The 63,676-nt window shown below is 45.0% G+C and overlaps 2 protein-coding genes across 2 annotated transcripts in view; one reads left to right on the forward strand and one right to left on the reverse strand.

The window, feature by feature from the left end:
- CAV3 (caveolin 3) overlaps positions 1-3,758 on the reverse strand; it is a 5,451-nt gene extending 1,693 nt beyond the window's left edge. Inside the window, exon 1 of the mRNA XM_065408385.1 lies at positions 3,645-3,758. Coding sequence (XP_065264457.1) covers positions 3,645-3,758 — 114 coding nt within the window. The remainder of the gene's footprint in view (positions 1-3,644) is intronic.
- A 27,628-nt stretch (positions 3,759-31,386) lies between these two features.
- LOC135881471 (protein SSUH2 homolog) lies at positions 31,387-56,316 on the forward strand. Its single transcript, XM_065408134.1, has 13 exons — positions 31,387-31,570; positions 34,591-34,655; positions 36,996-37,103; positions 37,607-37,685; positions 38,520-38,649; positions 39,750-39,810; positions 41,397-41,521; positions 48,528-48,590; positions 49,553-49,635; positions 50,804-50,900; positions 52,122-52,223; positions 54,189-54,296; positions 54,944-56,316. Exons 1-13 carry the CDS (start codon positions 31,545-31,547, stop codon positions 55,082-55,084), a joined length of 1,188 nt encoding a protein of 395 aa, XP_065264206.1. The 5' UTR covers positions 31,387-31,544; the 3' UTR covers positions 55,085-56,316.
- Positions 56,317-63,676: the final 7,360 nt, after the last annotated feature.

The raw sequence follows: 63,676 nt of genomic DNA on the forward strand, positions 1-63,676 counted from the left end.
GATCCCTTCCCAGCCCCACTCTTCCCTCCCCTCTATGTCGGGGTGGTGGTGGGGTCAGATGCTGCAGTGCTTTTACACCCAGTAGAGAGTTACCCCATGCCAAGGGGGAATTCTCATTTGCAGCTGGATAATGGCTCTTTTTCATTGAGCTGCACAAAGGGGCTGTAACACACAAGAATCTGACCCAGAGAGTTGAGGTGTTTTTTGTGGAAAATCATTGCCTTTATTAATCTAGCTCTTGGTGCTTAGATACCTTGATTATGCGGTCATTAGAAACGGACAAAGAAACACAAAACTCCCCACTGGAAGAGGAAGATACATAAAGACTAAATTAAATTAAAAACAATATTAACGGACATGCGCCAGTCTACGGCATTGGTTGCCTCACAAATCCCGAAGACAAGGGCCCTCAGCTGGGGAGGCTCATCAATTGGTCGTAAGGGTTCAATGGTAGGCATGTTTTTTTAGTATCTCGTGCAGTCTGAATTGCCACCAGGCGACACGAGGTGACTCAGGAAGGTGGGTTCCAAACATGCAGGTCTTTGTCCCCATGACGCTTTGTCCCCCCCACCACAACGCTCGCAGGTCCGCCACCTTAAGCACCCGGGGCAGGAAATGTGCTGTGAAACTGTTTACTCTTGAAATAACACACACCGCCTATTCCTACCCTTTCGAGCCTTCAAGGGCATTGGCGGGCTTGCTGCTAAGAGGCGGATTGCACTCATAAAATGCTCACAAACCTTCTGATTTATTATTTGTTTTTTTTTTTAAATATTCAGAGCTCAATTAATCAGCTTTACACATTCTGAGGGAGGTAGATCCACTTTCTTCTCCACATCTCCCAGGGACATTGCTGCTACCCGGCAGAACTTTGAGGCGGGGTTTCTTTTAATTACAGATCTGCTTAGTTGAGATTAAGAAATGTCTGCGAGAAAGCAGGAGCTGACGTATTTCTCGTGGGGAACGTATTCATCAGCTGCATTTATCACTGTAGCGTTGACAAAAAATATTAATCATGGATGATAAACACAGGTTAAAAGGCATTTGTCATTTTATTATGAAACCATTATAAATTGTGCTTGCTGATTCTCCACATTAAAGAACCTGTGGGCATGACTGATCATTAGAGAATGGTTTTATGCTTGACTTAGGCTCTGATTCAATAAGGCGTTTAAGGATATGCCTAACTTTAAGTACATGAGTAGTCCCATTGAAGTGGAGGAGTGATATCCTGGCTCTGAAGTCAACAGGACACCAGTGGAGCCAGAATTGCATCCAAAATACTTAAGTGCATGCCTGCTTTTGAAGCCAGAAAGTACTTCAGCGTGTGCCTAACTTTAAGCACATGAAGAGTCCTTTTGACTTCCCAGTGGGGAAGCCCCTTTTTCAAAGAAGGGTGCACCTGGTCCTAATTCTTCAGGGAGTGGAGTGCCCTTAACAACCCCCATTTGTTCTGTTCTGGTGCAGACAGGCTCAGGGAGCACAGATGAGGTTCCACCGGAGGTAATTGTTGTATTACTGATGACCCAGAAGTGCCACACATAGTCAATAATACTTGGAGGGAGAGTGAGCCCCACAACAGGAACTCTAGCTGTCTTCCAGTACACACCTGAGGTCAACTGGCTCTAACAGGAGTTGAAGGCACTGAGCACCTTGCTTGACATTCAGTTTGGATCTTAGGTGCACAGAATACATATTTATATGAGCATCTAACTGCTGACTTGAGTGTCCTAATATGGACTTGGGTCCCCTAACTTAGGCATGCTGTCAGTTGACCTCTTCTACTTGTTAGGAAACTGCATGGCAGCCAATAATATGCATTTCCCTTATTCTTTTGAAAGTGACAGCCACGAAGCCTAAGGGCATTGACAAAGAGCTGTGATCAACTCCTCCAAGCTGGCATCGCTGCTTAACTCAAGCAAGGGACACCGATTCAGCCAGCACAGTAAGGCCTTGGAGATTTGTAAATGGAAATCCACCTGGACCCGAGGGAAGCATGTGACTCAGCATGACTTCTTCCCCAGTCTCTCCCACTCCCTGTATATACCTCTCGAAGCTGCAGATTCTCTTGGGCTTCAGTGGTGTCTGGGAGCCAGAGGGAGAATGCAGGAACCACACTTCCCCACACTCCACAGGATTGGGACCTAAACAACTGCATTTTGCTACCTTCAGGGCCGTGTAGCAAGCAGTGGCATAGGGCTTCAGTTTCTGAAGATGGAATCGTAACATACAAGTAATTGTGTTAGATCTGTAGAAGCACAGATCTTTCAGCTACAAGGCTCCTTTTAATCTCACTTCAATCTAATACCATTTTCCTCCTGGAAATTTCAAAGCGATTCCTTGATGTAATTCTGATAAAATCCTATCGTTCCATCTGTAGCAACCTTACACCTTTACACTCTTTCTTTTTCATTTAGGTATGGAGACACAGCCAAAATATATACCAGTCTGGCTTATGTTTACCCCCCTATATGATCAAAAATAGCCTTACTCCATATGTACATTGGTATAGCTGAGTGCAGTATCTGGACCAATATATTTACAGGTACTAACAAAACAGATAGTGATGTGCAGAAGAGATACAAGAATGCATGTTTGGTGGGGAACATATGCTGGATATAACACCACTACCCAGCTGTCCCAATCCCATTTTGCCCTGCTCACTGAATGTCCATCTACCACACAGTAGCTGTTGCACTTGGTGGCCGATCATTCAGCCTCCCACTTCGAATACTAACCTGGCCTTTGCGTCACCTGTTTTCAAAGGTGGCTCTTTTTCTAAATGCAGAAACCAAAGCTCACATTCCAAGACCTCCTCTATTGACTTTAAGAAGAGGTTCAATCCACACTCATTTATCTCATCTGAATTGCTGTGATGCTTCAAGGAAAAAGAATAATTTAACAGAGCCTTTTCAATCTTCTCGCTTACCCTCCTGGGGCCAAATTCACCCTTGGTGTAACTCCATTTAAGAGGCTATTGTTGCACCAAGCCCACACGCTTCAATGGTCAAAGTTAGAGACAACGCCCTTTTGAGGTTCAGTCCAGTATTCCTCGCTCAGTGTCTCTGTTGATCAGGGCATGTCGGTATGAGGGAGAAACAATTCCGTTCTAAATAAGACGGTGAACACATTCAGCTGCCCCATCGTCTCCTGCGCTGCTCTGAACAGGGACAACTTGCTGAGACAGTGTCAGTGTCGAATTTTGGCAGAGGTTTTTTTTTTAAAGGTTCACTTTAATTATTTAGAGTGACATGGGCATGAGTCTCTGTTTTATATTTGGCTTCCTGCTCCCCAAGACTAATGGGAAAATGTCAGTCAATTGGCAAGCTACAGCCACGGAAGTTGGAGTGAGTATGTTCAAAGAATTAAACAAGCACATTCATCAGAGATGGGAAAGCCACATGAAATCACCTAGTCAGTGTATGCATCTCCCTGGCAATGCAGGATTTCCCCCGACAGCACATTTTCAAACTACTGCCCTCGATAATCCCGCTTCCCCTGGCATATTGTCCAGCTACACCCTATATTTAGTGATTTTAACATACTGTAGAATTTGAGCTTGATATAAAAGCAAACTACCAATAGATTTATTGCACTAAAATGCAGAGATGCTTATAAAAATCAAAGGCGCTCAGAAAATGTACCTTTATAACATCTTCATTAATGTGCTTTGGATCTCTGTTCACCAGGTCTATTTCCTTTGTGTGCTGGTCCTTTATTATTATCCTCTCCTCAAGTCCAGTTTGCTCTTCTGCCATAGTTTCTCGATAGAAGGGCACAAGTCAATTTAAAAAAAGTCCCAGAACCCTTGCTCTGCTGGCAAAATACCTCGAAAGAAAGTTGTGCATTCAGTATCCCAAGCTTTGTGCTCTTCTTTACTTAGCAAACCCCACCCTGGATACCAGTGAACAGCTGCCGCGCTATAGCTTCAAGACCCTCTGTGAAATCTGCCTGTGGCAAACCTCCAAGCTAAAATTAATAGTGTAGCTCACACTGAGGCCTGAAAGCATTCCTTAAAGGGGCACTGGACTCATCTATGCTTTCACACCATAGAGCTATCTTTTCAAAGGCGTTAGCCTGGATGATTCATAGAGAGATTGAAGAAGGGTCATTTTAAAGAGAAAATGATGCAAAATATATTATTGGAGGCTTTAATGGGACTGCACTCTAGGGGGGTGTTCGTTCAGAGTATAGACTAGAGAACTTCAGGGGCTCTACAGGGGTGCATGCTGGAATAGGAACTTAGCATCCATTTCCAGAGTGCAGTATGATCACACTCTTCAGGTTTAGCTCCACTGGTGACTGCAGGGGGGACTTGGACTATCCTAGTCCCATGTGGACAGTCTAACGCTGGTGGCTGTGCTAGACTAATGCAGTGTCAGGACTGATCACCATAGTTACGTCTACTGTTGCAGAGGGAGGGGATAGGAAGTAGGCTTGTGCCTCCTTGCCTCTTGTACACCTGTGTAAGGCCAGCAACAAGCTGGACCATGGCATCACTCATTCATCCTTCGGTGTGCCCGATGGCAGAAGGTAAGCCCACCTAGAAACGTACAAGAGACATTATGGGCCAGATAGTGGCTAGTGTTTGAGTAGGTGTGGAGCCTGCTCCCTGAGAATAACTCTTTGGTCTCACGGCGCCCCACAAAAGGGTAAGGAAGGTGAGGTGGGCTGAAGGCCATGCATCCTACACACTAGCTAACTGACCAGGTGACGGAGAGGGAAGGGAGAAACGCATACAATCTGCTCCTAAGGGATTGTGTAGCAAGTATGCGCTCCTCTGTATGGTGGAGCACGTTTCCCTGTGCTACCAGGAGGCAGCATGATACATCCCATTGCTCCCACTGAAGCTTTGCACTTCCCCCAACACAGGTCATCAACTGACTGCCAACAGCCAGGCAACACACATAAGAGAACCATGTGGGCAGCACCATGATGAACTATGCTCCGTGCAATCCCAGTATCAATAAGGGTTGTATTTTAAACATCCTTCCAGCTCCCCATTACCAAAGGAGACAGAAGAAAGCAACAAAAATGATACATAGATCAGAGAGCAAGACCATATGAGAGGCTGAGGCAAATAGAGTTATTTGGAGCCTGTAAAAGAAGTGACTCAGGAGAGGCAGCTCATGGTCTATAAATATCTCCAAAGAAGCCATATTGTCACGGAACAGCCGAACAAATCCCCAGAGTCCTTTTAAAAGGCAGCCAAAAATATATAGTCTCGGAGAAGGAACTTGGAGTCTTCTAGCTTTTTCATGTAAAGAACATTTCAACCAAACAGAAATAATCAAAGTCACAAATCAAGTAGGGCACATACTCAGGGATATTTGGCTCCTTAGAAAGTTAGGCAGAGTGCCATCATAACTATATTAATTAGGATTCATCGAACACTTATTGCATTTAAATATCCATCTGCTATCTCTTTCCAGTGCTTTGTAGGTTCTGGTGACTAAGTTAATGCATTTATTCTAAATGCAGTGTAAAAAAATTCCAGTATGAAAAAATATATTTACAAACATCTTAATTTGAAGAAATGACACAGACTATCTGGACAATAACTAATCATTATTTTCTCCCACCATAGACATGTAGGGATTGGAAGGACCTCGCTAGATCATCTAGTCTAGTCCCCCGCGTTGTGTTATCATGTGCTATTGTGGAATAAACAACTAAACAAGAGTTATTTTTAAGTTTTAGATTTTCACTAACGGGGTGGCCAATATTACCTACATTAGCTACTGCACGAATAGCAGAGTCCCACAACAAACTGCTGTCTGGCTGGCCTATTATAATCTAGTGGAGTTAGGTAAGACAAACACGGTCTGTTCACAAACAGTGTGTTGTGACATAAATCAACGATCAAAATGGGCCAAATTCAAATAATCTACAGTGAAAAGCAAATGAATGATTCACACTGTCAGAGGATGGTACAGTAAGGCAAATAGTAATGGCTAGCATATAAAGGAAGGGCCTGATTCTCCCCTGCTTTGTACCTTGTGTAACCATTACAACTGAGCAAAGAGGGAGCAAAATGAGTGTAAACAGTCCTGCAAAACTCAAGGAGTCACACTTGAAGATGTCTTCAAACCCTTCTGAACAGTCGGTGTCATTAGGGAGTCATTTGCCAGTTTCATTGGCTGGACTGGTGAATGGATTGTGGAATTTGCAATTCAGTCAGAAGCATGGTAATGTTTTCATTTACATGGGTTAACAGATTTATAGTTGGGACCCATTCAGTTTATTTTTCACACAAATGAAGCTAAGATCACAGCTAAATACAGAAAAGGAACCTATTAGTATGTCACAGTTCTATTCTCTATGGTAGGCAACGGTGGCCGTGTTGGATGGGTGCGTCTATCTAATGAAAGAATTCTCTTCCCTCAACTGAGACAAGCTGTGTTGCAAGATGATGCCAAAGCCGAAACACTAGTGCAAATGTGAGTTTTCACACATTCTGTGACTTCTCCCAAGAGGCAATACTTCAGTCAAAGGTATTTGTGTCTCTCTCTCTGTGTGTACATAGACATTTATGTCTGCATGTTGTGTGTGTGAAGGGAGATTTGGGATGTGTTGGGGGTGTTTTCAGTAGGTCCACAAAGAGTGAGGAATGGTAGGTGAAGGGAGGAAACTATTAACGGCAAGAGTTTACAGTCTCTGCCCTAACATAGAATATCAGGGTTGGAAGGGACCTCAGGAAGTCATCTAGTCCAACCCCCTGCTCAAAGCAGGACCAAGCCCCAGACAGATTTTTGCCCCACATCCCTCTCAAGGATTGAACTCACAACCCTGGGTTTAGCAAGCCAATGGTCAAACCACTGAGCTATGTATAATTGGATATGACTAGTCTAGTTACCTACAGACTTGGTTTTGGTCTCACTCAGATTGTACACCAGTCTGACTCCACTGAGTTCATTTACAGAAATGCAGAATCAGGTCCCAGACTCACAAGAGTTGCAGTGCTGAACATCATTCTATAGCTACTGCTGAAGTCAGTAGGTGCTTTGCACCTCTGAAAATCAGACTCTGCCTGCTGTGCATTTCAGCTGATTATCCCTAGCATGATCTGAGCAAGGGCTGATGGCAGGTTATGCAACAGTTGCCATCACTTCCCCTTATAACTTTCTGAAACCTTCATGTCTTGGACTCTTTCTTACAACGGACACTGAGCAGAGATAGTTAGCTACTGCACAAGCAGCAGATTCCCACAACAAAGCTGCTGTCTGTCTGGCCTATTATAATCCAGTGGAGTTAGATAAACCAAATGCAGTCTGTACACAAACAGTGTGTTGTGACATAAATCAAAGATCAAAATAGACCAAATTCAAATAGTCTGCAGTGAAAAGTACAGATTTAAGTCAGTCATCTGGTTCTACTGAGGTCATAGACATGTAGGCTGGGGCGCTTTCCAACATCAGCTCCCTTGGGCCTATGATTTAGTACTGGACAATGTGTTCCGGTTTTATGGACTCTTTCCTTTACAAGCATCTTGCTGGTAAAAAGTTCCTTCCAGGTCAAAAATCTGCCAGAGTCTGATTTAGAGCCTATTATGATAAGACTGTATAATGAAAGTAGTAGGGAAAAAGAAAGATATATGACTCATTAGAGGAAAGATCATTGCCTAGAGACACAAGCAACTACCAAATAAGAATCGGTGATTTATAGCGAAGATTTTATTATGTAAGCAATCCACCACTAATGACTGCAGCCACTTGGAATGGGGCTAAAACATCACAATAGCAAAAAAATACATTCCCATCAGCTTCAACACCCCTAGAGCAGTGCCTCTGCTGCTTTCATCAACAACAGTCTTTGATGTTTGAGGTTATCAGTGCTGAGGTATTTTCTGTACAAACCCTTTCTCCTTAACTACCTCTTTAAAGCAGTTCATATAATGAAGCACTAAAACCGGATTTCATTCTCTCTTTCATTGGTTGAAATGTGACAGGCCTCTTATAATCATCTCTCCTACTAGGGCACCTTTTGTACTGTTAGGGACCTGACTGAATTCCAACCACCTTCCACTTGCTTGAATTCTAGAGTGCACCGTACTGGTTTTCATATTAAAGTCAATGGAATCACCCAAGGAAAAAGATATCTTCAACGTGTTTAAGGGGATCACCATCAGGTCCTATGTGATGGCCACCATCTTGGCTAACACACATGGGATTGAACCAGGGACCTCCAGAGCTAAACGCAGGAGCTGCTATGGCGTGAGTTAAAGAGCCTCCATCCCCTAGCTGGGGGCTGTAACAAACTCAAACCAGCTCAGGATTGGCACAAAGGCAGACTGTAATCCACACCGGCCAGTGAGTTTTATGGAAATAATCCCCATCCCCGTTCCCTCTCCAATTCAGGCCCAAATTCAGCAAGATATACAAATACGTCGTCCTAGTGTCTTCAGTGCTCACATGCTTAAAGTTAGGCATGTGCTTAATCAAGTGCTTAAAGTCAAACATGTAACTTGGTAACTTACTGGGTCAGGGCCCAGAGAAGATTGTTGATGAACAGGAAGAACTACTGTGTTTATTCACAGGCAATGCAACAACCAAGAATCAAAGAGTACTGGCAGGTCCTGATTTAATAAACCAAATCCAGCCTGGGTATAATTCCATTTGAGTCCTTCCTAGGTAATGCTGGGTTCGCTTGTTTACTTTCTGCAGCATTAAAGTTAGGCCTGCCCACCATGAAGCTAAATAGCATTGAAACTAGTCCTAATGCTCTTCAAGAAAGGAGAGATGACCACATCCAGAATGGAGCCCTCACATGGTCTGGAGACCAGGCATATGAATTAGGAGTGTTTTAACAATATTTGCAATTTTTTTTTGAGACAAGGGTCCTGTGAGTAAAAGCAGCATTAATCCATATCTATGCCTATTGTGGTTTGTTCTCAGCATTTCAGGAAGTTCAAGGGTTTTGATGTAAGTTAAGGGTTAGCTAGTATGGAGGTGTCGGAGAAAAACACAGTTCTTACTCTTTTGGTTGGTACAGCAAAGTCAGATACTTTATTTTCTCAAGCAACTACAGAGTTAACTTCTCACTCTCTTTTCTTAAATCACTTGTTTGTCTCGCAAATCGACACCCAACCAAAAGAGTGAGCACCTCGGGCTACAGAAAGAGTAAATCTCAGGGATGTTTTCCTTGCAGAGATTTCTCTCCAATTATTCCATCATAGTGTGGGGTTTGACACTGTGACCCAGCAACCTCTTGGTGCCCACTGGCAGAGGATAGAGGGGTGCATAAGAGTTAGAGGGTCCCCTGGGTCACGTAGCTACATACTAGTTTGCCAGCGAATGTCATGTAAGGGCTCTACTGAAAGCCCGTGTCACACTGATCACCATAATTATTGTGAAATGTGTGTATAGATAACATGTAAGGAGTCGTGTATTGTGTGTCTTTCAATGGAAGTCTATTTGCATATGGACTCACCAGCTGATCAAGATTGCAAAGTTGACAAGAAACACAAAATCTGCAGGAAGGAACACCTAGCAGGAGGGTGTCTGGTTTAGGACTAAGCTAAAATAATTAGTCTGGTATACCAGGAAAATGCAAGGAGACACCTGATATCCTTCACCTAGTAATGAAGCTGACAGTGGGCTTGCTTCATGCACAGAAGCTCACAGCCAAGCCTGGCAGTAATACATTGGAAGGATTTGGGGTGAGCTTTTCCCCTCATAACATAGGAATGTCCTATTAGTTAAGTTTAGGCTCTGGTGTGTGTGCTATGATTTTATTTTATATGTAACCCTTTGTTTCCAACATTTCTGCTGGCTAGCGTTTGAATCTCCAGTCTTTGTTAAATAAACGTATACTTGCTTTCTCTATGAACACACCCAAGTGCTGTGTGGTAAGTGGAGCTGTGGTCTAAGGTGTAACCAGTAAGTCGTGGTGTCCTGTTCCTTTGGGGACAGCGGTTCTGGTGATTCTGCGAGTGTGCTGTGGAGTTGGATGTGTACACCCCAGGGAGATGCTTGGATGACCCAAAGGTTGGCATGTGCCTATCCCTAACCTGCAGAGGGACAGCGGAGCTTATGTGGGCTGAGAGGGGAGGGCTTGTCTGCCTGTGGCTGGTGGAGTCAGGATGCTGACACCTGCCAGGCATAGACAAGGCTTGTTCATGTTAAGGGCAGTTGGTAGGAAGATGCCTCAGGTACCCAGGGGCTACCTCTGGGAAACGACACAACCACCTGCCCCGTCTTTCTCCCACTAACACCCCCCCCCCCCGATCTGGGCAGGGGTACTAACCTCCAAGAAGTCCTGGGATCTTAAGTATCCTAGGCAGGGATATAAGGGATCCTAGAGTGAAAGGCTCCACAACTCTACACCAGCTCCGGCTGTCTGGAGTTTAGGGTGACCAGATGTTCTGATTTTATAGGGACAGTCCCGATTTTTGGGTCTTTTTCTTATATAGGCTCCTATTACTCCCCCACCCCCCTGTCTTGATTTTTCACATTTGCTGTCTGGTCACCCTACTGGAGCTCCACCCTCTGTTCCCTGGATGCCCCCCAGGACCACCCTCTGCATTCAAGATCCCCACCTGAGTGGGAGAAAAGTGCAGAAAAGTGATGCAGCCACAGACCATATTTCCTCTGTGGGGGGGAGTGGGAAAATGATGAATGTCACACCCAGTACACACCCACTGTGCTTGGATGGATCATCAGACCTGTGGAGTGCCCGCCATGCCATCTGAGAACAGGGAGATGGCACTGTGGAGATGGTTGACCCTTCTTTCCGTGCGGGAGTGGGAGATGCATACAGGAAGGCTTCCCTTTGCAGGCAGATCTTGGGGGAATGATCAGGCTTACCGCTGCTTCCTTTGAACTGCTAGCCAAGATAGGACTTGTCAGTTCTGTATTAAGTGTCCATTTGTTAACATACCAAATATGTACAAAGCTCAGGAGAGTAATGAGGCTCCCAGAGACCAAAGCAACAGGAATAGGAAGGAGGAGAGAGATGACCCTACACCTCCAAAGTTGGGATCCTTCAGATAAGTTCCGGTCTTTACCACAGGCTTCCTTCTGCAACCTGAGGCAAATTCATTAGAGGTCTACATGCAAGGTCCATTTTTGTTTGATTCCTGCGATGAACTGTGCCTTCCCCCCCCCCCCCACCAGTTCTTTGGCTGCAATGATGTCCAACAAAATGTCCAAATGATGCGTGGGCACAGAACAGTGGGTGCAATGCATTAAGGGTACAAAATCATGGATGCAAAAACAGATATTATGAATTAGATACACAATCCGTTGCTGAAATGCACCCACGTCTGGGAGGGAAGGAAGCAGCTTTTAAATTGTGTAAATCCGTGCTACCCAGGACAGATCGTGAAGCATACCTTATCCAAAGGAAGCTATTTTCGCCTTGCTCTGGGGTTGGGACACACACTTCCCAGTGCAATCAGTTATTTCACTCCAGAGCCCTAGCAGTGGAGTCGATCGGTGAAAATATATGAGCAACATAAATCTCATGGAAGAGCAATGCTTGTCTGGCAGGGATCCAGAGAACGGGCGGTGAAATTAGGAAACACAGCTGTTCCGAGCAATACCGTCTCCTGACAGACGGAGAAGGGAGTGATCTGGGATATTTTCCCCACTAGCAATCCTGTCTTTGACACTGAGCAATGATAATGTTAAGGGCCCTGCTCTGGTTTTTACCAGCAGTACATGCACTAGGAGGTGGGGTAGAGGGGAAAGAAGGAAGAGGGCTGGTCTGAAGACGCTCCGGCCCACTAGCAGACCCAGAAAGTATTCTAGCTGACTGGGCCAGAATGCCTTTAGGAGCAATGGGGACGTGAGAATGCCAGAGCAGAGGCTGTAACATAGTTTGAAAGGGTGCAGCACGCACCCTCCCCTACTTTGGCTGTGCCCTGCCCCCACGCTGCTCCCTTTAGGATGTCTAATGGTGGTAGTCATTCACTGTCTTTATTCCCCAGGAGACTTAATCCCTCCCCCCCCTCCCCATTCACACACAGACACAAAGAACTCTGTTGAATTCAGAGGAAGAGGAAGTTACTCAGATAGTTTTGTGATAAAGGCAATGGCCTGGAACTTGGAAGGTCTGAGTGAGATTCCTGGCTCCGCCACAGACTCCAGGTTTGACCTTGGGCAAATCACTCTCTCTCTGTGCCTCAGTTCCCCATCTCTAACAAGGGGATAATAAAATGTCCTTCCCTCACCGGGCGGGGTGAGGATAAATCTGCTAGTGTTTATGAGCACCTTAGATTCTATGTAGTGGGGGGGCCTTATAAATACTTCTGGGCCCTAGGGGTGGAAGGGCTAATATTGGTGCTTCCAATGCTACATAAGGTGGGAGCTAGAAGAGCTCTTGCCAGACTTCCTTAAGGTCAACCATAATCTAGCGCTGAATGTCTTTCTCCTTTGTCCCTACCCTCCTGGTTGCCAAAATCCATTTGCCACACATTCCTGAGCACCAAAAGCACCAGCTTTCCCAGCTGGCCAAACCTTCAGATACCACCCCCACCCCCACCCGGCCCGCCAACTTCCACAATGGTTCTTCACTGTCCATACAAACATTTGCAGCACACTGAGCAATGAAAATTGGGGGTGGGAGGTGCGGGAAGGGTGGATACTCTATTGAATTTAATAGCAAAATAAATAAAAGACGGTGGAAGCTGTAGTGTACTGGACTTGCCTGGCTTGGGAGACCATAATGGATGGGGATGCTTGGGGATAGACAGCTGTATAAGCCTAAAGGTCCTGCTATATAACTTAGGCCTGATGTACAGCACAGGACACAGGGCTTGTGCATGCTAGATGGAAGGCTACACGTGGGTCTATGCGGCATGTGCCTACCATCGTCTAAATATTACACTGTTGCATTGCATTTTATAGTGTATAGCTCTGCTACATGTGTTATTCATACCTACTTTCTGTGTTGTGTGCTACAGTCTCGGGTCATTAAAATCCCCCCTGCCCTGCCATGTGGAATAACACTGATTTCCTATAAAAAATGATGACCTTGATCCTTCGCTTCCTTTTCAACAACAACATAAAAAAAGCTGAAAAACTGCTAGAAAGGAAAAGCTGAGGATGCCCCCATCAGAGGGGAATCCTCTGGTGGTACATAAGTGGTGTAACCAACTCCTATCCCTCTCCACCCTGAATGATGGGCATGTTGGGGGCAAGATGGGGTAATACCAAGGGCAGGGCTGAGCACATTGTGCTCTGACAGTTCCTCGGCGGGGGAAGGTAGAGCAGCCTGAGGGCTGTTTTGGCTTAGAACTATCTTCCCACCCACTCAGCCCATCTGTAGAATAGGTGGGACTTTGAGTCCAGGTCTGTAGGGCAATTTTTCTTTTTTAAAAAAGAAATATTAAACAAAAAAAAAATCCCCAACTCATTAATTATCGCTACAGACCTTGGACATTTTTCTCTACTCATTCTCTTCAGTCTCCCAACCCCTAAGAAAATACTGACTGAAAGCCAGCAAAAGTCACAGGTTACCCAGAAGCGACTGAAGTGAAGGAGACCAATCCACTCCCCCACCCTATGAATCAGTCCCTCGTGGAAACCAATCCGTCCTTCCAAAGAACTACTTCCAGTTATTCATTTGAATCAACAACGCCACCTCCCCCTGCCTGCCATTTCAGGGAGAGCAATCACTCCTCCAAAAGGCCAATCTCAGATGTCGGGTCATTTTCTCCGCTTCATTCGTCTGCTAGCCCGGCTGATTAGAATGAATAACTCTACGCTGTTCTCTTTGGGAGAGAAACCTGGGCTCTTTCTTGACTTGTTTCTGGGTATTTCTCGCTCTTTTCTTTCAGCATTCTCTGGGGTTGGGGTGTGGATGCCTGCGGGTGTGGAAATAGGAGCTAATTTCCAACTCCCACTTCTGCTGCTGATATTTATGGGTCACTTCTGAGATGCTGACACACAGAACAAACAGCAACGAGTAGGACGCATGAGTGAAAGACACCCGAGACCCTGGAATTACCACTGCACTTTTCCCTCAGGGAAATAACACCATTTTGTCTGGGGTATAAAGACTGGGATGCTCCATGAGTTTATAACTACAATATGCTGCAGAGTGGGCTGTCTAATTAAACCATAAAGGTCAGGAGAAGAGCTGGGAGAGCTCCATTTATTCAGATTTAACTTTCCTGGTATAATAATTCAGATTATATTTGGTTCTGTTTCATGGCTTTGGGGCCAGCGGACACTGTTATGTAGATGTATGCCTTTTAGGGTAAATTGGAAGGCCTTGGATGCAATGAAACTCGTGAGTTTCTGCCAGGCAGCAAGTCTGCACCACTAACTGCCACAGGGAGGTGTTCTATGGAGGTTCCTTGCACCCTGACTGAGGGATGTTTAGAAAGCAGGGAAGGGGCCAGGGTCAATGGCGCTTTAACTATGCAGATTTGTCACCATCACGGGTTGGGTACACAACAGCTACAAGGGCTACTGCAACCCCGAGGCTGGAATAATGGCTGCGAAGCAGCTCCACTGCTACTTCTTGACCTACGGGGGAGGAACTAAGACTCCTCCTGATTGCCTTGGACCTCCCCTGCTCACGGCCTTTTTGCAGAGGGTTTGCATTAGCGAGAGGCCCGTTCTGCACAACGACGGGATAGGCCTTTACTATGAACTAAAGGTGCACGCCGCACACATTTCAAGGCACAAGTTTGCAAAGGGTTGTTAGAAAAGTGTTTCAACTTCATGCCCTTTGGGGGCTTATAGAAACGTATTTGACCTGGGAGTGTTCTATGTGGTGCATTGAATGGTTCAGAACCACAGGCAACGTCAAAGGAATTGTCTCAAAGGAAAGTAAATAAAGAGTCCGAAAATAATGGAATTATCAAGGGTGCTCATTGGCCTCCACTGCTGGACTGACATGCACAAACCCATTCCCTACTTAATATTTCTACTCCAAAGTGGAAGCTATGAAATAATTGCCTAGTTTGGACTCTCAGAACCGAATACTGTGACCATTGGATCCTTCCCCCTGTATTGCTGGGAATGCAGGACTAATTTTCAATGGCACCTAAGAGACTGAAATTCAATAGGAGATGGGTGCCCCAATTGTTTAGGTTCCTTGAAAATCCCTGACCAAAAATCTATTGATAGTTAAACTCTCTACCAGTACTATCTAGCATTCATCTCACAAACTAGAACCCCTGATTACATTCCTAATTCCAACCAGGCAGCGGGGATCCCATTTGTAAACACATCATCAGCCCCCTCAATTGTTCCACGGGATAGGTCTATTTACAACATAAACCTGGAGGGCTCCTGTTTCCTTAGATCTAGCAAGGGAAGCATATTGCTCTAGATTAGAGAAGAAATAAACAGACAGAAATAAGCCAAACCTGCAGAAAATTGAAGCAACCAAACAGCGCAGGGCCACAGAGGGTAATAAAGAGAAAAGGAATTTGGGGAGCTAAAAACCATTGACACTGAGTCATCCTATAACAGCCTGGGATGTGTTATGAGTGGGAAAGGGAAACCAGGCAGAAAAGTGATGCTTATAAATTAGGACCTCATGTTAAAGTAACAAAACACCCAGTGTTAAGTAGGTGCAAAGGAGCTGCACCTGGGCTGAATATGCCCTGCTTTTGGAACTGCTAAATCTGAAAACTCAACCAGGAATCTGCAGACAAACCTGGACTCTGCCTTTGTCTTTCTCACCGGATTGAGAGACTGTCCCTTTGTAGTGTAGCTGATAATTTTGTTCACGCTGCATGAGGCACAATGGAGTTCAGCTAGCTCTTCCATATCATTTGTCACCCTAGCCGTAAAAGGTAGTAAAAACCTAATTATGCCATTCAAGCCAGCAAATTGGGTTTAAAGACACATGGGGAACAGATGTGCCAAGTTAGAAGTTTCCATTGTTATGCAGTTTTCTAGCAACACATTTTAAGTATGCTTCAGGGAATTACACCTGCTTTAGAGTTATAAAGGAAATTTTAGGAATTGATCTTCCCCATTTACCTACCCAAAATATTTATTTTCTAGCTTTAGGGCCCCTGTTCTCCACCAGAGGAACCTTATCTTCAGAAATCTCATCCTGATCACAAACCTTTTCTTCTCCATCTTCAAGGTCTGTCTGGACTTTCTCTTTTCTCAGCATGACTGCATCTATTAATCTGGAAGAGAAGTCCAACCTTACTATAATGCTTTGTTAATATCTGATCACTCAAATGAGACAGCTAATGCCCATAGGACTGAGACTCTTAGCCGGCATCAAATTTTCCTGTACATCTACTGAAGGAACGTTTGCAAGAAGGTGCAGCAAGCAAAGCACTGTAGCAATGGCCTTGGAAGCCAAATTGCCCTGACTCACAATATTCTTTTATGAAAGGCCTGGGGTCTTTGCAGCAGGGCCAGCTCCAGGGTTTTGGCCGCCCCAAGCAGCCAAACAAACAAACAAACAAACAATCGCAATCTGCGGCGGCAATTCGGCGGGAGGTCCTTCGCTCCGAGCAGAAGTGAGGGACCGTCCGCCGAATTGCCGCCGAACAGCTGGACGTGCCACCCCTCTCCGAAGTGGCTGCCCCAAGCACCTGCTTGGTAAGCTGGTGCCTGGAGCCGGCCCTGCTTTGCAGCCTCAGTTTGAATTCAAGGAGCCCTCAAGTGGTAATGAAGACTGAAGCTGCTCAGAGTACTAGGGCATTAACATCATTACCGTTTCAGACAGAGCTGGAAAATGTACGTTGCAAACAAAAAACTCAAAGAGAAACTCTGTTGAATTTAATATCAATTAAAATTTTAAATTCACAGTGGAGGACGTACAAAAACATCTATTTATTATTAAAGTTAAATCTTTTCCTTAGCACTTTTGAATTTAAAGCAGTTTGGGACTTGAGAGAAAGAGGAAGCCTTTGAAAAATCAAACCCATGCCCTAGTGGCAAACCCCCCTCATCATTACGAAAGGAATAGATAATAAGACAGAAAATATCATATTGCCGCTATATAAATCCATGTATGTCCACATCTTGAATACTGCGTGCAGTTCATGTCACCCTGTCTCAAAAAAGAGATATTGGAATTGGAAAAAGTTCAGAAAAGGGCAACAAAAATGATTAGGGATATGGAACGGCTGTCGTATGAGGAGAGATTAATAAGACTGGGACTTTTCAGCTTGGAAAAGAGATGACTAAGGGGAGATATGATAGAGGTCTATAAAATCATGACTGGTATGGAGAAAGTAAATAAGGAAATGTTATTTACTCCTTCCCATAACACAAGAACTAGGGTTCACCAAATGAAATTAATAGGCAGCAGGTTTAAACCAAACAAAAGGAAGTATTTTTTCACATAACGCACAGTCAACCTGTGGAACTCCTTGCCAGAGGATGTTGTGAAGGCCAAGACTATAACAGGGCTAAAAAAAGAACTAGATAAATTCATGGAGGATAGGTCCATCAATGGCTATTACCCGGGTTCGGCAGGGATGGTGTCCCTAGCCTCTGTTTGCCAGAAGCTGGGAATGGGCGACGGGATGGATCACTTGATGATTACCTGTTCCGTTCATTCCCTTTGGGGCACCTGGCATTGGTCACTGTTGGAAGACAGGATACTGGGCTAGATGGACCTTTGGTCTGACCCCATATTGCCATTCTTATGTTCTCTTTGCATTTATGGAAATGTTTATGTTAGGAGAGGAGATTAAATAAGACCCTCTTTACAGAGAAATGCCTTACAGGTGCTGATGTTCCGCTGATAGCAATTGTTTAGGGCAAAAATTATAATGGTTTTTCCAATCAGGTGAGATTTGGTGAGAGTAATGAGACATGTATAATAGGAACCTAGAATATGTTAGAGGAAATGATAGTCTTTATTCAGATTTGAGCCCATCAGTGCAGAATAGGAAAGAAGATTTTTTGGCTGTCAGATGAGAGTGGATAGATGAAGGCACAGCAGTTTGTACCTCATCTAAGAAAAACTCTTTCATGCCTAGTTCTGCAATGGAATCTGCTAGCATGGATGTTTGTACTACTGCAGGGTCGGACAGATTTGCTACTTAATAGAAAAACAAAACCAGGACAATATTAATATTACAGTTGAATCCAAGCACAAGCAGGATGCGGACTAGCATGAAAGCACAGACTACTGTGGGAAGATTCAGGACTGTGCACAGGGAGACTGTCTCAGGAAAGCCTGTCTGAATTTCAAACTCAGCTGAGGGTGCTCAGCTCCTTGACCAATCTGGCCCCAGGCACTCAGAAATGCAGGCCACCAAAACTGCAGTTTGCTTTTGAAAATGTGGACCTAAAGTAGGCTGACCAGACAGAAAGTGTGAAAAATCGGGACAGGGGTGGGGGGTAATAGGAGCCTATATAAGAAAAAGCCCCAAATATCAGGACTGTCCCTATAAAATCGGGACATCTGGTCACCCTAACCTAAAGCACTCAAATGAGGTATTTACCCATCTTTGTGATGTGCCATGGGACTCTACAGAGGGACAAGCACTATGTAATTGAAACCTCTTACCAAAAGTTCCACCTCTCCAGTTAATACTGGTTTGTGTGATTTTGTTTTATTTATTATCTACTGTTGTATTAGTTCAGATTGACAGTACTGTGAAGTGGGGTGGTAAACCCTGATAAACAGCTGCTGGAGCTGGCAATGAATGAGAGACGTTAGGCAGATGAATAGCGTGTACATAGAGTTATTGCTGAGACAATATTAGGTTAAAGATAACCCACAATATTGTATAGTCCCTAGTTGTTATTATCATTAAATGTTATTTGTTTAATGGTGACAATGAACTGGGTGCTATATAAAACACAAAGACAAATACAACTGTGTTTCCTATTATTATTTGCACTGTTCCCACAAGACACTAATCAGGGTTATAAGTAAGAGTGCCACATATTTACTTCTTTCTTTTAAATCTCACTACTGTTGCTGCTGAAGCCAAAAAAACTGAACAAATAACTATGACCTTTATCATAAAAAAATTAGACACTAAAGAAGAGGGTATGATTAAAGGCAGGAACTTTTATGAAATCATCTGACATCCTGCAGCAAAGTTTCATGGTCACCTGTATTTCATGGATCCTATTGAGCTCTGGTGTGACTTCTGCGGTGCTTAAATCGTAAACATTCAGTTTCAGCCACATACAGCTGGACTAAATTATTAATAACTACAAAAAAGTCAATCAGAATCAGAATCCTTGCCTGTAACAGAAAGTGAAATGTGAATTCAAGGCAGTAGCATGGGGGAGCGCAAGTGTTTATTTAATACCCTCTAGGTTGCTGGTTCTTTTCTACCAATATGCTTAATTCCGATTACTATTGCTTTGTATGGCAGCACTACTGGTTGTTTATATAATCCAAGCAGTGGTTACAGGCCACACTTTTCCTAGCTATTTAAGTGAAACAACATAATAAAAGTTAATAATTAGTCTTAGTTGGAATATTAATTATATAAGCCAGGACTGATTAGCTGATTGTTTCATTTACAAGGCAAAAAATCCCAGCTGTATTTTTAACAAGCCAGAATGGGAAGCGTATTGATTCACACACAAATCTTTGAACGTTATTTGCTCACCAAGAGGGCATCTAGCAAAGCTGACATTATTGTTACCACAACGTTAGATCAAGATTGTAGAATTTTTCATACAGCAGCAGTGCACAAGTCTGCCACACGGTGGTGCCAAACTAATTTTAAAAGGCTACTTTACCATAAATCAAGTTTTTTGCAATATCACAGCAAGTCTCTGGCCCGATGAAAGCACAAGACGGAAGTTTTGGAGCAGAGCCTTTTAGCTTGAATTTATAGCTGTCTTCACCCCAGTCTTATTCCCTCCTTTATGTATATATTTCTCTCTTGAATTTCACTTTATGACATCCTCATTTCATAATATAGACTCACTTGGCTTTTCCTTATTAAGAATGAGACTTTTGTTGATTTACCACCGATGACTTTACCAATCGGATAGTAATTAAACTAGATTAAACCAGTTTGTACGCTGCTGGTCAGAAAACTATTGTCAATGTGTTGCTATCAGCTCATATTTATCTTTTTTTGCAGGGCGGGAGGGGAGGTTTAGCTAGTTTTTATTCATTCATGCCCTAATGCCAAAATGCAGCAACATAATAAATAATTTATTATTAATAATAATTTATTTCTTTAATAATAATAAAATAATAATTTCTCCCCAAGAGAAGAAAAAACACACACACGAGCTGCAGGAAAGCTGTTACAAGCAGCACGGTAATCAATTGTTCTCCATGTTCACTAAAGATCGGCCAAGAAGCAATCTGCTTAATCTCCAGCAAGGGAGATTTAGGTTAGATATTTGGAAAAAACTTTGTAACTAGAAGGGTAGTTAAATACTGGAATGGGCTTCCAGGGGAGGTTGTGGAATCCCCATCATTGGAGGTTTTAAGAACAGGCTGGACAAACACCTGTCAGGGAAGGTCTAGGTTTACTTGGTCCTGCCTCAGTGCAGAAGGCTGGATTTGATGTCCCTGCCAGCCCTACATTTCTCTAATTCTACCAGGAGTCAGGACAATGAAAGAAATTATCACCAGTGTGCAGAAGACTCTATTCACTCCTAAAACAAGTACCATTTTATAGCAAGCTGCAATCAGAGAAACAGAAGAGAAGGCCATTTTATTATGTTTAATAGCCGAGTCAGGCTGATAAAAGAGCAAGCCACAAAAGCCCTGCAGCACAGGAACAGAGGGGGAAAGCGAACAGTTTAATGCATTTTTTCCCTTTTGAGGTAGTTGTAAACGCAGCTGTACATCTATCTGGTTTGGAAATGTGGCCCTGGATGTCAGTTTTAAGCTGGGAGGAGCAGTGGTTAAAGGAGACTGAAAAGGGGGTGCTCTTATAACACCACCATAGGGGACGGGGAGCTGTGGGGAGCTCATCCAAGCCAGGGAATGGGGAAAGCATTCTCTATACTTTTAGCATCACCAGCCAAGGAGACAAGGGAACCCTGCTTTTAACAGCAGGACTGTATTCTCCCCTGCCTTCCTTTATTTTAACCCCTGATGGGGAGGCTTTCGAGGAATGGAGACCACACAGATTGAGTAGGACAGCATGGTGGGGCTTTGTGGGAAGAAATGTTGAGTCATAGTCAGTGTCTCGATATGATCCAGAATGAGAGTTTTTGGGGGTAGGGACTGCGGGGAGATTGAGGGAAGAAACAACACTTACTACAGTTGAACATGGTGTCAATATATCTGATCCAGCTGGGGGCCAGTCATGGTGCTTTATTTTGACTCGGAACAAGAGAGTGAAAACGTGGGGAGTTCTGTTTGTGATCCACCTTCTGTGCTGTCTTTTGGCCCTTAATTAGAATTAATTTTAACAACTGGAACTTCATGCCAGAGACACACCCCCGGGTGGGATCAGGATTCAGAGCTCTGGAGCAGGCCAGACTGTTCAATGTACAGAGACTCAGGACACCAGAGGGAGGAGCAACTGAAGGTATGTCTACACTACCCACTGGATCGGCGGGCAGTGATCGATCCAGTGGGGTCGATTTATCGCATCTAGTCTAGACGCGATAAATCGATCCCCGGGCGCTCTCCCGTCTACTCCATAAAGAGAGGCACAGGCAGAGTTGATGGGGGAGCTGCAGCAGTCGACTCACCGCGGTGAAGACACCACGGTAAGTCGATCTAAGTACGTCGACTTCAGCTACGTTATTCACGTAGCTGAAGTTGCGTAACTTAGATCGATTCCCCCCTCTGCCCCCCACCCCCCCAGTGTAGACCAGGCCTGAGTGATCTTTATTTGTGTACTATACTAGTCTTTTTAACTTTTCCTCTAATGCCCCCTAATGGCCTACCTACACAATGGCTCCAGGCAGCCACAACTACATAGCATTATGCAGCAGACTGGAACAGATCCTAAACAGCTGTTTACCTGCATTTCAGCGCATTGTCTCTCTCACTTTGCTTCCCCCCACCATAATCAAATGTGTATCTCCTCAGTATGCAGACAGGTGCTCCTGTCTCTTACAGGCAGCCCAGGAGGTAGAGATGATGCTTTCACTGTGCCCAACACTGTGATTCTATCAGTTATATTTACAGAACAGAGCCTGTTTTGCAATTCAAAGGTATGAAACTTTCCTGTGTTTAACTTTGCAAGGTTTTGGCAGTAGCTGCAATGTGGAAATGTTAAACGCAAGTAGCTGTGCCAAAGTCCTTCTTTACAGTAAGCTACCCCTGATGGCAACAATTTCATAAAAAGCTCTTAACAACTGGGATAAACAAGGGCTAAGAGACAAAGATTTCTTTTGTTACATTACAGTTGCATTCTATAGCATAATTTGCTTCAATTGCAAAAAATCAGTTATGTTCCTTTAAAGATTCTAGGGCGAAATCAAATTTTCCTCTCAAGTTATACCAGTAAAAATTATTATTTATTATTTGTATTATCATAGCACCTAGAAGGTCCTAATAACCTCTACCAGGCTGGGGACTTATTGTGCTGTACAGACATGGTAAAAGACATTTCCCTAGTCTCTGCCCCGAATAGTTTGCAATCTTATTTTAAGATAAGAGGTAACAGGCAAAACCCACACATTAATGGGCTGGAGTATATGGAGGGAGGACAGGTTCACCGTAACATGCACAAGTAGCTTCATAGGCTAGCTATGTGCACAGTTTATACATAGCGATTTTGTCGTTGGCGCTTGAGACTGGGGGGTCCCCTTCACTAACCCCCAGGGGGACTCTCACCTGTGTTAATGGAGACAAATGAGCAGATCATTAGAGATCGTTTCAGCTCTCCACCTGCCTACCCATTATCAGCATTCTGCAGGCATCACGGTCAAAGTACGTTTTATAGAGGGATCTGAAGAGGAACAGGGTTGTGGTTTCAAACTTTGTTGAGGAGGCTGTTCGCTGCATAAGGAATGTATTGGGAGATTGCACGAACGTGATATGGGAGAAATGGTCAAGTGCGTGATCATGGCTGGAATAGCTAAAGGATTAATGGGGCAGGTAGCCACAGGGTAACAAGTCTTGTGGGTGAGGGAAGTGGTAGATGTGGTATAGCTTGACTTTAGTAAGGGTTTTGATACTGTCTTGCACGGCTTCCTCAAACAAACTAGGGAAATACAACCTTGATGGAGCTACTATAAGATGGGTGCATAACTGGTTGGAAAATCGTTCCTAGAGAATAGTTATCAGTGGGTCACAGTCAAGCTGGAAGGGCATATCAAGTGACGTCCTGCAGGGATCAGTTCTGGGTCCGGTTCTGTTCAATATCTTCACCAGTGATTTAGATAATGGCATATAGAGTACACTTATAAAGTTTGCAGACGATACCAAGTTGGGAAGGGTTTCAAGTGCTTTGGAGGATAGGATTAAAATTCAAAATGATCTGGACAAACTGGAGAAATGGTCTGAAGTAAATAGGGGATGAATTCAATAAGGATAAATGCAAAGTACTCCTCTTAGGAAGGAACAATCAGTTGCACACATACAAAAGGGGAAATGACTGCCTAGGAAGAAGTATTGCGGAAAGGGATCTGAGGGGTCACAGTGGATCACAAGCGAAATATCAGTGTAACACTGTTACAAGAAAAGCAAACATCATTCTGGGATGTATTAGCAGAAGTATTGTAAGCAAGACCAAAGAAATAATTCTTTCGCTCCGCTCTGTGCTGATTAAGCCTCAACTGGAGTACTGTGTCCAGTTCCGGGTACCACATTTCAGGAGCAATGTAGACAAATTGGAGAAAGTCCAGAGAAGAACAACACAAATGATTAAAGGTCTAGACTTATGAGGGAAAAATGAAAACATTGGGTTTGTTTAGTCTAGAGAAGAGAAGACTGAGGGGGGAACATGATAACAGTTTTCAAGTACATAAAAGGTTGTTACGAGGAGGTGGGAGAAAAATTGTTCTTGTTGACCTCTGAGGATAGGACAAGAAGCAATGGGCTTAAATTGCAGCAAGGGAGTTTAGGTTGGACATTAGGAAAAACTTCCTGTTTGGGTAGTTAAACCCTGGAATAAATTATCTAGAGAGGGTGTGGAATCTCCATCATTGGAGATTTTTAAGAGCAGATTAGACAAACACCTGTCAGGGCTGGTCTAGATAAGAGGTCTTCAATCTGAGGGGTTTGAAGTAACATTCAGGGCGGGGCTGGGGCCTGGACCAGCCCCCACAGGGGGCGGGGAGGGAGTGCTACCCAGCTCCGCTCCTGACTCCGGCCCAGGCCTGGCTGCTGGCCCCACGCCCGGGGTCCTGGCTGCCGGTTCCGCGCCCAGCCATGGCTGCAGGCCTCGACCCCTGGCCAAGGGTCTGCTCCCGCCCCTAGCTGTGGCCTCAGCCCCCTTACCCATATCTGCATACCCCCCTCCTGGAGCCATGAGATAAAAAGGTTGGGGACCACTGGGTTAGATAATATTTAGTCCTGCCATGAGTGCAGGGGACTGGACTAGATGACCTCCCGAGGCCTCTTCCAGTCCTACAATTCTAGGATTTTATGCTGAGCTAATAGGTAGGGTGGGGGCTTCTCTCTATTTTAATTTATAATAAAGCCACCAGTGATTATAATCATGTGCATTCACATAGCACCTGTTCTTTACAAAGGGCCTTAAACAACTTTACAAAGAATGTCTGAGTTCACAGCACCTTTTTGAGCTAGGGCAGTATTATTAGTTTACAAATGGGGCAATGGAAATACAGAGAGGTAATGTAATTTGTTCAGAGTCACACACACTGAGTTGGGAGTAGTATCCAGAAGTCCTGGCTCACTGTCCCTTTCCCTTCCTCTAAGCACTAGACCAGTGGTTTTCAACCTTCTTTTCATCTGCGGACCCCTAAAAAATTTTGAATAGAGGTGTGGATCCCTTTGGAAATCTTAGACATAGCCTGCAGACTCTCAGGGGTCCACGGACCAGAGGTTGAAAACCACTGCCCTAGTTGATACTGCCTCTTTGGTTTGTATGTCCAACTGCTGACTTGTTCTTTGACATTACTCCTCCTTGGGAATTCCTTCAGACCTGTTAAGCAACATTCCCCTTTACAAATCCAAGGAAAAATGCATTTTCCATAGCTCAGTGGTGAATGCACAGTCCCGACACAATTCTGTCCCCCAAACTCAGCATTGTCCAGTTTTGCAAACTCAGCCACAGTTTGCATTGTCTCACTCTGTGTGAATAAGCAAGTCCATGAAGTTTCTGAATAGGGTGCCCAAGGCTGAAGCTGGAGATTGCAAGGCACTTTGCCTCTTATAAATACTGAAAGATATACATGTTTGGAAGATGTTGCTGCAAGATTGCTCTCGACGCATATTAAAGGTTTCATTGAATATTGCTTAGGTGAGGAATGCCCAGAGGCTATGTGTAGATAAGATCATCCTTTAGAGGTGTGTAAGTGGTGCAGTTGAACAGATTACCTCACAGTTATCTAATTCAGGATGCAGTTTTTTCTGTTGACTTGGGACTTAACCCAGCATTCCACAAAAGCTCCCTTTTCACTTCACTGGGAGTTTTAGGTGCACAAGAATTAAACCCCTGGGTTCATTTTTGCCATCTATTATCTTCTAATTCAGAATTACTATAATTACCTATCTTTCAGTCAGGGAATGACTGGGCCAGATACTGGGCCAGATTCAGCCCCACTCTGGCCCATAGAAATTTTCCCCAAGACAGGGGCAGTGTAGGGCCAAGGTGCAGTCTTATGCCATGCTCCTCTATAGCCCCTGGTGTAGGGGTGTACTGCAGGCAGGATAGGGAGTGGGAGTGGTCACAATAAGAGAAGGAGCAGGGAATGGCCAGATTAGCCTATATGTTATGGTTAGCCTGGTATAAATTAGAGTAACTCTGGGGTTGCTCTAAATTATGACAGGAACCATACCAACCTCTGGAGCAGTTAGAATTATGGTGGCATGAAACAGTAGCTATGTCTGTGCTGTGCGACTCCTGGGAGGTGCACCACAGATTTTGGTCTACTACAGTGATGGACACTAAACAGCACCATAGACATAGACAGACACAGATACAGTAGCACGAAAAGAAACCAAGTCTTCATCTACCCTAGAGATTGTTTGTATCATCTGACCCAGCCAGACTATATTGCCAGAGACAATTCTGTATATCTCCAGAGAAATATTGCTTGCCCCCATCAAACAGATCTACAGTGGTGTGTCCTAAGTCCATGAACCTAGTGTGATCTCTTGATCCCTAAAGTCTTTGAAACACAGAAACAAAGAGTACGGTGTTAAACAGCAGAAACAACAACAGCAAGACCACTTGTTTTATTCTGCTCCATACAGAATTAGGTTGACAGGAACAAATTGGCTTTTGATTTGTGCTTCAGTTCAATTCGCTTTGCTATTTCTTTCTATTTTTTTAAATAAAATATATTAATTACATTTTGTTTAGGCATTCAGCATACAAGTACACGTCCAGTTCCATCAAGGAGTTATTTCATTTTTTGTTGGTGTGCCTTCCTTTCTTCGACTTTTACTCTGTTGCCAACATGAAATAAATTGCAACAATTATCCCCATGTCATGCTGTATTTATAGACATACTTGATTCTTTAGCAATGCAATTGTACTGCTTTGCTTACCTAGCTGATGCATGGAGTTCTTGAGTTAGGGTAGATGTGGAAATCAGTTGGGTATTTGCATTTACATTTGCAAAAGGGAATATGTGTGATGGGCTTACGTGGCCTCATCGGTCAAAACAAGAGAAATGTTTTGCACACTAGACATCACTTGCATTGCTCCACTCTGTGAATAAGCAGGTCCAGAACATTTTTGAAGAGGTTACAAGGCACGTTACCTCATTCAGGAATACAAAGGCCAACAAAACGGTCTCATATCCAGTAGCTAATTCGCTATCCTTCAAAAAGCGTCATGCCTGTGTGCTCTATTTTTAAAAGCTTTTAGCTGTGGTTGTCTTGCTGAGGGGGGTCCTGCAGCTGAGGAGTTCTGTAGATAAAGGATGAAATCCTGACTCCACTGAAATCAGTGGCAAAACTTCCATTGACTTCAACAGAGTCAGGATTTCACCCAAGACCTCTAGTGTTCTCCCAGTATTGTAACAGAATAAATTATTCCATCATAATTCAAGATACAGTTTTGGAACTGTAAAGGTTCGAGTCGGGGCTCGACCCTTCAGAACAGGAGGGGAGCCACACCGACTCCCTACTCACGGAATAAACAGTCAGTTAGCTCAGGACTCAGACCCTTGGGTGCAGGGGCTGAGTAAACCACAGTTAAAGAGCCCAGGCCCTCCGGCGCAGGGCTGGGCAAGCAAGCAGCTCAGAAGCCCAGGCCCTCTGGGCAGGGGCTGGGCAGGCACACAGTTCAGGAGCCCAGGCCCTCTGGAGCAGGGGCTGGGCAGGCAAACAGTTAAGTAGCTCCGGTCCTGGTTCGAGGCGGAGCGCAACCGTCAAGTAGCTCAGGCCCCCTGGTGCAGGGGCTGAGCAGATAAGCAGTTTAGTAGCCCGGGCCCTGGTTCAGGGCGGAGCACAGACAGTCAATTAGCTCAGGCCTTCTGGAGCAAGGGCTGAGCAACCAGGCAAGTAAGGAGCTCAGGTTCCTACCTGATCGTTGGGTGAGGGGGAAGCCTGCCACCCGTGAGTGCGGGTGGCAGGGGGGGACACAGGCCCACCCACTCCACTGTGTCCCAGCCCGGGGCCCTAGCAGCGGTTACTGCCGCTGCCGGTCAGTGGGGTATCCTGACCGAAACACACTGACATGGGTTCACATGCGTCTACAGCCTGACCGGGGTCGGTTACCCCCGGGCTACTTCCAGTGTCCCCCTCAGGGCCTACCTCGTCCGTGGCACCGGGCTCAGTCCAGTCCATCAGCATGGGCTCCTCTCGGCCGGGGCTTGGTGGCAGGTCCGGCAGCTCCGTAGGGAAATCCGGCCAAGGGCACTCGGGCGGCTCCTCCAGATAACAGCAGGGCCGCAGGGGTTCTGGTGGGGCCTCCCCCTCGGGGTCGCTGTGGGGGAGTTCCAAGGGCCCCTCCCAACGACGGGAGCGGACGGGCTCCGGCGGCTCCTCCTCGTAGTGAGCTCGGGGCAGCTCCGGCCAGCTAGGGCGTCCGCCTCGGGCCTCAGAGGTATCCTGGCGGGGAGCTCCTGGCCGCACGTCTGCTCCCTGCGGTGGCCGGCGCCTGACTGAGCTCTGGCGGCCGGCCTTTATACTTCCTGTCCCGCCCCGTGACTTCCGGGGGGCGGGGACAGGCGGCGGTGGCTCCGCCCACTCGGGTGTCTGCAATGGTGCTCCCTCTTCAGGACAGGAGGGGAGCCACACCGATTCACTACAGGAACCTTAGAGTTCCTTAAAAGACGTAGCTTATTATTTTTATGTCACTTTCAAAAAATATCACTTCCCCCATGTTTAAGAATAAAAATTGCTGAGTGCCCTGTGCTGCTGTGCGTTAGTGAAGTTCCTCTTTTCGCCAGCATGCCATGTGAAGGTTGGTCATGTGAAAGACCAAGTGAAAGGGAGAAGACAACATCCAACCTCCCTCCTCAAATCCGGACATGTTGCTCAATGACAATGAACATCTCTTTTGGAGTTTCATTTCTTCTTTTAAAAATCAACAGCTAGCATGCACTCTTGCTGTACAAAATGGCCGCTGCCAGGGCCGGCTCCAGGCACCAGCGCAGCAAGCAGGTGCTTGGGGCGGCCAACGCAAAGGGGCGGCATGTCTGGGTCCCTCTCGGAGGGAAGGACCTGCTGCCGAATTGCCGCCGAAGAATGCAGCGGCGGCGGTAGAGCTGCCGCAGAAGTGCCACCCATTGCGGCTTTCCCCCCTCCCCCCCCCCGCCGCTTGGGGCAGCAAAAACGCTGGAGCCGGCCCTGGCTGCTGCATAGCACCCAGGAAGTAGCTGCATTTTAACAGTTGGTGAGTGATACCCTGTACAGTTTTTTACCTCTGCTGCACTTCCCTAAGTCAGCAGGGATTCACCCAAACAGGAAGTTGGCAGATATTTTCAGTGAGGCGTCTCTCCCTTAGGAATTCTACTAGAAGAGGCTGCCTGCGAGACAATGAGCCAGTGCATTCCACAGACAATTTAGCCATTGCCCTTCCTAGCCAGTGGGTCTTGCAATTTGGAGTGGAGCAGCCTGGGTTATCGAGTAAAGTCTGCAGAAGCCAATATAACTCAATATTGAATCAACAGGTAGATTTAGATTATTACTGTTGCAACAGAACACAGCCTAATGACTGTACTCAGGACGAGAGGAACAAAACTATAAAGGCCAACGAACAAGATGCACCCATAAATATCCACATGCTACGTAAAAAAAGAGGCCTAAGGAGAACTCTTAGATTGTGGTGGGTTGAAAGAGTATGAATTTAATAGCAAAGCAGCATGTAACCTGATTGTTAGGAGGACTCAGTTATGATACTGATACTGAATATGATACAGTATCATCTAGAGTGCAGGGCCCCATTGTGCTAATCACTGTACACACAGATGCTGAGAGTCCAAGCCTGCCCCACAAAGCTTACAGACTGAAGAGACAAGCCAAAGAATGGGACAGGAAGTACTCCTAACCCCATAGAAATAGGGAATTCATGCATGGTGAGCAGGGCCGGCTCTGGCTTTTTTGCCGCCCCAGGCAAAAAAGCCTCCGGCCGCCCCCCCCCCCCGGAGGAAGGGCGGCTGGAGCCCCGGGGGGAGGACGGCAAGCCCCGGCGGGGGATCCGCTCTCCCCCCGCGGCCAGAGTGCCGGGGGCAGGGCGGCGAGAGGGCGGCGAGCCCCGGCTGGGGCTCGGCTCTCCCCCCGGCGGCCAGAGCGCCGGGGGCAGGGAGGCGAGAGGGCGGCGAGCCCCGGCTGGGGCTCGGCTCTCCCGCCGGCGGCCAGAGCACCGGGGGCAGGGCGGCGAGAGGGCGGCGAGCCCCGGCTGGGGCTCGGCTCTCCCCCCGGCGGCCAGAGCGTAGGGGGCAGGGCGGCGAGAGGGCGGGCTCTCCCCCCGGCGGCCGGGGTGAGGGCGCAGGGGGGGAGGGCGGCCAGAGCGCCGGGGGGAGGGCGGCGAGCCCGGCTGTGGCCCCGCTCTCCCCGGCGGCCGGAGCGCCGCGCCGCCCCCCTCCAGGTGCCGCCCCAAGCACAAGCTTGGTGGGCTGGTGCCTGGAGCCGGCCCTGATGGTGAGGTTAAGTCACTTGACCAAGTTCACACAGGAAGTCCATGGTAAATTTGGAAATCTTATGTCCAGAGCATTCCTTCCTCTGAAATCCAAAATCTTTAATTTAAAATAATTTATTATTATTATTATTATGGAAAATTCATCAACCCCATGACAGGGGTCCTTGGCCATACAGACCCAAATATTCAGTACCATTCATTTTGGGAGCCTCAATTTCTGACTTAAGTAGGCACTCTCAATTTGAGCCGCTCCAAATTACTGGACATGTTTGAAACCAGAAGCCATGTTGTATAAACTGTGGATCTTCCATCACTATCCAATCACTCACCAGCACCTCTGGCATGATTCCAAATCTATGCTTCATGCAGTACTCGTACTGAAGCCTGTGAAAGTTCCTTGCATGCAATGACAGCGGAATCAGGTCCTGTGAGAGTATGCTAGGGTGTGCAGCACTGAAAGAGTTAAAAAATATTCCAGGAATCCCCATGTAAATATTCTTAGGAATCTCCTTAGAAAAAGTATTTATTCTATACCTCTCAACTGATTCAAAATCCAACAGCTGACAATAACCTCCTAGCAGCTGTGTGTGTGTGTGTGTTATTGATGCAGAACAATTTTTTTTTTTTACACACATCTTTAGCACCAACACCATCAATCTTCACAGTGGCCAGGTGGTGTCCCTAGAGGTGTGCATCTGAGTGGCACAACAGAACTCAGCATATAAGGGCCAAGACCACTCAATCCCAATGACACTATGCATTTTAACGTTGTACTTGTTCAAAACAGCAGCGGCAACCACAAAGTTTCCACAATAAATATACCAGCGAAGTAACAGCTGCACCCAGGATCGGAGCCGCTAACCTCTGCACCTGGGACCAAGCACTGTCACATCCACACTCAATAAGAGACTAACATCTGGCAGAGTTCAGTGCTCTGGTTGGTTTAAAGTAATGGAGGAGGACGCACTACCTACATATTTACAAATTTTTATTAAAGCTAACATTAAAATTATATAATACACAGGTTGAGAAAAAGTGTCAGTACATCTGGGTACAGTGCTTGGATTATCCACAAATACAAAGTTTGTTTTTAAAATTCATATGGTACACAATCAGCAATAACGCAGATTTGGGGGAATACATTTAAGAATAAAGTTTAGATATTAGCAGCCAAGTATTCGGGTACGTCACTCATGCAAAGTTGTACAGTTGGTTGTGGAAAGCACAATATATCAATGCCTGGAGATTGTCCCTCAGGCATTGTGAATTAGGGTAAGTCTACACTTTAAATGCTCCAGGCATCAGCCTCTGCAGAGACAGCGAGGAGCCAGTAACTTCTCCAACCAAACCAGCCAATGAAGGGTGCAGACGACGTAACCAAAAGCAGGGGGCTGGCTTCCCCAAGGAAGAGCATCGGCGAACAAGTGGGTGGGTTGGTAGGCAAAGTAGAGCAGCCCAGCACCAGCGTTCAGGACCCCCCCCCCCCCCAGCAGCTATGGCAGCGGAGGGCCAGGCGATCAGGTGAGGGCTTTTAACTTCGGCTCCTCTCTGGGACTGGTCGGGAGACCCTTTGGGGAGAGCGCAGCCTGCCTGCCTTTCACTTTCGTTTCTGTTCGCTGGGGTGGAGCAGAGGCCCTGGAAACGCACTGATCCGAGACAACAGCGACGGGGGGCTTTGGGGCAAGGGACCCAGAGAGCTGGAGCGCCCAGCGGCCCCCTCCATGTGACGTTCTCATCATTACCCCTCTGCTCCTCCGATCAATACACACATCCTCTGGGCTGGGGCCGTAACAACGAGCCAGGCATTCGCTTCCTTCAGGGCTCGCCTAGGGAAGCAGTGGACGCGCACCAGCGTCAATTGCGCACACAGTAGCCCAAAGTTTTCCCCACGGGGAGCATGTTTCATGTTTCCTCATGTAGCCGGGCTTTGGTGTTAGCTTGACTAGGAAGTGGGAGAGGTGAGTGGGCCACAGGGTTTTAGCTACGGAGTGGGTGATCTAGCTGAGTCGTCCCCCCACAGTGATAAGTGCACCCAAAAGCTATGGGGCCAGATCCACTGCTGGTGTAAATCAGTGTAACTCCATTGAAATATGTGACTTACAGCTAGGGTGACCAGACAGCAAGTGTGAAAAATCAGGATGGAGGTAGGGGGTAATAGGAGCCTATATAAGCAAAAGACCCAAAAATCGGGACTGTCCCTATAAAATCGGGACATCTGGTCACCCTACTTACAGCAGCAAAGGTTCTGGGATTTTTCTCTTTCCCTTCCATGAGCAAGGACTGCGCTGTGTGTGTGTGTTTGTCCTAGTGTTTTAGCTGGTTGGCTGGGTTCAGGGCCGGCTCTGGCTTTTTTGCCGCCCCAGGCAAAAAAGCCTCCGGCCGCCCCCCCCGCCGCGGGGGGGGGGAGCCCGGGGGGGCGGCGAGCCCCGGCGGGGGCTCCGCTCTCCCCCCGGCGGCCGGGGGGAGGGCGCCGGGAGTGGGGGGGAGGGCGGCCGGAGCCCTGGGAGGAGGGCAGCGAGCCCCGGCGGGGGCTCGGCTCCCCCCCCCCCCCGCGGCCAGAGCGCCGGGGGCAGGGCGGCGAGCCCCGGCGGGGGCAGGGCGGCGAGCCCCGGCGGCCGGGGGGAGGGCGCCGGGAGTGGGGGGGAGGGCGGCCGGAGCCCTGGGAGGAGGGCAGCGAGCCCCGGCGGGGGCTCGGCTCCCCCCCCCCGGCGGCCAGAGCGCCGGGGGCAGGGCGGCGAGCCCCGGCGGGGGCTCGGCTCTCCCCCCGGCGGCCGGGGGGAGGGCGCCGGAGGGGAGGACGGCGAGCCCCGGCGGGGGCTCGGCTCCCCCCGCGGCCAGAGCGCCGGGGGCAGGGCGGCGAGCCCCGGCGGGGGCTCGGCTCTCCCCCCCGGCGGCCGGGGGGAGGGCGCCGGAGGGGAGGACGGCCGGAGCCCTGGGAGGAGGGCGGCGAGCCCCGGCGGGGGCTTGGCTCTCCCCCCCCCCCCCCGGCGGCCAGAGCGCAGGGCAGCGAGCCCCCCGGCAGCCGGGGGAGGGCGCGGGGCGGGGAGGGCGGCCAGAGCGCCGGGGGGAGGGCGGCGAGCCCGGCTGTGGCCCCGCTCTCCCCGGCGGCCCGAGCGCCGCGCCGCCCCCCTCCAGGTGCCGCCCCAAGCACCAGCTTGGTTGCCTGGTGCCTGGAGCCGGCCCTGGCTGGGTTAGAGAATTGGGCTGTGAGTTTTCCCCTGAAGTGGCTGAGACTATCTTCTAAGAGTGAGTTCCAGATCTGTGGCCGGTCTCAGAAGAAGCTCTGTCTCTTGCACACTTGAGTTTCACTCTGAAGGCTGACACAGCTCTGTCATTTCAGTGGGATGTAGCTGTCCTAGAAGGACATGGAAACCAACCGAGGACAGATGCCTTCCTTGGATAGTCATGTTCTATAGAGGTGACTTCAGTGTGCTTCCCTCTCTTTGTCATCACTTCAGCCTTTCCAGGATTCAGATTCATTCAGCTACTCTTCATCCAGGTGCTGATCTTAACCCTGGGATGGCAAAGAAATAGCCGGTTCTGTGAATAGCTGGTTCTGTGCTATCAGCAGTACTCAATAGATGTAACCACTGAGCTGAGACTTGTTGCTTTTCAAGTGTTGACCATGAAACTATAGAATTACCTTACTTCCATTAATGTATTATTTGGCTCCCAATTTTGCTTATATTAAAAGGCAGTTTTTCTTGTGTGTTAAGTTTCTAATATAATAATTTTTAAATGGATCCTTCAAACAGTGAGAAACTTTCTCACTTTGTGGACAAGCATAGTGATTCTATAACACAGAAGTTATTAAGACATGCAAAATGTCAATGTTATTGCACAGGCTAATAAGAAACTGATTTGGTACACATTTCCAGTGCTGATCAGTTTTTTCAGACAGATTTTACACCCCCAAAACCAGGTGTCAGCATGGAAATGCAAATGAAGGCTTTTGGTGGAGCATCTCGAGCAGTATGTCTATAATTTGAGGTCATTTGTGATCTTGAAAATATTTCCCAGTAAAGAATGGATATTAAGTGGCATCATAAGGGCCTTTCAGAATTGTGTAGGAGTATCCATCAAGCTAAGTGTGTCATATTGTTTTGCAACCTAGGTTCAGTAGTCTGCTAAATAAAATCATATCTTGGCATATGAAATGCACAGCTACATTAGTTCAGGCCTTCTCAATTATAAAGCATATTCTAGACTGGTACGGCCAGGGTGCTTTAAAGGAGAAAAAATGTCTCCGTCCAAATTAGGCACAGCGGCTGAGATTGACAAAAGTCAATGCATAACTTAGTTACTCAAATCCTGATTTAGCTACCTAAATAAGTGGCCTGATTTTCAGAAGTGCTGAGCACAAAGCACATCAACGTTTCCATAAATTCCAAAGAATCCATATAATGTCTTTAGAGCAAAAAGATTCTTCTTGCGATCTCTCTACATATGCCCTTCAGCATTGCTCATTCCCCATTGCCATCTTTCTACATGTTTATTCCTAAACACTCAGATTATCTGTTTTCTTTTGCTTTTTTGATCAGAGTTTCCAGCCAGAGTTATGGAGCTGTTGATCAGATGTCTCATGCCTCTGCTGAAGGATATTTTGGTATGAAAACCCTAGCAATCAATGATTCTCATGACATTGATGTTTGCTTTGCTGGCTGAGTCAGTTCTTGTATGTCAATCTTTGACAAGGAGCTCAGAATGGACCCAATCTAGGGTTGCCAACTTTCTAATCGCACAAAACTGAACACCCTTGCCCCACCCCTTACCTCGCCCATTCCCCAGAGGCCCCGCCCCGTCCCCAAGGTCCCGTCCCCCTCTCACTCCATCCCCCTCCCTCTGTCGCTTGCTCTCTTCCACCCTCAGTCACTTTTACTGGGGTGGGGCAGGAGGTTGGGGTGTGGGAGGCGGTGAGGGCTCTGGCTTCGGTTGTGACTCTGGAGTGGGGCTGTGGATGAGGGGTTTGGGGTGCGGGAGGGGGCTCTGGGCTGGGGCCGAGGAGTTCGGAGTGTGGGAGGGGGTTCTGAGCTGGGGCAAGGGGTTTGGGCGCAGGAGGGGATTCAGGGTGTGGGCTCTGGGAGGGAATTTGGATGTTGGGGGGCCTCAGGGCTGGGACAGGGAATTGGCATGTAGGGTGTGGGCTCAAGCCAGGTGGCGCTTACCTCAGGCAGCTCCTGGTCGGCGGCACAGCGGGGCTAAAGCAGGCTCTGTACCTGGCTCTGCGCAGCTTCCGGAAATGGCCAGCATGTTCTTGTGGCCCCTAAGTGCAAGAGTGATCAGGGAAGCTCTGTGAGCTGCCCCCACCCCGAGCGGTGGCTCAGCAGCTCCCATTGGCCAGGAACCGCAGCCAATGGGAGCTGCAGGGGCGGCACCCATGGGCGTGGAGCCGCCCGTCCGCCCCTGTCTATAGGAGCAGGGATGGACATGCTGGCTGCTTCTGGGAGCCGTGCAGAGCCAGGTAGGGAGCCTGCCAGCCCTGTAGTGCCGCCAACCGGACTTTTAACAGCCCGGTGAGTGGTGCTGACTGGAGCTGCCAGGGTCCCTTTTCAACCGGGTGTTCCCAATCCTGCACTCCTTACTTGAAGTCAGTGGGAATTTTGACTCCATAGAAGGAGTCATGAAGAGATTAATGCACAAATTGCATTGTCCTCTTAAATGCAAATTTCTTCCCATTTTTGTGAATAAACGCCAACATCTAATTAAAGCAGCTAAATCCGAATTAAAGTCGTAGTGTAGACCAGGCCCTAGTTAGTTAATGGGAAGCAGCATAAAGTCATTTACATTCTTTCCTGCTGAGTGAGTTGTGTTTGTGGTTCAGCAATTAAAATGCTTGCAATTAAACAATTGCAAATTGAACCACTATGCTGAAATTCAGAATGAGAGAGTGCAAGAGACTTTTATTTCTTCACAAGAGCTCAGTTCTCTGGTCATAAGGATCTATTTATTTTCTTTCCCTCATCTTCAGTTCTTGCTTATGGTAGAAAACAAGGGTAGGCATGGCTTCCTCTAGAGCAGTGCTTCTCAAGCTATCTGATGTGAGGGACCGGCAATTTTTTTCCCAATGTGCCAGGGACCGGTGCCATATTATTATCCTATTCGACGCTCTTATGAGGAAACTCACCGCGGACCGGCAGCCGATGGCTCGCGGACCGGTGCCGGTCCGTGGACCACCACTTTGAGAAGCACTGCTCTAGAGTTCCTCCGTGTCATTCCTGAAACAGTCTTGCTGCTTCTGAGTAACATGAGTCATAGTTTGCTACAGGTGGATTCAAACAGGCTCTGAGTCCTCCTTAAATGTCAATTTCAGCTACCGACATTCAGATTTCATCAGCCTGCACTGGTAAGCATTGATTCAAATCTCTGTCCAAAACTTTACTGAAAGTTTTGGTTGGATTAAAAAGAAAAAGTGCTCAGATAATATTTCCCCCTGAGTTTACTTAATCTCTGTGCTTTCTCATTCTGTCTTAAGCCATAAGCAAAAGTAATGAAATACCACAGGAGAGGCTTTTGTGGTACTTCCATTGCAGTAAGAATCAAACAGAATCACAGGAACACAGATTTTCTTATAAGATTTTCAGGCCTATTTTGCAGACTCTTATTTCGAAGAGAGTCAAGCAGACATCTCGATTCATAGGTGTTTATCCTGGCCACACCTCAAACCTTATGGAAGTTTACTCATCAGTAGTCTCCATGTGCATGACAGAGGTCACCCATTGCTACCATTTTTACGGCAAAACTTCCTGGCATATCTCAAACACTTATTTGATTAAAGACCAGCAGTCTGATTCTCCTCTCACACCAGTTTTATGCTTGTATAGCTCTGATGTGACTGGGAGGAGAATTGGGCCCAATATAAAGCATTCTGTATACCCTAGTTGGTTCATTGCATGTTTGAGTGAGGAGGTTATGTCAACTTTCTATTGCTAAACTCTTTATGCCGTAGGTGCCATCGTTCCTGATGACATTACCAGTGGAGAAGAACCGTCTGCTCCCCCTGCTTATACCATGGACGATGTCTCTGGCTATGAAGGCACAGCTCTGGGTGATGGTGGTTAGTACATAAACCCACAGACTATTCTTTTTCCTGAGACTGTCTATCTCTTTAAAAGGAAGTCAGTGTAGAGAATTTTGTGCCAGCTGATTGACACTGTATTTTCTATATCCCTGAATGTAATCTTATTATCTGAGGCATTTTCCCAAGTGATAGGGTGGGAGAGAGATTCCACTGGGATCAAGCAGCTGCCAAGAGTTGCGAGTTACCCCCACCTATGCCACAACCCTCTACCCCTGCTGTGCCACACAATTGTCTCTCTATCTTTGCTGAACCATCCAGTGAATTTACCCCTGATTTCTCTCTTTTTCTCTAAAAGATCAGTTTTCCTCTGATATTTTGTGTGTGTCCTGTGCTGGTCAGAGGCCGTTCATTAGAACAAGACAGAAACTGGTGATTTTGGCCTTATTTCAAAAGCAGACAGGAATTGAAGGACAAGTAGCAAATTAATGTGTCTCTCTAAACCTGTAAAATACCAACTTCTGCCTTTTTGTTTCTCGCAGGAGGAAAAGGTTTACCTCCTCCCTCAGATCTGGTGACTGATCGTGGAGGTGGGCCCCCTCCAGCCCAAACAGAGTGGAAGTAAGATGTGCTTTCAAATGTAATGATGATGATTAAGCGTTACCTTGCATCCTTTGCAAACTAAGCACAATCAACACCGCTGATGAGAGGGTGGCAGCCAACTAGCACACTGCACACAAGAGAGCAAAGGGAATTTTTTGGCCAATGACATGGGGTCAGACACTGCTCTTATCAATGGTACTATGGGAGCTTTAGGCCTTCCCCATTTTCAGTTCTCCCAGCCCACATGTAAGTGCCTACCTTACACATCAAGATATGTGTTCACAAAGCCATGATCAGTATATGCTGCTCAGTAGATAAGCATGCACTTAGTCACGGGTGAGCAAATTCAGGGATTTTACATGCACACATCTGAGGTGCACAATAGGCATAAATTTTCACATTCTCAAATACTGTACTGTTGAAAATCAGGTGCCAGTGTCCATGAAATTCTGACAGGACCTCACTTGTTAATGTTGCATCCTAAACATCTCTCATCCTAAACTGCCTCTCTACTTGGGAGAGATGAAGGCTTGAGTTACCCTGGCTGGGATTCACAAGTACTCCTGTTATTTTTGAGGATACAGACTAACACGGCTGCTACTCTGAAACCTGGCTGGGATTTGAATCTCTAAGAGAGTTTAGGTTTTTCCAAACCTGTCATCTTATCCAGCATTTTTCTGTCAGTGCAGTGGAGTGCTATGTAAATTAGGGAGAGGCCTTTTATGGGAGAATGTGTGATGCTGTGATGTCTTCTGAAAGGGGTTGGGTGGATGTTCAGTGTACAGCGAAATCGCTCTGAAAATTGAAAGCCAATTTCAAACCGGTCCACGCTTTCTTATCTCTTTCTGGTAGCATTCCTGCTGTTTCAGAAGATGCAGCCAAAGAAGCTTTTATACAGTACGCAGCCAGTAAGTGCTGCTACAGCTCGGCCCCTGCCAAGGAAATGGTGTTTCGGACTCTGCAGCCATTCAACACCTACAGAGTATGTTCATCTTTTGCAGCCCAACTTACTTGCACAGAAGTCAATGGAGTTTGTCTACTAACTTCAGCGGGAGCTGGGCATTTCACTGGGATCAAACAGCTGCCAAGCTTTGCAAATTACCCTTACCCACACAATAGCCCCCTTACTGAGAAATTCCCATTGGAATGGTGTGGCTAGCTTCAGTTTGGAATTGTGTTTGGACGTTCTAAACATCTGGGGAATCATAAAGGAAAGTAATCTTTAGAATGACAGCAAAGAGCTACTTCCACTTTGTAGCTTTTCAATGATTGCTTGGTTTAGAATCTGGAAAATGTAGGTTCATAATTTGATTCCATTGCTATGGACCTTTTTGCCAGAGTCAAGTCTTTTAAAAATATATATTCCATTTTGATCCCTGATCCAAATAGGGTAAGGACCTGAGTAAAAAGGTCAGCAGTCAGTCTACATAGGTAGCCACCACTACTAGAACCAATGCAGTTGCACCATTGGTAGTGAACAGTGGGAGATATCCTGAAAAACTGACAGCATAGACAATGTCAGAGAGAGAAACAACTGTTAATTAATAGGACCAATCACTGAATTCCAAACAACAGCAAATATTCCATGGCGACTTGTCCTCTAAAAACCCATAGATAGATAGCGTTAGCTTAGGTGAAACTAAAGTGAAGAGCAGAAGTATGTGGGAATAGAAGAGAGGGAGGGGATATGCGGAAAATAGCCAAATGAAAAGGTAAATAAAGAAGAAGCGAATGACTAAAACAAAAAGAAATAGGGAAATTAAATAGATCAGGTGTAGGTTGGGAACTGCTGGTATAGAGCAAATATGTGGCCTGATCAAAAGACCATTGATAACAATGGAAAGTCTCCTGTTGATTTTGATGGACTTTGGCTCAGGCTCATAATACAGCATTCTATGAAGATATCACCTCACCCTGTCAACAGTGAGATTGGTCATTATTTTGGCTAGTGTGAATCTACTTTCTTACACTCCAGATTGCAGTCCCAATTGGGTTTTTGTATACACTGCATTGAATGCCCAATCACTCCCACTCTGGGGTTGTTACAGGTTTTTGTTTTATGTTAATTAATTAATTTTTTAGTATCGGCTAGAGACCTTCACTGAATCCAGATCATCTGATTGGAAGACAACACCTTACAAGGGTAAGTAGGATTCTGATGTCAAGTAAGAATCTTGTGTGATCGGCCTCTTCTATGATACAGGTCTAACTGTTGTGTTGTGCATTTCTGCCAAAAGCTAATAAAAATGGCAGAAATGCACTCAGCTGCCGAACTGCAGTTATTAAAAATAAAATAAAACACGTGCCCGGATAAAAAGACTATGACAATTCATTACATACCTTAAGCACAATAAGCCAGTTGATTTATGAATATGGTATGTGATTTATGTAGTTTGGAAGTTGAAATAAACTAGATCCTTGTAGGAAGCATTCTAACTCCATAAGAACGTGAACTTTCTGGTGTGTACTGGAGCTTACTGAGGACTTTGTGCCTAATTCATAGTTTTTATGTAAATGGGGGGAACACTCCAGTCCATCGTAAGGCAAATGTTATAGAAACTAGGTGACAGCGAACATTTCAGAGTTATTAGGAGTTGGCAAACCAGAAGAGATTTGTGTTCTGGTAGCCTTCAAGCAACATGTCATATAGAGTTGGTTGAAATTTTTCAAAGCAAAAATTTTTGTTGAAAAATGGCCTTTATTTTTAAAATGGAAAATTTTGCCCCCCCAAAAATCTTAAATAAAATTTCTGGTTTATTCATTTAACTGGGAATGAATCATTTTCAGTTTTCATTTTTCCCCCAGTTTTCGTTTTTTCCTTTTCCTCCTCTTTTTGACAGGCAAAAGAAAAAAAAGAAAGGAATGGAGGGGGAAAAAAAGAAAGGGGAAAAATAGGGGTGGGGCTGATGGAGAAAAAAAAAGGCCAGGGAAGGGGGAGCAAAGACTTAAGCCCTGAAAATTCTTGATTTTATGAAAAATTTCAAACGAACAATAATCATTCCTTTTTGCAACTTGCAAAATGGGTGACTGAAAATTTCAAGATATTTTGCAACCTCTTTTTGACTGACTCTAGTAATCATGGAGGGATTTTGATTTGCGGGTTTGTCAAACTGGTGTGGAGTGATTCTATTCCTCCTGAGGGAAGCAGAGCAAAAAAGGGATTTTACTTGACTGTCTCTTAGCTTAGGGATTTGTTTTTCTTTTTCATAACCACTGCCCATTCCATTCATTGGGGACATGAAGCCAAGATTTATTGAACACAATTGCTTTGTAACTAATAAGTTCCTGATCCTGCAAACACTTAGGCATTTGCTTAACTTTGCTAACCTTGATTTCAAATGGGACTACTCATAGTAGTAAAGATAAGCATGCAGAAAAGTGTTTTCAGGATTAGAGCTCACAAGAAGTGTTTTTCACTGAATTTTGGAAACAACGATTTTTGTAATCTTAATTTCTCAGAGGAAATTTGACTATGCTGCATTAACACCATTTTGGTTGAATATTTTAGCTGGATTTGTTTGTGTTTGCAAAATACTCTATAAAATTTTCCTTTTTGGAAAGAAATTATGGTTGGTAAACAATGGAACTCTTTGACATAAAAGTGGTATTTATTTTAGCTAATCACGTTAACTGGGATCAACATAACAGATACAGGTGTGGCATGATTTAATCGCAGGTGTCAGGAAATACCTGGTGTTTGTACTCAGTACAGTTTTGTCTCTGCTTCAGGTGAATTTGTTGACTCTTTTTTGCTTGGGCCCGCTCCTTTGCCATGGACTATACAAGTGGAAGTCCCTACCATGTTCACAGACAACATAACCAGAGTCAAAGTGCCTCACACGTCTTCATTAAAGGTATTATAATCATAGAATCATAGAATTGTAGGACTGGAAGGGACCTCGATAGGTCATCTAGTCCAGTCCCCTGCACTCAAGGCAGGATTAAGTATTATCAGACCATCCCTAGCAGGTGTTTGTCTAACCTGCTCTTAAAAATCTCCAGTGATGGCGATTCCACAACCTCCCTAGGCAATTTATTCCAGAGCTTAACTAATAATAGATCACCTCATCCTGTGCTTTGGTGAGTTTACATGTATATAAATACATATATTTAAAAATGAATGAGTCCGTGTAGGGTGCTCCACTCACTGTTAGGATGGCGCCTTCTCCTGGTCACTCTGGGAATAGCTCGCGAAGCCCATGCTCCTTCCTGCAGTTGCATGCCATCCTCTGCCTCCCTCTCTGGGTCTGTGGCCCTTCTCTTGCTCCACGAGCTGCTGCTGCCTCTTCATGACTTGGCCCTTTGGCCAGGTCACAAAATGGTTTCCCTTCCACAGTTGGAAAATCTTTCCTTGCCAGCAGTCCTAGGCAGTCTTCCTGTTCACTGCCTTGTAGTGCCACTCCCTCAGTGGCTGGCAGGGGAACCCGGGCCCACCCTCTACTCCGGGTTTTACCTCAGGGATCCTCTATCCAGCAGTCAAGTTTTGTTCCGTCTTAGACCTTACTGCCTTTCCCTGAGCCCGGTCCTACCTTCCTGTCTTCTCCGATCACTGGTTTGCCAGCCCAAACACACCTCCCTTCTCCTGGGGAGTGACTGCAGACTTTTCCATCAGCCCCTTTCTGCTGCCAATTTCCTGCCTTTATAGCCCCAACCCAGCTTGTTCCTCCCCAACTGTATTCCTTCACTCAGTCCAGGAATTACTTAGCCACCTGATTCTCTCAGCCATGGCCTGTTGGGTTAATTAGCCCCCTTTTTAGTCTTCATTAACCCTTTCAGGGCAAGTGTGGGGTGAACACCCCATCGCAGACCGGTATTTTTCTATGGCAGGGGCGGCAATCTTTGGCACGCGGCTCGCCAGGGTAAGCACCCTGGTGGGCCGGGCCGGTTTGTTTACCTGCCGCATCTGCAGGTTCGGCCGATCGTGGCTCCCACTGACCACGGTTCGCTGCTCCAGGCCAATGGGAGCTGCGGGAAGCTGCGGGCTGAGGGATGTGCTGGCTGCTGCTTCCCGCCGACCGCATTGGCCTGGAGCGGCGAACCACAGCCAGTGGGAGCCGCGATCGGCCGAACCTGCAGACGCGGCAGGTAAACAAACCGGCCCGGCCCACCAGGGTGCTTACCTAAACAAACCGAGCCACGTGCCAAAGGTTGCCAACCCCTGTTCCATGGCATCTTCAGTCACATTCTGCCATTGTTTCTATCGATAGAAATGCACCGCAGAAACAAGCAGCTAGCCAAGAGATATTTTCTGATCTTTGGATGAGAGGTTAGGGGAAAGTCCTCTCAGCTCATGGCTGCTGGTTTTACAGGTGGACGTTAAATTGTCGATATTCTCACAAGGAAACGGTGGGATTTACAAAAGCACTGTGTTGGCCTAGCTGTATTCTCACTGAAGTCAATGGGGTTTTTAACTGAGCGTTCAATGGGAGCAGAGTGAGGCCAGTGCTAAGTGATTTTGAAAACGCCATCCTCCAAGAGAGAGATGTGAAAGCAGCTGTCCCAAGCTATGTGCTGTTGTTCAACAAAATGGGTTCTAGGCTCTGATCCTGCAACCCTTATTCACGTGATTAATCCCCACTTGCCCATTGACATCAGTGGGAATACTAGCATGGGTAAGAATTATTCACATGAGTAAAGCTTAGTAAGAGTTGCAAGATCAAGCTTCTATCACCCAAGAAGGCGTGACAGCTGTTTCTGAGTGTACAGCCACTGGGCCAGCATTTAGCCCCATTTAGGGGACTATGAGTGTGATAGGAGAGCTGCTCTATAAAACCAAGGTCTGCTTTATTAGCAAGAGGCACTTTAAACTGTTAGGCAATACTCTGAATGTCGAAACAATGAATATTTTCCCCCCAGCTTTAAATAGCTGTGGGCCAAATCCTGAGGGGTGCTGCTATCCTGTCTCCACCGATGTTAATGCTCCTTGCAGGCACACAGGCCCACTCAGGATTTGGCCCTGTAGTGGGAAACATATGGACACTTATTCATGTTTTATGATGGAGATAATTTTTGTGATTTGATACTGGGCCATTTGTATTTTTATGACACTGGCTGTTGGTGGGTATCTATCTTCAGCAGATACAACAGCAAAACAAAGTGAGTTAATATGCATTTTGTTTTCCTAATGAGCTGGTGTAAAATTTGAACGGTGCTCACAAAGTGCTGTATGCTCGCTAAAGCTGCAGTGTGCTAGGTGCTGAGATTCAGTTTGCAAAACTTTCTACTCTGAGCACACATTTAAATACTATCTAGAAAGACAGACCTTATCTGCAGAGACATGGAGCATCCACTCTTTCTGTTGACTCTGATTTGAATAGAAGATTAGACCCAATATGTTTCATTTCCCCCTGCAATCTACACACATATGCACTTGGGTCCCATTTGTGCACCACTCAAGTCAGTGGGAGTATTTTGCCAGTGACTTTGGTGGTGCAAGAGCAAACTTATAATGCAGTGGTACCCAAACTTTTCACCGTGTGCCCTTCCTAACCCCTGCCGTGTCCCCACCCCCAAGCCACAGTTGGGAGCAGGTTCGGGAGCGTGGCCACAGTTGGGGCCGGGGCTGATGCTGTGGCCAGAGTTGTGGCTGGGCCGAAAGCCAGGAGACAAGGCTGGGGCTGCAGCTGAGGGATGGGAACCAGGGGCCGAGACCGGGAGCTGGGGCCCGAGCAGAGCTGGGGGCCCTGCTGCACCTCCCCAAATGTTCCTCTGTGCCCCCCTAAGAGACCACTGTTTGGAGACCACTGTTATAATGGGGCCACATTTCATTCACAGGGACTGAAGTGGCGCCTAAGGCAGATTTAAGTTACTTTTGCACCTCATAAGAACATAAGAACAGCCATACTGGGTCAAACCAAAGGTCCATCTAGCCCAGTATCCTGTCTTCCGACAGTGGCCAATGCCAGGTGCCCCAGGGTGAATGAACAGAACAGGTAATCATCAAGTGATCCATCCCCTGTCGCCCATTCCCAGCTTTTGGTAGACAGAGGCTATGGACATCATCCCTGCCCATCCTGGCTAATAGCCATCGATGGACCTATCCTCCATGAATGTATCTAGTTCTTTTTTGAACCCTGTTATAGTCTTGGCCTTCACAACATCCTCTGGCAAGGAGTTCAACAGGTTAACTGTTCGTTGTGTGAAAAAATACTTCATTTTGTTTGTTTTAAACCTGCTGCCCATTAATTTCATTTGGTGACCTCTAGTTCTTGTGTTATGAGAAGCAGTAAATAACACTTCCTTATTTACTTTCTCCACACCACTCATGCTGAAAAGTCCCAGTCTTATTAATCTCTCCTCATATGGCAGCCATTCCATACCCCTAATCATTTTTGTTGCCCTTTTCTGAAACTTTTTCAATTCCAATGTAACTTTTTTGAGATGGGGTGACCACATCTGCAGGCAGTATTCAAGATGTGGGCATACCAATGATTTATATAGAGGCAATATGATATTTTCTGCCTTATTATCTATCCCGTTCTTAATGATTCCCAATGTTCTGTTCACCTTTTTGACCTCCACTGCACAATTAGTGGATGTTTTCAGAGAACTATCCATAATGACTCCAAGATCTCTTTCCTGACTTGTAACAGCCAATTTAGACCCCATCATTTTATATGTGTAGTCGGGATTATGTTTTCTAATGTGCATTTATCAACATTGAATTTCATCTGCCATTTTGTTGTCCAGTCACCCAGTTTTGAGAGATCCTTTTGTAGGTCTTCGCAGTCTGCCTGGGATTTAACTATCTTGAGTAGTTTTGTATCATCTGCAAATTTTGCCACCTCACTGTTTACCCCTTTTTCCAGATCATTTATGAATAGGTTGAGTAGGACTGGTCCCAATACAGACCCCTGGGGGACACCACTATTTACCCCTCTCTCCATTCTGAAACCTGACCATTTATTCCTACCCTTTGTTTCCTATCTTTTACCCAGGTACCAATCCATGAGAGGACCTTCCCTCATTCCATGATTGTTTACTTTGCTTAAGAGCCTTTGGTGAGGGACCTTGTCAAAGTCTTTATGAAAATCTAAATACACTATATCCACTGAATCCCCCTTGTCCACATGCCTGTTGACCCACTCAAAGAATTCTAGTAGATTGGTGAGGCATGATTTCCCTTTACAAAAACCATGTTGACTCTTCCCCAACAAATTATGTTAATCTATGTATCTGACAATTTTGTTCTTTACTATAGTTTCAACCAGTTTGGCCAGTACTGAAGTCAGGCTTATTGGCCTGTAAGTGCCTGGGTCACCTCTGGAGCCTTTTTTAATAATTGGCGTCACATTAGCTATCCTTCAGGGAGGGATAGCTCAGTGGTTTGCGCATTGGCCTGCTAAATCAACCGTTATGAGTTCAATCCTTAAAGGGGCCACTTAGGGATCTGGGGCAAAATCAGTACTTGGTCCTGCTAGTAAAGGCAGGGGACTGGACTCAATGACCCTTCCAGTTCTATGAGGTAGGTATATCTCCATATATTATTTGGTACAGAAGCTGATTTAAATGATAGGTTACAGACTACAGCTAGTAGTCCTGAAATTTCACATTTGAGTTCCTTCAGAATTCTTGGGTGAATACCATCTGGTCCTGGTGACTTATTACTGTTTAGTTTATCAATTTGTTCCAAAACCTCCTCTAATGACACCTCAGTCTGGGACAGTTCCTCAGATTTGTCACCTAAAAAGAATGGCTCAGGTTTGGGAATCTCCCTCACATCCTCAACCGTGAAGACCGATGCAAAGAATTCATTTAGTTTCTCTGCAATGGCCTTATCATCCCTGAGTGCTCCTTTAGCATCTCGATTGTCCAGTGGCCCCACTGGTTGTTTAGCAGGCTTCCTGCTTCTGATGTATTTAAATTTTTTTTTGCTAATACTTTTTGAGTCTCTGTCTAGCTGTTCTTCAGGTTCTTTTTTGGCCTTCCGAATTACATTTTGATACTTCATTTGCCAGAGTTTATGCTCCCCTGTCTTTGACCAGCTGGGGACATCCTCAGCCTCAGGGCGGCCCTAATTTGAACTGAGCTGTGTAAACCTGCTTCCCTAATGGGCTATTATGATAGCTGGGGCAGGGGAACACGGTAGCCACTTTCACTTCTCAAAGAATCCCCCTGATGCGCACTCTGCAGTGAGGGCTTCAGTGCGGAGTGGAGGGGAAGATGCATAGAGCCAGTTATGTGAGTATTCCACCATCTGCAGGTTACTCCTACACCAGGAGATACCCCGTGGCCCATTTAGGGTTCTTAGGACAATCATGAATCAAGCCCAATGTGAGTATATATGGAGTGTAAAAGCTAATATAACCATAGCTGATACTTACCACCTTTGTAAAGTGTTCTTAGATCTATGAGGGGAAAGTGCTATATAAGAGTGAGGTATTATTTCAGAGAGAGACAGATTGAACCTACAGGACTGTATAAATTTGTTAAAGGTATATGGCAGGTTTAGGAGCTTTTTTATATCAAGATGAATTAGTTCTATCAAAATCCCAAATTATTTAATTATAAGCAAGAGAGTTATTTGTTTTTTAACGTTTTTATTTCTATTTAAAATTGTTATCCAAATATGGAAGCATCACTTTCTGCTTCCCTTGAGCCGTTTTTTTGTGTTTTGTAAAATCACTGGTATTTTGTGAGAAAAAGCCCTGTCTTTTGGGAAAGCAGTGCTACAGTCCAGGAAAAGAGCTACTTTGGGACATTTTAATAGGGTGTGATTTAATAGATGTTTTTCTTTCCCTTCTGTAATAAAAAAGGAATTTTGAGAGAGTTATCTCACTTTAAATATCTGACCTCTTCCATCATTAAACCTTACTTCTTAAAGGTGGGGAGGAGTGAGGGGGGGAAAATGGGCAATACACAGCCATGAAGAAAGACCAAGAGCAAACTGAATAGGAGTCTAATATATGCTGTGATATGGAAGGTATTATTGTCTAATGGGTAAATCAAGTGAACTGGGGATCATTACGCCTGAGTGCTAGTCCCAGCTCTGACACAGTCTCACTTTGGGCAAGTTCCGCTCTGTGCCTCAGTTCACCTATCTGTTACAATAATCAATAAGTGCTTCATTGTAGTCAGGAATGTTTGAATTCCAGTTATCCCCTTATAGGGAAAGAAATGAACTGAGAGAGTCACAGGACATGGTATCCTAGTTTAATTTATTTGTGTGGGTATTTTCTTTGGAAGGGAAATTAGAATTCGTAAGCGAAGAGCAGCTTGTAACTCACAGATGTAGCCCTGCCCGAAGAGAGCTCCAGCATACAGACTGAGCATTCATGCTCTCACATAGACTGTTCCCTTCTTGCTTTTCTACCACCTGTGCTAATACTGGTTTAGCATGAATTTTTGTCTACACTAAGGCTCTCACTAGTGCTACCACAGGGTCTAGTTGAACCAGTGTTATCACTGGTGACAGTTTCCCCTCCTAAAATTCCCTAGCGTAAACATGGGCTGAGTGTTTTAGCCTTACTTCAAACAAATTATAGAAGTGCATACATGGGCTGTCATTCAAAATCACTCTCTCACGTGATTGGATGGACCTTGGGGACAGCTACTTTGCAAAACAAAAGACATACTGTTACTTAATGACTTCTCTCCCAATTCCACCTGTAGAAGGGTGGTTGTAATTTGGCTGTAGGTAGCTGTAGAACTCTTTAAGAACTTTGAATGAAAGGCCTTATAAAAGTGTAAAGAATGAGGTTTCTCTAGAATGTTTCCACAAAAGAAGAAAAAAAAATTCCCATTGTCTTTTTTTTGGGGGGGGGGGGGGGGACCAAGAGGCATCCAGATAGTAACATAAAGAGCTAAATTAAAGAAATGTCAAACCACTGGCTTCTTTTAAAATTTCTCTTTTGATTTAAGGGCTGCCATAATTGTCGATGTTCAGGTACAATTCGCTGCACAAAGTGTCATGGAAGAGGAAAGGTGAGTAGCCATGTCTAAGGGGATCCTTTTATTAGGACTGAATTCATTCTGGGGAAAGGTGTTGAAATAAGAACCAGGCAAAGATGCTGAAATCAAATAGCTTTGGGCAGTTAGAAGGGGAGTGAGGTTGGCTGTGAAGAGTTCACAATTGTATTGTGCTCTGTTTTACAGCATTTATTGTTATTTATTATTTGTATTATCGTAGTGCCTAGGAGTCTCTGTCATGGACCAGGACCCTATGGTGCTAGGCACTGTACAAACACAGAACAAAAGGACAGTTTCTGTCACAAAGAGCTCACAGATCTAAGCATCTCTCAAGCAGTTCATGGGACTAACTTGTGTAGTAAGGTGCTGAGTGCAATGGAGGTTTGTGGAGTAGGGCCCTTAAAGATTAATTTATGTTTATTAGGAGTGCTTTGGTCAAACACATTACAGGACTCAATACAGGGGTAACTATGTGAAATTCTATGGCCTGTGTTATACAGATTAGAACAGGGGTCGGCAACCTTTCAGAAGTGGTGTGCCGAGTCTTCATTTATTCACTCTGATTTAAGGTTTTGCGTGCCAGTAATACATGTTAACGTTTTTAGAAGGTCTCATTCTATAAGTAAGTCTATATATATAACTAAACTATTGTTGTATGTAAAGTAAATAAGGTTTTTAAAATGTTTAAGAAGCTTCATTTAAAATTAAATTAAAACGCAGAGCCCCCCCGGACCGGTGGCCAGGACCCGGGCAGTGTGAGTGCCACTGAAAATCAGCTCGCGTGCTGCCTTCGGCACGCATGCCATAGGTTGCCTACCCCTCGATTAGAAGATCTAATGACCTCTTCTGGACTTAAAGATCTATGAGTCTATTAAACTTGTAATCTGTTTTCCATGTGAGGAAATGAAGGTTGCAACACCAGCAAAGTGCTCTGGCAAAGTATATATAGCTCTGAGTTTTCCATCTAATTAATGCAGGTACAGTGCTGGATTTGTCATGGCTCTGGGAAACAACTGAGTAAGGACAGGTGCACACACTGCAGAGGTTCTGGACGGAGCAGGTGAGTCAACACTCAAGGAGAAGCCAACCTGACAAGTCCATATTTTAATTAGCATCAGCCTCAAAACTGTGGCTCGTTGGCAGCAGGGGTGGAATAATGCTACATTCAGGGACAGTTCAAGGTCAGATTCTTAGGTGGGCTCAGCTAGCCAACGTAGCTGTACAAGTATTAATTGGTTTGTGAAAATGCCCCTCAGTGCTGGGCTGTGCCTGCCCAGGATAATCAATGAAGTCCAGCTGTTGCTGTTGAAACTCCTGCTGGAATGAGCAAAATGTATTATTCATTCTGGGGCCGGGGCTGGTCCGGAGTTTTTTAGTGCACTCTTCAAAACTAGACCTGTAGAGTCCCATCCAGCTTCCTTTCCACCTATGAGTAAGCTCCCCTCCATTTCTTTGCATAGCACGGAGTTTCCCTCCACTGGTTACTTCCTGCCTGCAAGCTTCGTGTTGACACCCCTTGTCTGTTTGTGGAGATTTACTGCCTTCGATGGCTTCCCTAGGAAGCCATGAGTTACCGGGGAAGCAATTCTTTCCAAGGCAGGAGGGTAGTTGGAGAGTTCAACCCAGCTGCAGCCTAGCTCTGGAAGAGCTCTTCTTCGAAATTCACAGCTGCGAATAGTGTCAGTCTGTTTTACTGAGATTATACCATCTCATTTTTCTGTGCGGGTGGCAGTGCCTCAATGGCAGAACCACTGTGTACTTGAAACTGAACCTTGTGCTTGGAGAACAATGTTTCCCCAGTGCTTTGGTGGCATCAGCTACCTAAGACATTGCAGTGAAGCTGTCTAGTTGCTGCTGGAAACACTCATAGAATCATGCTAAGTGTGAATAAACTTGTGACTGGAAACAGAGAGTAGACTCCATGGCTTACCCATACATATAAAATACTGGATTAGGACTCAATACTATAAATACTTACTAACGGGTAAAGTATTTACTACCAGGAGTCAATGGGTCAGTGAATTTATTGAAGTCATGTTCTCCAGTGAGACAACTCCTGGTAGTAGACATGATGGCAAATAGTAAGCATCAGCTGGACTGGATCTCCATTGTGATGCCAAATGAAGTGTGATGTGTATGTGTGCATGCACACACACAGTGTATGTATCCGAAATCACTGTGGTAGTAGTTTCTCACCATCCATTGTAATTATCATTTTTTGTCTACAGATGCAACAGTTGTTCTGGTTCAGGCCACAAAACCTGCATAACGTGTGCAGGAAAAGGACAGTTGCTGTACTACATTGAGCTTCAAGTCAAATGGCAAGTCTAATAAAACTTTAAATAATTATAGAGAAGCTCCTTCATCCTCACCGTGGTACATACAGGGTTAAATTGGCAATGTTCTGACAGGCTGGATTTCCCCCAGGAAGGTGGCAGTTAGGATTTCAAGAACATTACCAGCTTCACAAAGTTGGGCTGTACACAAATCCATACCAGCTAATTATCATTTCAAAAAGTCTGTTGAAATTTACCAGAAAGCTCCAAAAGAGAGCAGCATCTTAAGAAGGATGTTGGAGGAGACAAGCTTCATGAAAATTTACAATAAACAGTGAAGTTGAAAGCTTAGTTGTGGCCCTTTACTAAGATAGGATCAAAGCTATGGGCTATGTCAGGAGCTCATCTCTCTGATGTTGTGCCAGCAACAAAGAAACATAGATTAGGACTGGACTCAGTATCACATCACTGGCTGTTTAATCATTGATGACTATTTAGGGAGGAGCCACAGTAAAGAATAGGAGAGTTATTCCCTGCTTATTTAATTAATGAGATCCTTGTTGTTCTACACTGCGTTTCATATGAAGGAGAAAAAATGTCCTTCCCTGATTCAATGACCAGGGTAGTACATGGAGTACCAGAAGGGGTGGTCTAACATGTGCCTTGCAGAACAGCAGTTTTACCTCTTGCTTTGTATCCTGTCCCCTTGCTTTGTATCCTGTCCCCTTGCTAATCTACTGTAGTGCAGTATCGTCTTCGCCTTTTCAGGCTCCAGATTGGGTTAGAATTCCCAGATTGTTTTACATTGGTCTGAATTAAACCCCTGTTGTCCTCTGTTGGCCCAGTCACTGACTTAAAAATGTTCAGCCATTGTTATTTTAATATTTGTAATTTTTAAAGACATTTTATTTTAATATCACTTGATGGGCTTTGTAAGAGGATTGTTCCAAATATAAATAAACCATCTCAGCATTTCAGTTGGATCCACTACAGCTGGAATTTGAATGCCAAAGTCTCAAAGTTTGCATTTTAGCATAGCATGCCTCAATATTATCATTAGAAAAGTACAAAGAATACCATGTGTTGTGTTTAAAGCTCTACCACCAGGAACCTCAGTACAGATTGGAGAACTTATTTAACAACTCTGCCTTGTGGAGTTTTATGTTTTTGTAGCACAAGAAACACATAAAGGGGGGGGCCCTCTAAAATCCATTTGAGTAAGGGGAGATACAATAGGTGGCAATATTTGTGTTCTTGTTCTTGTAGGAAGAACAACATTTTTGAATACGTGGCGGACCAGAGATCTGGGTTTCCTGCTGATCTCTTCAAGGAGGTCACTGGGCAGAAGATGTTTGTTGATGAACAGTCCATGGTAATGAAACTCTAGACTCTATCACCTCTTGAAATAGCAAAATGACAGGTCTGGAAACAGAACAACTCACATAGCCTGAGGTTGAGTTTACTAAGAATTTAAAGTATCAAAAGAAGAAAAAGACGTTTGAGAACACAGCTCTCTGTTTTTCTGGTTACTAATGTAACTAAATTAGTTAATTCTCAAATGTCATCTACAGTAGGATTTTCCTTTTTTAGTAAAAAAGTTATTGAAAAGACTCAGGGCCAATTGCTGGTTTGGGATATTTTGTGTGTGTATCAATTCACCTCTTTGGCTTGATGACCAGAGGTGCTGCTCACCGCAAATCCCAAATGAAGTCAATGGGAGTGAGAGATGTTCAACACCTTTTACTATTCAGACCAGGGCAAAGTCCTGTAAATCCCTGCAACATGGATCTCATATTTCCCACAAAAATGGGCCAAATCCTCTGTTGGCATAAACTGGTGCAGTTCCATTTAAGCTGTGCTAATTAACACTAGCAGATAATGTCGTCCCATATCTACATCTGTGGATTGAAAGCCGCACTTTCCCTGCATTTGGCCTATCGGTCATATATCTGTTGGGCTAGCAGTGTATGGGTTTATGGTCACTGGGCTCACATAAATTCCCAGTGCTCACACGCAAAAAAATAAATTTAAAATATATTTAGTTACATGCAGTTTACATTAGAGATAGTCCCAAAGAAAAAACCCAGACCTAAACAGCATCCGGCTTTGTGATGTTGGAAATCCAGATCTAAATTTTGCAGCTTTGTTCCTCTCACGGTTACATATTTGCAGGAGCTTTTAAATAGCAAATATAAATGCAATGTTTTCTGATTTTCCTGGTGGCTAACCCTCTAGAGGTTCTCCAGGGACCAGGCACCCCTGCATAGCACCTATCATAGTTTGTTAATCTCAGGCTGGTTCTGTGTTTGAACCCATGTCTGGGGCTTCTAGGTGCTGCCATAATACAAATAATAATAATAGCAGCACTCGTGTTTGGGGTGGCTTGGTATTTCATAACACACTCCAAGTCCTTCTTAACCACCCACTTTTGGAGGAGCTACAAAATGGATGATACATATTGATTTCCTGCAGGGTATATTTGGAGTTGATTGCAGTGATTCTTGTAGAGGAATCCACAATCAAGTGCAATTAGGTGACTACCCTGGAAATCCAGAGCATATTACTTTTCAAGATTTAGCCCATAGGGTTTGTGAATAGTTTTTGCCCCAGTGTAGATGGTGTAAGACATGGCTTGCACTAGTGTGACTAATCCCCTTTTGAAACCTAGCACAGACAGGCCCTTAGTTTTTAGCAAGTGCAACATAATTAGCTGATACCTAGTTGCAGTGAAGACTGCTGAAAAAGATACTAGGGAAGAATGTTTTTGTTTTCTTTACAACTGCCACAAAATGTCCTACAAAGCCGTAGGGGTACCTACAAAACGGTACTCACGTGAGTCGCTTTTCTTTATGCAAGCAATTCCATTGACCTCACTGGCGAGATCCTCGTTGATGTAAACTGGCATAGCTCCATTGATCTGTTCCACTGCTGTGAATAAAGATTACTCATGTGAGTGAGGGTTTGTCTCCACTGCGACACTCAGGAAAATTAATCTGAATTGACTATTGGTGTGAATTTTAAATGGATTAGTTAAACTGCATTAAAGCCCTGTCTGAATGCACCGTAATTCAGAATTGAAGTGGCCTTAATTCACTCTGGAAGTGAATTAAACTAAACCGAATTACAGCCACTTTAATTCTGAATTATGGTGTCCACACAGAGGTTTAATGAAGTTTAACATTATCCACTTAAAATTCCCACCTTTAGTTAATTTAGATTAATTTGTCCCTGTGGAGACAAGTCCCGAGAGACCTCAGGACTGAGATGGGCCTGATATTTGGAAGTAATTGTGATCTCCTTCCTATTTGTGTGTCTTAAATGTTTTCCATTTCTCCAGGTTTATCCTGTTGTGAATTTTCCTGATCCTTCCATAAGTCAGGCTTCCCAAAATGCTCTTGTGCAACATCACACTCAGTTTGCATCCACATCTCGTGTACTGAGACAGGTGAGTGCACTGCAGCCCACGTCTAATAAGAGGAGGCAAAGCAACTAGTTTGTGGACGTCAGACTGTAGCAGCTTAGCATTTGTGCAAGTCTCACTGTGCCCTTTTTTATTGGACCATTTGAAACAATTCTTCAAGCACCAGAGCAAAAGACTTTCCATTAGGTGGATAATGACTATTAACATTAAAGGGATTGGATTTTCTTAAGTACCTGCATACCAAGACCTTTAAACATCTTTAAATTGATTTAGAATGGGGGGGGGGGCAGGGGCGAGTGTAATAATAAAGAAAAATGCAATATTATTAGAAGTGAGCATAAGAGAACTGCCAGCGAGATAGAACATAGTACTGGGAGACAGGAACTTCTTGGGTTAGAATCTCAACTCTGCCATTGATTGCCTATGGGTAGGTATGCTCACGTCTCCTCTATGTGCCTCAGTTTCCACACCTGTAAAATGGGACTTATCATGCTTTCTTACCCAGGGGTGTGGTGCGGATTAATTATTTAATGTTTACACTGGTCTTCAAACATGCAAAGTGCTACATAAAGTGCTTTTGAAAATGCCACCAAGAGAGCTTACAAATCCTTCTGTATTGTATAGATTTAGCTTCATTATCCTTGTTTTTTCTGTCTCTCTCTTTCTTCCAGAGGCAAACTATTGAGCTGATTCCTCTTACTAAAGTGGAATACGAATGGCGAGGGAAACGGTATTCCTATTATGTGTATGGAGATGAAAATAGGGTGTATGCAGAGAACTACCCCAAAAAGTGCTGCTGCTCCATTATGTGACTGACTGATCACTTCTCAGAATGCCAAAGACAATGGCTGTTGTCCAGAACCATATAAGGAAAGGATTCATCTAGTACTATTTTTGTTTTGTTTTGGTCAATAGAAGTTCATTGATTTGCATGTATGGGGCAGGCTGCCGCAGGAAGAAAACGGGGGAGCAAAAGGTTTGTCAAGTTGATTATTCAGTTCCAGGACTGGATCCTGTATGTATGTCACAATCCCTGTGGGCCACTGGGGATTTGCTGTGGCTCTCCCTGTCCCGCCCTTGCCACTAGTAGAATGCAAACTCAATTTTGGATTACAGTACCATTTAGTTTCTGCACTATGTGGCAGCCTGGCCTAATCTACTTTTACTCAGACTTCACTGGGTCTCCTGGCGTTAATAAGGTCTACATTTTATTAGTAAGGAAATACAAGGAAAACAGGTCCTAGATCTGTCTTCCATTATCAGTAGTAGTAAAAATGATGTGACCCAACAGTCTGCTCTGTGTTACACTAGGGAAACCCACTGACTTCAGTGAAGTTGTACCAGTGTAAATCAAACCACATTTTGAACTGAAGATATTAACAGTGGTGTGGATCAAGGAGTGGTGGTTAGTACGTGGCTGCACTCCAGTAATGCTGACTACAAATTTCCCTTTGTTGTTTGTGGATTCTTTTATTTTTATCACAACTGAGAGTTCAGTGATAATATGGTACCAGGCACAAGTTGAAAAGGTTTTGCTGTGAACCTTCAGAGTTTGTGACTAGCTCAGCAAACAGCAGGTGGATGGTAGTGATGCATCTGACATTTTTAGAATGTCTGTCTCCACTGCAGTGCTTGGCTTGCTGGTTCATCCATCAATAATCTTGTCTGTGTCAAACATAGAGGCAGCATTTTAACTCTTCTAATAGAATCTCCAACTGAAGATAAACAGAGAAGGAAATAGGACAAATTGTGAATATTTTTTAATTAAGCGTATATGGCCTGACCAAAAGCCTCTTGAAGTCAATGTGAATCTTTCCATGACTTTAGTGGATCAGGTCTATAATGCATATTGTTAATCACCCACTATCAAATTCTAATCTTTCTTGCTGCTGAGTTTTCAGCATGTTTGGATCGTACCTCATTTGCCATGTGACTGTGATACACACACACACACACACACACACACATTTATAGTTTCTCTTTCTGTACAAATGTCATAGTAATACAAAATGACTAGGTTGTATTCCTGTTAAGAATAAATTTATCTGGGCATTTGTGCCAACAACACTATAGTACTAATACCGAAGTGTTTACTTGCACGTGCTTGTCAAATCCAGTTTTTGTAGGTGAGATATAACCAGGGTGGACTGCATTGTTCTTTTAAATAGTTAAGTGGGATTTAGTGGTTGTGATAAGAGCTCCGGAGAAGCTATTTGTTCACTTATCCACTATAAGCAATGGAAGTTTAAGCATCCTCCTATTCTGCTAACACATTGTCAGTGTGCCCTAACCTTGACCTGGAGGGATCAACTCTGGGGCTAAGATGGTACCCAGCTGCCATACCACTCAGCCTTTGTCCTCTGCTAAGACTATCAATAGTTCTAACTGGTGTCAGTTTATTGTTATTACTATTAGTTGTGTTGCATGGGAGCCCCACTCATGGACAAGGACCCCACTGTGCTAGGCACCACACAAACCCAGAACAAAAAGTGAGCCCCTGCCCCAAAGAACTTACAATTTAAGTAAGAGTTTACAATCCAATTTTGCTGGTTTTGTCCACTAGGAAATGGACTGAAATCACTAACCAATTTTGCATAGGACAGGGAAAGGCCATCAGCTTTGGTGACTCACTTGGAAATGACCTAGACCAGAGGTGGGCAAACTGTGGCCCGCGGGCCACATCCGGCTCACAGGACCTTCCTGCCCAGCCGCTGAACTCCTGTCCCGGGAGGTTAGCCCTAGCCTCTCCCCCGCTGCCTCAGCTCGCTGCACCACCGGTGCAATGCTCTGGGTGGTGGGGCTCCTCCGGAGCTGCGGCCTGTTCTGGCACTCTGGGCGGCGCGGCTGTAGTGCCGCCAGCCACCGGTGCTCCAGGCAGCGCGGTAAGGGGGCAGGGAGCAGGGGAGGGTTGTATAGAGGGCAAGGGAGTTCGGGGTGGTGGTCAGGGGGTGGAGGGGTGGATGGGGGCGGGGCGGTCAGAGGGCGGGGAACTGGGGTAGAATAGGGGCAGGGGTCCCAGGGGAGCAGTCAGGAAGGGGGGGGGGGTTAGATGGGATGGTGGGGGGTAGTAAGGGGCAGGGGTTCCGGGGGTGTCAGGGGACAGGGAGAAGGGGTGGTTGGATGGTGTAGGGGTTCCAGGGGGACAGTCAGGATTGAGAGGAGGGGTTGGATCGGGGGGCAGGCAGGGGTTCCGAGGGCGGTCAGGGGACAGGGAGGGGTGGATGGGGCAGGGGTCCTGGGGGGGGCGTCAGGGAACGGGGGGGTTGGATGGGGCAGGAATCCCGGGGGGGTGTCAGGGGGTGAGAAGCAGGGGGGGTTGGATAGGGGGTGGGGCTCAGGCCACGCCTGGCTGTTTGGGGAGGCACAGCTCCCCTAACCGTCCGTCCATACAATTTCAGAAACCCGATGTGGCCCTCAGGCCAAAAAGTTTGCCCGCCCCTGACCTAGACGAACCAGTGCTAATGACTGCATGGATAAAATTTTCAAAAGCACCTACGTCTCATTAAACATGGGCTCCTAAGTCACTTAGGTGCTTTTGAAAATGTTACCCTACATTTAATATTTACTTGGGTAACAGTGTATCTTACCTAATATTTTGCTGAGCGAAAACCACTTTCAGACCGATTTATTGCTGCAAATGACTTCTGTAATGAAAACCAAAAGTATTAGTCACCATAAACAGAATAATTGAACCCCTGATACCAGCAGTCAGGATCGGGTTATTTTTGATGCCACTGCAAGAATCATATTACTTAGTATGTTTGTAACACTTCACCAATTATAAACAGTCAGCTTTAAATTCAGGGATGTGTAGAAAGTATCTCTTTGTCTGATAGTGAATATAAGTTCCGATGGGCAATGGATCAGAATTTAACAGACTCTGGTACCCTTTGCTTATACATCTGTTGTAGAATTGATACACGTTTCTGGGGTGAACATTTTGATTGTAAATCTCAATGACCGCCATTGACTTCAGAAAAATTATTCTGTATTTACATCAATGAAACTAAGATCAGAATCTGACCCTAGGAAGAAATTAATGTAATTTGTCTGATTTTTCAACAGCAGAATTATGTGGCTAAACTAGCTACTCCTTTGCCCCAATCCCATCTTTCCCAGATGAATGTGTATGTGTGCTGGAAAAATTTGAACAGGCTGAATAATTTCAAAAATATGGATCTGAATGGTTCCCCTTGTAGTATTTTTGGATAGTCTTTGTTTTTAAAATCTTTAACCAGGATCATTTCAGCCGATTAAATGTAATTTTTTCAAAAGTGCCTCAGTGATTTAGAAGTAGAGCTGGTTGGCGAAACTTCAAGAAAACCATATTCCGTCACAGTATATAGTGCTGTCAAAATAAAAATGCTTTGCTAAATCAGGTCAATTTTGCTGGAATTTAATTGTGGAAGAAAATTGGAAAATTGGATTTTTTGATTTTTGGTTTTACTTTGAAACCACTTTTTGTTTTGAATTGTTTTTATTTTGTATTATAACGTTTTTTAAAAAAAAAAAAATCAAAACTAAAACATTTTGACCCACCTGACATGGAAATTCTTCAGAATCTTCCTTTGCAGAGAATTTAAAAATATTTGGTTTGCCTTCCACTTTGAAATGAAGCCAAATTTGAGATCTTGACATCCTCTATGAAATGGAGCATCCATCCCTTTCATAGCTTTACTTAACCAAAATCCCCAAAACAGACTTAAGCACTTAAGAACCTAAGTCCCATTGAAAGTCAGTGGGTCTCAGGGTCCTAAATCTGTTTTGAAAATGGGCCTTACGAGCTTTTGAAAATTTTACCCCAAATCTTTTCAGGGAAGAGCATAGGAGGAATACAGCTTAGGTGCATATATGGATAAGCAATACAACATTTAAAACAAGAGACACAGAATGAGATTTTACTACATTATGTTCCTAGACTATATATCATGTCTTTTTAAAACTGGAAAGATATTTCATCAAGTCAGATTTACTTTTCCCATAAATGTTGCATGACACTGCAATATACGGAAAGAGATTGTTCACAAGACCAAAGAGCAACATTAGTTGCCAGTTTTCAAGGTATGTCTGCAAGGGAGGAAAATGTGTTTAGTTTATTGTAATAATGCATTTATGAATAAATAATAGTATAATGCTCACTTCCAATAGTAACTTCTTATCTGCTAGTTTCAATGTTGTACCATTTATTAGTTCTATAGTGCCATCTAGTGTGTGATTATATCAATGCAAACAATAAAATGTTTCCCATTTTTCTAACAACAGGCCGATTGGGCCTTATTCTGTTCTCATTCACACCCATTTTAAACAAGTGTAACACGATGTACATTGACTTTAATGTAACATTTTGTGTCTTCAATGTGTGACTTCAATGGAATTACTCTGAATGTGCATGAGAGTGAGAGACTGTCACCATGATCTGTGCTGCTCAGATGACAAACCTCCACCTTATCTGACTTAGCTATTCATAAATCTTTGTTCTCTCTATTTGGGCTGGACTTCCCAAGACAAAATTTTGCCACCAGAACTTGTTGTTTTCTGATGGAGGTGGATGTAAAGTAGAAATAGTGGCCATATTGACATTTTGCCACTTTGAGAACAATTCTAAGGAAGGGTAGAAGGGAGAACAGCAAAATAGAGACAATGGATTTCAGGAAGGCGGATTTTGGTAAGCTCAGAGAGCTGATAGGTAAGGTCCCATGGGAATCAAGACTGAGGGGAAAAACAACTGAGGAGAGTTGGCAGTTTTTCAAAGGGACACTATTAAGGGCCCAAAAGCAAGCTATTCCGCTGGTTAGGAAAGATAGAAAATGTGGCAAAAGACCACCTTGGCTTAACCACGAGATCTTGCATGATCTAAAAAATAAAAAGGAGTCATATAAAAAATGGAAACTAGGACAGATTACAAAGGATGAATATAGGCAAACAACACAGGAATGCAGGGGCAAGATTAGAAAGGCAAAGACACAAAATGAGCTCAAACTAGCTACGGGAATAAAGGGGAACAAGAAGACTTTTTATCAATACATTAGAAGCAAGAGGAAGACCAAAGACAGGGTAGGCCCACTGCTTAGGGAAGAGGGAGAAACAGTAACAGGAAACTTGGAAATGGCAGAGATGCTTAATGACTTCTTTGTTTCGGTCTTCACCGAGAAGTCTGAAGGAATGCCTAACATAGTGAATGCTAATGGGAAGGGGGTAGGTTTAGCAGATAAAATAAAAAAAGAACAAGTTAAAAATCACTTAGAAAAGTTAGATGCCTGCAAGTCACCAGGGCCTGATGAAATGCATCCTAGAATACTCAAGGAGCTAATAGAGGAGGTATCTGAGCCTCTAGCTATTATCTTTGGAAAATCATGGGAGACGGGAGAGATTCCAGAAGACTGGAAAAGGGCAAATATAGTGCCCATCTATAAAAAGGGAAATAAAAACAACCCAGGAAACTACAGACCAGTTAGTTTAACTTCTGTGCCAGGGAAGATAATGGAGCAAGTAATTAAGGAAATCATCTGCAAACACTTGGAAGGTGGTAAGGTGATAGGGAACAGCCAGCATGGATTTGTAAAGAACAAATCATGTCAAACCAATCTGATAGCTTTCTTTGATAGGATAACGAGTCTTGTGGATAAGGGAGAAGCTGTGGATGTGGTATACCTAGACTTTAGTAAGGCATTTGATACGGTCTCGCATGATATTCTTATCGATAAACTAGGCAAATACAATTTAGATGGGGCTACTATAAGGTGGGTGCATAACTGGCTGGATAACCGTACTCAGAGAGTTGTTATTAATGGTTCCCAATCCTGCTGGAAAGGCATAATGAGTGGGGTTCCGCAGGGGTCTGTTTTGGGACCGGCTCTGTTCAATATCTTCATTAACGACTTAGATATTGGCATAGAAAGTACGCTTATTAAGTTTGCGGATGATACCAAACTGGGAGGGATTGCAACTGCTTTGGAGGACAGGGTCATAATTCAAAATGATCTGGACAAATTGGAGAAATGGTCTGAGTTAAACAGGATGAAGTTTAACAAAGACAAATGCAAAGTGCTCCACTTAGGAAGAAAAAATCAGTTTGACACATACAGAATGAGAAGAGACTGTCTAGGAAGGAGTACGGCAGAAAGGGATCTGGGGGTTATAGTGGACCACAAGCTAAATATGAGTCAATAGTGTGATGCTGTTGCAAAAAAAGCAAACATGATTCTGGGATGTATTAACAGGTGTGTTGTGAGCAAGACACGAGAAGTCATTCTTCCGCTCTACTCTGCTCTGGTTAGGCCTCAGCTGGAGTATTGTGTCCAGTTCTGGGCACCGCATTTCAAGAAAGATGTAGAGAAATTGGAAAGGGTCCAGAGAAAAGCAACAAGAATGATTAAAGGTCTTGAGAACATGACCTATGAAGGAAGGCTGAAAGCATTGGATTTGTTTAGTTTGGAAAAGAGAAGACTGAGAGGGGACATGATAGCAGTTTTCAGGTATCTAAAAGGGAGTCATAAGGAGGAGGGAGAAAACTTGTTCACCTTAGCCTCTAAGGATAGAACAAGAAGCAATGGGCTTAAACTGCAGCAAGGGAGGTCTAGGTTGGACATTAGGAAAAAGTTCCTAACTGTCAGGGTGGTTAAACACTGGAATAAATTGCCTAGGGAGGTTGTGGAATCTCCATCTCTGGAGATATTTAAGAGTAGGTTAGATAAATGTCTATCAGGGATGGTCTAGACAGTATTTGGTCCTGCCATGCGGGCAGGGGACTGGACTCGATGACCTCTCGAGGTCCCTTCCAGTCCTATAATCTATGAATCTATGAATCTATGTACAGAGGCCTAAGAAAATGAAAAACAAAAGTTAGCCAAACTTTCTCAAGCCTGGAGAGTTGCAGTTTGAGTTTTTGGTGGAGGTTCCCATGGGTGGGGCGTGCACGGCCAGATTCTGGTCTAACTCCACTGAAATTCACTGGAATTGCACTTGTGTACCAGTTATAGTGAGAGAAGAATCAGGCCTAAGAGACTTATCCTGGAATTTGCCTGTATAAATGAGATCAGAATCTGGTACTCAATCTTGAAATCTTTCCATCAGGTGGTGTATGCAATAGGCTGCTTACTAACAATTTTGCCAAGCAAATAATCCCACTCCAGGGAGCTTCCCATTTCAGAGTCTGAACTGTTATGCCAAAAGTGTTAATAAAATGCATGTAATGACTCAAATATTTGTGTGACCCAAGGATGCCAACTGGCAGATGGCTTAGGGGTACATATGGGTACAGGGATAGATAAAGATAAAGTCCCTGCTGAAAGCCTGTGTCACACTGGTCCTCATAGTTATTATGAAATGTACATATGGAAAACGTGAGGAGTTACGTGTATATGCTGAAAATTATGTTATCTAGGCCTTGCAGTTAAAGGCAGGTCACACAAAGTTAGCATGCCTTGCAACAAACTTCTCCAGACAGAAAGTGGGAGGTGGACCACTGTGAATCTCACAATAGAAATCTATTAGCACACTGAGACAAATGCTAATGAAGAGCTTGTGGATGCTTCAGAAGGAGATTAACAGGAAGAGGTAAACAACAGAGGGAGGCTGGAATCCTATTTTCAGATGAACATCAAAGGTCTGGCCTGGTCTGTGTAGGTAAGATGAACCCCCAGGCATCCTTCAGTCTGTGAGGACAAGCTGCCAGGGGGCTTGATTTTATGAAAGCGGGATCTCAGCCAACCTGGCTGAAAATGCTGAGAAAAAGGACTTTTTAAGCTATCTTGTATGAGACAGGGAAATATCTTATGCAGTGTAGTTGTATCTGTGTTGGTCCCAGGATATTAGAGAGGCAAGGTGGGTGAGTTAATATCTTTTATTGGACCAACTTCTGTTGGTGAGAGAGACAAGCTTGTTTGGTGATTTAAGTTTAGGCTCTAGAAAGTGTATTTTGATTTTGTTTGATATGTAACCATTTGTTTACAAGATTCTCACTTCCTATTATTTGAATCTCTGTCCTTTGATAATAAGCTTTATTCTTGTTTTCACTATAACCATATCTGTGTGCTGCGTGTTATGCAGAGTGGTGATCCCGAGCTGACTCTTACAAGCTTTGGGAGCAGCGCATCAGAGAGTTCTGTGAATGTTCAGTGGAACAGGGACAGGGCGCTGCAAAGGGACGCTTGGATAGGGTTACCATACCTGAACTTTCAAAAAAGAGAACACTCGGGGGGGGGGGGGGTAGCCCCGCCCCCTAGCCACTCCCTCCCACTTCCCGCCCCCTGACAGTCTCCCCAGAACCCCCGACCCATCTAACCCCCCCCGCTCTCTGTCCCTGACTGTCTCAACCCCTCTCCACACCCCTGCCCCCTGACAGCCGCCCCAGAACCCCAGACCCATCTAACCCCCCCGCTCCCTGTCCCTGACTGTCCCAACCC

Source organism: Emys orbicularis, chromosome 7 (genome assembly GCF_028017835.1).
Source record: "Emys orbicularis isolate rEmyOrb1 chromosome 7, rEmyOrb1.hap1, whole genome shotgun sequence".
In the NCBI taxonomy this organism is placed as follows: domain Eukaryota; kingdom Metazoa; phylum Chordata; order Testudines; family Emydidae; genus Emys; species Emys orbicularis.

Bases quoted from the DNA above. Each gene is read 5' to 3' on its own strand.
- LOC135881471 (XM_065408134.1), top strand. From the start codon at position 31,545: ATGGCAGCGGAGGGCCAGGCGATCAG. The intron at 37,686-38,519 runs GTAAGATGTGCT...TCTTTCTGGTAG, and splicing joins CCAGCCCAAACAGAGTGGAA to CATTCCTGCTGTTTCAGAAG. The intron at 39,811-41,396 runs GTAAGTAGGATT...TCTCTGCTTCAG, and splicing joins GAAGACAACACCTTACAAGG to GTGAATTTGTTGACTCTTTT.